The following is a 71,195-nucleotide window of genomic DNA, read 5'->3' on the forward strand; positions in this document are numbered from 1 at the left end:
CACAAACCAGTTTTGGCTAACTTCAGCCAAAAAAAAAAAAAAAAGAATTTATTGGGAGGCTATAGAGGGGTTTTATTTATAAACTTTCTTATTCCACAAATTATTTTGCATCCATTTATAAACATGGGACAATGCAGAAGAAAAAGCAGTCGAGGGAGGCAGAATGAATGGAAAATAGAGGATGGAGTTCGGGCTACTGAAGCCAGGAAAGGGTCCACATCTGTCCCCTTGATGGGAGAGTCCGAGGCAGCAGCCCTCGGCGGGCATGGACAACGGGAGGGTGGCATTGTGTTCTGGGCTCTGCTGGCGAGGCTCTTGTCCAGCTCTCTGTAGTTTTTTCAGAAAAGAGAAATACCCCCGGCTCTATGCTTATTGCCTCGAGCCACCTCCTTTTCTTTGTCTACTCCCCCGACCTGGCTGAGAGCAGCCTCGCCGTGGCTTCAGCACCTTTCCTGAGCTCCGGCCTCCAGTTTCAGACTCCTCGCTGGATGCTCCCACCTCCAGGCCCTGCACACGCTCATCCTTATTACGTCTACAACAGAAAGGATCGTGTTTCTCCATCTGTATTTTTCTAGCTGGCACATGAGCACATGACATTTCCCATCTGGAACGCCTCAGGCCCTTTCTCTTCTGTTTGGGGAATGACTATTGACCTTTTAAGTCCTGTTCAAAGGTCACCATCTCTGAGGCTCCTGCCAAGTCCTCAGGATAGAGTGGTCGCCGCCTCCTCGGTGTCCTGGCATCTGGCCCCTGGTGGTCACTGAGCCCATGGGCTACTGCCACCCTCTGTATGTCTTGTTCTAGGGTTTGCTTTGACCAACATGTACACCGGGATCAGTGCAGCTTTGTCTGTGGGAATTCCTCCATAAATGCTCCCTGATGAAGAAGGCTGGGGTAGCCGAGGTAGACCCATTCCTGATTGCCAGGAAGACAGTCGGATCACTGCGTGCGAAGATGCAAGCGCTCGGCCCAGCGATGAAGAGAGACCCTGGAACTTCTTACCTGGTAGGTCAGGGCCTCTGCAGGAGAAAGACGCAAAGAACTTCTGCAGAGGTGACAGTAACAAAAGCATGGTACGGTTTTTGGTTTCTGATCTCTGGGAAGAGCTACAGAAAACAGAGATTATGCTATGAAACAGCAGTCAGAAACATCCGTCTGGCTGTGAAGTCAGAAGCTTTTGCCTGGCTGTGATAAAAAGTTTGCCTGCTGCTGATTTAATGCAAGACTGTCTTCACCTCTAAAACATCCCAGAAATACTTGAAAGTGGCTGTGTTCTGGGAGATTCCTCCAGGCAAGATCTCCTTGAGCTTGGGAGACACTAGGGCTTAGTTAAGTCTGGCATCGATAGATAAGTCTGTCAAGGAAAAACTGAGAACTTGATGTGAATGATTAGATGTTTCTTTGAAGCTTGCCCTTCTTATGATAATGAGCTATAGTTAGTTACATGCTTGCATCTCAAGAGGATGTGGCCAAAGATGAAAAAAGTCCCTGAAATAAAAGTATCTAAAGGCCGAGTCATCTTGAAAATATCAACTATGACTTAAAATATTTAAGATGTCTCACAGTGTTTATGATGTATTTTAGACTTTTGGATGGGCAAAGGGCCCAAGATGAGGAAATAAGGCCATTAAGACTTTTGCAGTGTGGAATGAAAAGATGGGAAAGGGTGATATTATACAGTTGATGCAATCATAAGATGCTTCAATCAGCCTAATGCTCAACCTAGAGACGAGAAGGGAAGTTCAGGCTGATCACATGTTTCAGTGTACTGAGTGAAGTAACCTTTTGTAGAATATGAATTCCTATAAATACACAGAAGACTAACTCAGCCGGGAACTGAAGTGTGGGACGCTGGGGTAGGCAGTCCCGTCCTTCTGCATCATTACTCCTCCTCTGCAGCCAGTGAGCCTTTCCAGTCACTCCTCTGTCGCAGAACCTCAGTGCAGAGAGGCAGATGGGTTTGCTGACTGGCTTGATTTCCTGTCTCAGATTGCCTGGAGAATCCCATGGACAGAGGAGCCTGGTGGGCTATAGTCCACGGAGTTGCAAAGAGTCGGACATAACTCAACAACATGTCTTAATGACTAAACGACAAACAACATATTGTGGTTAATTTTCTAAGTTGTCTCAAATGTTCATGGCTATGTGTGCATGTGTTCTTTTTCCTACTTACCTACCCACCTGCCTTCCTACTTAACTACCTGCCAACCTACTTACTTACCTACCTATCTTCTTATTCACCTACTCACTGTCTTCCTAACCATGTATATGGTACCCCAGAGGTGCTTAGTTGAATTAAAGGAAGAACATGATGAGATTGCTGTGCGGTGCTGTGCTCACTTGTTTCAGTCGTGTCTGACTCTTTGCGACCCTATAGACTGTAGCCCACCAGGCTCTGTCCATGGGATTCTCCAGGCAAGAATACTGGAGTGGGTTGCCATGCCCTCCTCCAGGGGATCTTCCCAACCCAGGGATCGAACCTACGTCTCTTACACCTCCTGCATTGGCAGCCAGCTTCTTTACCACCAGCACCACCTGGGAAGCCCTATCCATGCCGGCACCTCCAGGTAATTCCAACAGGTCTCCCTGGGGCATGGGGGCTGCTGCTCTGTTTGTCTTCCAGTGAAGAAAGATAACATGACGGGATGCATGGCAGAGGCCTTTGGAAACAAATGTGGGTGTTCTCGCTCTTATCTAGAGGGAAATGCCAGCTCCACAGTGTAATCAGCTTAGAATACAAATCAGATAGTCACAGGCATGCCTGAGCCCTTCTACGAGATTAAGACAAATCAAGGTCAAAGAGAATGAGTAACAGACATTCGGGAGATGCTGGGGCCTTAAAAGTGCTTTTCATCTCTGACTTTGAAAAAATTATCAGCTGGGATGAGAGGAGTGGCCACTCCCAAGGCAGCTAGTGCCCTTGTCCTAAGGTGCCCGCTTGAGCACAAGGAGCCCTGGGAGCGGCCACTTCCAGCCGGAGGTTCTGAACTCGCTTGGCTTCCCTTGTCAGGACAGGCCCGTCACGCGTCACTACATGATCGTGCTGCTGGGGGACAGACTCAGGGGCGGGCATTTCAGGGCGTGAGTCCTGTTAAGGTGGGGATGCTGGCGTGGGGAGAGGGCTACCAGATTTAGAAACAAAGAAACAAACTCCCCAAACCAATAAAGACAAAAAAACTCCCCCAGACCAAATGCCCAGATACATTGATTTCAGATGAATGATGAGAAGTTTTTAGGATAAGTATATCCCATGAAACATTTGAGATGTGCTTAAACCAAAGCATTGTTGGTTGTGAACCTGAGCTCCACTCCTGTGGGTGTCTGCATCCCATCTGGTGGCCCTGTTTGGTGGGGAGCAGGGCAGACTCGGTCTGTGAAAGAGCCCCACACTGCCAGGCACATCTCTCGCCACACCCTGGCAGGTAGGACCATGTGCATCTCTGTCTTCCTCATGAAGCTCAGTTCCCGGCAGGGCCTGCCCACCGTGGGAGGGCAGCACCAGTCCCGGCCTCCTGCTCTCCTTCACGGGGAGCTTCCTGGGGAGAAGCAATCAAAGGACCAAGCCTTGGCTGCATGGTGTGCAGTTGTGAGCTAGGCCTGTGGCCTATCCAGGCATGGCTGACCATCTAAAGGGATGTGGACAGCTCAGGGGCAGGTGGGGGCCTGCACTCCAGGGCTCTGCTGTCGGCCGCCTGGGGGCAGCAGAGAGCAACGGATGCCTGGCCTCTGAGTGAGAGGTGGGGTGCCCTCAGGCCTCTGAGTGAGGGGTGGGGTGTCCCCACCCTGACCCCATGGGTGCCTGGATGGTTCCAGGCAGCAGGGCAGGCCTGTGAGCCTCTGAAGGACTCAGAGAGCTGGGGGGTCTAGTGGACGAATGCAGAGCCCTGGGCCCACGATGGGGGCATCTCTGCTTTGACCTGACCCCCTTGGCGCAGAGGAGCCGGACAGTGCTACCCAGTGTCCAGTGGATGCTACGGGCCCAGGGGGGCCTCTGGGGAACCTGGATGGTATGTGTGAGGGGGGCAGGGGTGGCCCCATGCAGGGGAAGGAGAGGGGGGAGAGGGGAGAGGGCGGTCCTGGACTCGGCAGGTTTATAGGTTTAAATCCTGAACTTTGATAACTTTAGGAAATGATGCATTTTATGGACAAGTTAGGGGATACGCATAAGCAAAGGAAGACGGAAGGAAAGTCCATCCGGGCCCTTTTCTCGTCATGACCACAGCTGTGGCTGGAATCACTAGTCTCAGACTTCCTCTGTGGACTCAACTTGTTTTATTTTTACAAAACTTTAGTCACTCCACCCGTGCTGTTAAGCTCCCCGGCGTTTCCTCAGGACTACGGGATGAGCGTTTTCCACGGAAGTGACACCTAAGATGACTTTCATGGCTGCACCCAATTGCACTGTTTCCACGGCAGTGACACCTAAGGTGACTTTCACGGCTGCACCCAATTGCACTGTCACTGTGCTGGTTTGTGTCACCCTTGCTGCTATACCCTGCCTTCTCCGGTGTCTGGATGGAGCGGGTTTCCCGGGGACTGGGTTTCCTGGAGACCAGGTAGGGGCTTTTTCTCGGGGAGGGGCTGGCAGAGAAGGAGGTCTGGACGCCACGTGGCCACCGTAGGCAGAGAGGATCCTACAGCCAGACCTGGGGTCATGGTAAGCTTCCGCTCAGCATCCGTGCCTTTAGCTCTGTGGGGCTTGTTCACCTGACCGTGCCCTACAAGCTTAAAGTATGAATTCACGTCCCCACTCAGAGGAACATCTGATGGGGACTCAGGAGGGAAAAGCTGTGCGTCTGCTGGCCTGGCGGGAGGATGCAGACGTGGAGGAAGAGATAAGGTTACACGCCCCAGGCCCCACCGCCGGCGTGTGGAGCCTTTGATAATCAGCTCCAGCATCTCTTTCATGTCACTGAGCACAGAATGAGGCTCCATCAAAGAGCCTCCTTCAGAGAAGAAACTGAAACAGGCTGGACGGCGGAGCAGCGCTGGGAGGGGCAGGGCTGGGCGGTCAGCACTGGGTCCCAGGCCTCCATGTGGCTTTGGCGGCTGTGCTGGCTGTCCTGGGGTCTCCTTGGGTCCCCCTCCACTCCCTCCAGAGCCTGGCAACCTTGGCCTTGGAGTCCTGGGTTCCCGGGAGCTTGTCAGGCTGAGCCCTGGAGCGGCCGCAGTGCATCAGCTACACAGCCTCTCTGTTTTTTCTCCCCAATCCCGACTTTTTCTTCGCGTTAATCTGCTCTGAGATACATGTTCGTTTTCGGAGACACTTGAGTGTCCAACAAAAACAGGCGGAAGAATAGCCCTCTATTTGCCCGCCTTTAGGAATCCCGAGGGCCTGCGGTGACTCACGGGGCTCTTAGCTGGAGCCTCCCAGCGCCCGGGGACCCTGGGGTCCACTCAGTGCCCAGGGCATGTGATTTGACTCTCAGGTCACCCACGGGAACTTTGATCCTCTCCCTGCCAGTCGCCTCCTGACCTGCAGTGTCACCAGCATTTGTCGGTCTTCAGTGAGTTTTCCTTTCCCTATAAATGTTTACATTTTGACATGATGTAAAGTGAAGAAAGTCCTGCTGAGAATTCCCGCCTGAGATGAACATACGTGATGAATGAGCACATGTAATGTATGAACACACGTGACGTGCTTTAAACACATGATGTGCTTTAAACATGTGAAACCCAGGAGTGAGCCACCAGGAAGCCTCCAGCCGCTTCCCTGGAAGGCAGTTAAACAGGGTGGACAGTCCTTGTTAAAATTCCTGCCCATGGTTTAGAAATGAGCAAAAACGCTTGGCATGAAGGCTCATGATCACTGGGAGGGAGGTTCATGGCCATTTGGCGATGTTTCAGGACGGTAGGTTCTGACTTCTCTCCTGACGATGCCACCGCAGTTCCAGCCTCTGTCATCACATCTCGCTGGTCTCATTCACTCTTTCACTTCTCACTGAATGGCGACACCTGGGCAGGAAGTCATCCTACAAAGGGTGGGAGTGGCTGTGGGCTGGGCCAGGCCATGGACAAGCCGCACCTCCTGCGCCATCTGCCCTTCGTGCTCGATCAGTCTAGACCCATGCTTGTCATTGGGAAGGAGGGGCTGACCTTTCTCTCCACTGAAGCTTGAGAGTCAGAAGAAGCTGCTTGGAAAGCACATTCGGGGCTGCTGAGGATTTTGTCAGCTATGATCCACACCTTAGAGTCCAGGGTTACAAATTGGACACATATTGAACATGGCCTGGCTTTCAGCTATCATAGGGTCAACCGCTTGACCGAGTGGCTAACCTGGACTGCCGTTTCCAAGCCAGCCGGCTCCAGCCACCTGACACCAGGCAGGTTTCTGACCTCGGTTTGTCCCCTCGGGGCCAGTCCTGGGCAGCGGCTTCCCTGTTGACCTGGCTCCTCTTTCCCACACTGACTGTTGGGTGCCAAGCTGGGCACTGGCCCTTGCCCCGGCCCTGCTTCATCTGTGGGTGTTCCCGAGCCTTGAATGAGAGGCCCGTACTATGTGGGTAGGAAGAAGTCTGCACCCGGGGGTGGAGAGCGGTCTCCCCATTACCTCTTCCTCTTCTTCCTCCTCCTCCCTCCACACACAGGTCTTTCTCAAGGTTCTGTCTTCATACTTGTTAATATTAAAAATATATATATACTTCCCATGTCAATCCTGTGACTGTAACAGTTCCCTTTTATGCATAGTTGTCCTGCAGGAGCTTTAGGACGACCCACGTTTTATTTCACCTTCGTACCCCGATGGTGCTTAGCATAGTGCCTAGTACATGGTTGGTGCTCAATGAACATCCATTAAATATGCTAATACATGATGGGAAAAGATGACATAGAAATGAAGTTTGCCAGGAGTATGAGCTCCATCTTGGCTGGTGGTTTTCCCTAAAAGAGCTGTGACGCTCCAAGGTATCCAGTTCCTGGCCTGGGAATCACGATTTTTCTCAGGATCCAGGCATGTAAAGGGTTGGGCAGTGAGAATGGGAGTGGGCTGTGCTCATTTATTGAACATTTTATTGAAATTAAATATTCACTGTTTCCCCAACCATGAATGGAACCAATGTCATTAAAAAAAAAAAAAAATCCTACCAAGGAGGAGAACAAAATCTCTAATTCTAAACCCCAGTGTATCAGTTTGAAACCAAACCTGTGTGTTTTAATTAATTGAACTAGGAAAAAAAAAAAAGCATTAAAACATTTTAAATTCAAAATATTTTAATTTCGAATGGTTTAGTTGTTAGGGTCCCTGCAAAAGCACATTCTCTGTGCTGGGTGTAGTCCTCCTTGGTCGAATTCAAGTGTTTATTAAGAGCAGGACATTTATATGTAGGTAGCATGTAAACATGGTTCACGAACCCAGGATGCTCAAGGCACTGAAGACGTTTTGTTTGGTTTCCTGGAAGCCCAGAGGGTAAGAGATGTTATAAGTGGGAAAGAGATAAAAGAGAACATCCCTACGAGTGCTAGCAATGATACCGGGCCTGACTTCCCCTGCTCAGTCTGCTGGGGACTCTGAAAGTCTGCTGGGGACTCTGAGAGGTCGGGCGTCCGCTCTGGCTGTGGACCTGACGAGTCGAGTGGCCGGGGGACAGGCTGGGGGCAGCCTTCGCCGTGCGCCTCTCTGACCCTGCCGGGGGTGTTGTCCTGTTTGACTGGACCAGGGACCGGTGTCTCTGGCTCCCACGGGAAGACGTCCAGGCCGAGCCCTCCTGGAAACAGACTGGGAGAATTTGCCAGATTCCTCCAGGAAAGCCAAGAAGTCCTAGTTGATTTCATGGTCATTTCCACACCGTTTATCAAAGATTCTCTGCTTCAGTGTAAAGCTCCCAAATATGGTATTTTCACGAGCCAGGATGGAATGTGGCCAAGTGGCTGAGCATGTAAATGTTTACCAAATAAGCAAATACATTTGGGGACGTGTTTCTGAAGTAGCACCAGCGCAGCAGCTGTGGGCGTTAACTCTCAGAGGAAGGCCATTTTCTGGATTCTTCCCAGCAGGGCCTGAGGAAGTTTATCAACCTACAGATTTTTTAAGGTCCACAGAGCCTGTGGAGGACAGTCTGCGTTTCCCGAGAAAGGTGACGTTTTGTGTGCCAAGAGGCTGTGGTGACCGCTTTCTGAGCTGAGAGTTGTGGCAGAGAGAGACATGGTGAAGGAGAATCCAGAGGCATCAGTCAGACTGGGGCTCATCTGAGTCTGAGCTTGGGTGCACTCTGTGACTTCCTGCAAGTAACTCGCCCTCTCTGAGCGCCATTGCCTTCTCTATAAACAGGGCAAGCAGTCCGTGTTCTGTGGGGGTGTTGAGGGTCGGGGGTGATGAGTATAGATGTCTAGTCAGACCGTGCACTCATTAATACTAGTTTTCCTTTCTTCTGAATTATTGTAGGGTTCTCCCCAGCATCACATTCTGCCCCACCAGGACATTTTTTGCAGCCCTAGAGGCAATGACGTTGAATCCACTTGTTCCTCATCTGTGGATACTAAAAACATCAAAATGTTATTCCAGGAGATGGTTTGATGTTCAGAAATCCTAAAGTGGCAGGACTCGGAGAGCGTCTGACAGCTGGAGTTCAAGGCCATGTGGGTCACTGCTGTCCAGGCCCTGTCCATTTAGACAGACCCCGAAGACAACCTGTCTGTATAATAGTAAAGAATGACATGTGATTGCATTTTTTTTGCTCTCCGGTATGATCACAAATATCTTCTCATTTAATCATCAAAGCAACCCTGTGTGAGCATGTGTATGTGTGTGTGTGTGTGTGTCTGTTTGGTGATGACATCGTTATCTGACTTCACAGATAGGTAAACTGAGTCTCAGAGGGATCAAGCAATTTATCCAAAGGCAAAACCCCCCACTTTTGACCAAAGTGAGTTTCAGACTGTATTTTCTGTCTCCACACCTGGAGCGTGCCAGTCTCATGGGATCTGGACACCAGAAGTTGTTAAGCGTGATCCATTTCTCCCTTTGGCTTAATTTTGCTTGGTTTTCTCTGGAGACCCCCACAGAGGTCTCAGGACTGAGGCAGATTTTGTGGACTCACTGAGCACTGAACAAAGTTACTGAGGGTCATGCTCAGAGCAAATTTTTCACGCTGAGTGATTTGAAAGAAAAGCCACCTGGCAAGAATCAGAGTTCAGGACACGGGGGACTTTTAGAGGTTGTTTTGTTTGGGCAGGCATTCCTTAGTTCATTCAGCAATTTTTATAGGTCCTGCCACGCAGCAGGCACCATGTGAGGTGCTGGAGGGCCATTGTCAGCTGTGATGGGCGGTGGCCTTTTTAAGGGGTGCAATGACAGCCCTTCATCCATTGCTCTAAGCTCACAGGTGGAAAATGGGCTCAGCGATGGGAAATCGAGGGCTAGGTGGCTGGTCACTGATGGCCCATCCTTGGCCCTACAACTCTCGACTTCAATCCATTGCCCATGCGGTCACCAACTCCGAGGAGAACAGGCAACCAACACCCCTCTTCTCTCTACATCAGCAGGAAGAACACACACCCTCTTCGTGGAGAGTGGTTCCAAAGCTCTGCTTTATGTCCTATCCTTCTGGCCTGGGTGATGGTGTCCATTCAATGGATCCCTTGGGAGAAAAACCAGAACAGCATCCCTGGAGGGGGATCAGTAGGGGGCTGTTGCTGATGCCACGGCCCCCAGACCTGGGCACCAGGAGAGCAATTCAGGGCTCATGTCCCTGCCTCCCTGTGCTCTGGACCACCAGCCCTGGTCCTGCCTCTGAGAGGGGCACTGCGTCCCACAGGAGGAGGACCAGCCCCAGCAGAGCCCGAATTCTTTTCAGTGGTGCCTCATAAGCCCAGGCAAACAACCCCAAATACATGGGGGTCTAGTCCTGATGCGTCAGGCCTTGTTCCCCTAAATCAAGACATCCAGTCACTTCATTTCAGTGGGACAAACAGTCTTTTATTCTTAAGCCAGGATTTCATGTCTTTAATCTTTTCCAGAAGAAAAGAGTTCTCATTACGTCTGCGTCTTATCACATCGCTGTGTATCGTAAAGATGCTGTTATCGCCTCTGCCTTCTGATTAACTGTCCCTGAGTGATTCTGGCCAACGTTGTGAGCCACGCTCAGAAAACAATGGCTCCAGTATCCTCAGCTGTCAGCAGAGGCCGAGCCATGGGCACAGTTGAGGAACACACCAGAATTTCACAGGGCCTTCATCACGAACACTGACAGCAACAGTTATTCGTCCAAACCACAGTGAAGAGAGGCTTCCTGGGCAGATACACTGTGGCACCTGTAGCCAGAGCCCGAGCTGTTGCTGTTGTTCAGTCACCAAGTTGTGGCTGACTCTCTGCAACCTCATGAACTGCAGCACACCACGCTTCTCTGTCCTTCATTATCTCCTGGAGTTTGAGCAAGCTCATGTCCATTGAATTGGTGATGCCATCCAACCATCTCATCCTCTGTCCCCCACTTCTCCTCCTGCCCTCAATCTTTCCCAGCATCAGGGTCTTTTCCAATGAGTTAGCTTTTTGCATCAAGTGATCAAAGTATTGGAGCTTCAGCTTCAGCACAGAGCAAGACTGGAGCCCCACAGACCTGGGAGCCCATGGCTTTGACCCCGTGACAGTAACTAGGCCTGAGAAGAGGGGACAGTGGTGGATCCTAATTCTGGAGCTGGCAGAGGTGGTGACTGAGTGGAAGAGAAGGGATGAGGAGGGTCGAGGGTTCCCTGCTCCTCCCAGCTGACCTGGTCGCACCCCCTCCTCCCAAGCCCAGCAGCTCCAGGCCCCAAACAGTCCTTTCCTGGCCAGCTGCAAAACCACCAGGCCTGGCTGCTCCTGCTCAGCAGCTCCCCCAAGAAGGGATCCATTCCAAACCAGCATGGCCAAGAGCCTGTGTGGTCCTTCTCCAGGAATCAAAGAGCTGCACTCTCTTCCCATTCATTCTGGGGGACCCAGCACATGGAGGGCTGGTCTGGAGCTCTCCCCTTTCACCCGTGGGTATGACTCTACCTCTTCCCAAGCTTCAAGGTGCCCTCCCCCCCATCACTGGCCCAACCATCCCTGCCCTCCGCTCTTCCTGACAGCAGCTGTGTGGGGATTTGGGAAGCAGCCTCCCTTGTGAAAGCACGCTTGTAAGTAGGCAGTGCATAACTCACAGGCCATGCAAAAAGCCTGGCTGAATTCGATTGCTTTTGAGACAGCTGGTTCTGTGGCATCGCTGGGCTGACTCTGTTTCTCCATTGGAGGTCCAGTCATCTTGGTGGCAGGTGGTTTTCTGAGATCCACCTGCTGGGCCATTTCAGGCCACTGAAACTCCCTTGCTGGGATTAACTCCGCTTAAAGCTTACACTATGTTGTTTTCGCAAAATCCTCTTGGTTTAGGAGAGACTGAGAAGACTCTTGGTGAAAGTTGGACAAACAGCTGAGTTATTTGTGTCCAAAGGTAAATCGTGCCCGGGGGCAGGCAGCCAGGGGAGAGGAGCAGATGGCACACTGATGACGCAGCCGCCACCAGGAGCTGGTCCATGGAGGGGATACAGCAACACCCGACGCTTTCACCCGGTTGATCTGATGAACGCAGCCGAAGACTTCCGGCAGCACAGGCCTGGGTTCTGTGAGTGAAGGCAGGGACACTGGTGGCATGGTGGGGTGGGGTGGGAGAGCTGCCTGTCCGCATCCTGGGACCGCCCAGGTGTTTCTGCCTCTTGGAGACAGGCTAACAGAACCAGGGCCAAACTGAACCTGCTTCCATTGCCATTGGCCATGGGCATGGCAGAAAGCAGAGATGCTGGTTTGGCATTGCAAAATGTGTTAATTTACCCATAAGCAAAGGAGATTTCAGTTGATCTCTGCTTTGTTTTCCCTTCCTTTCTGTCTTGTTTGAATGCAAGTATTATCTCTAGAACTGGATGAAAACAAAGCTGCACTTTGGAGGGGACTGTGGATGGTATGACCCTGAGAGCCATGTGAGCCTGGGTCACAATGAAGGCACGTTTAGAAACAGGGGTCTTGGGGAAGTTGGGCATGAGGCGGCCAGGGGTGCAGGACCCCGGAGAACAAGGACTAGTCAAGTTTGGTTGGGAGTGGAAGTAAAGTGCAAAATAGAGAAAGTAGGTATTTCTTGTGGAATATGTTCCAAAGGGCGGCAAAAGTGCTGGCTTGAGTGAACGGGGAGACACTGAGCCCCGAGGCCACGGTGGGGCAGATGGCCGCTGGAGATCTGTGTCTGGTGTATTCCAACTCACCTCCCTGGGTGCTGGAGAGCATAGGGAAGCGTTCAGAAAGCATCCGTGCTACTGCCATGGACAGCCACCTCCTCTGGCCCGAGAGTCCCCTTCAGTTTTATGTGGAGAGCTTCCCGGGCTGGCGCCACGTCTGGGTGCACGTCCGTGTCTCATGGTGATGATGCTAAGGGCCTTGGATGTGCTGCTGGGTCCTCATGGCCAATCAGGTGTGGGCCACCCCCTTGTGAGGCCCTCAGGACACTCCTGCTCCTGACTTTGTGGCCCAGGATGTCTTAGAAGAGAACTCCAGTCCCCGGTGTATGTCCTGGGCTCAAGCTGGGGACAGCTTGTGTGGTGGGCACCTGGCAGGACAGTCCACCTCCTTTTTGTGGAGTCTGCCCTGTTCCTTGTGAACCTCCATGGTCACCAAGTACCTTCTTTCCTTGGAAGGAGTTTTCACTGCTCCTTAGGCCCAGAAGCACCCTGTCCATTAGCTTGTCCTCACTAGGGACCAGAGGAACATGGATCCCAGGAGCAACATAACTCAGGCATCCGGGGGGAGGGTGGGGATGCCTGCCACCCAGAGTGTCATAAACAGCCTCTTGTTAACAGGGTTCAGAGGTCATATGAAAACAGAAGGGTCTCTATCATGGAATCATTGTGAAGGTGCAATGAGCTCTTGTCACAGGCCTAACACAGCACAGGTGCCAGCTTGATACATGGCAGGTAGATGCTCACATGGCCCTCACCTCAGATACGGCAGGGCATGTCCTCTGCTGGCACCACCGCCACCCTCCAGGCCACCCCAGCATCGCTGCAGCCTGAAGGAGGGGTGCAGAGCTCGTGGTTCACAGCAGTGGGACCAGCCGCCGCTTCTACTCGGCCTGGAAGACCTTGAGCCGGTGCTTGGCATTTGTCAGTGATGCAGCACATGTGTGACATGTGAAAATGCACACTTGAACTTGAGCTTTGGTGTCTGCTTCATCACGTTTGCTGTGACAAATGGCATGGAACCACTTCACAGGGAAAATGCATCTTTTCAGAACAAACATCCAAAGACAGAGAAATCAAACTGATAACTTGGGGTTGTCTCTTGGCCATCAGCCAATTCTACTCATTTCCTCCTTTATCAGATGTGGCTGCTCCCCTGTAGTGGGCAGTAGACGCCCAGAGTGAGAGCGGGCAAGTCTGGCCCTGGGGCCGCCTGCCAGAGACGCTCACAGCTCAGGGACCACTGCCCACACTGGGGTCTGTCGGGCTTCAGCGGGGAAAGGGGGCATCTCCATCTCCTCAGCTCTGCCTCCAGGGCTCAGTTAACTGGTCCCTAAGATGAAAGTGGGAGGAGGGCGTTTGGAGCGGTGTTTACCCTCCTTCTGGAAAATGGCCTCGAGCTGCGGTTTGAAATAAGAGATGCTCTTTAAGGATTAGTTGTATTTTCAAAAACCACATCAAATGGAAAACCCAGAACCACAGAAACTCTGGGCTTGGCCTTGAGTCGGAAGATGTCGCAATGGTGTGAACCAGCAGTGACCTGCCGGGAGGTGCCTGGGGGTCTGGTCTCACCTGAGTCAGCCAGAGAGATGATACCCTGATAGAAAAGAATCAGCCCAGCTCCTGAGTCTAGGAGTGCCCCAGACTCAGACGGCTCTCACAAGTACCCTTCTGGGAGGTGGGCCTGTCCCGGAGTGGGCTGGCGTGAGTCTCGGCACCTGGGCTTGGAGTCCTTCCCTGGTGCTGATGGGGTTTAGGGGAGCTGTGTGAGATGTGATTGTGTTTCTCCTTTATCAGGAGGTTCTGTAGGGACAGGCCATCTTACAGTCTGATGGTGAAGTCCAGTTGGCCGAGCACTTGCCCCACCAAAAGGAGTTCTTTCTGGGGAGGTGGGGGGCAGCCTCAGAGATCAAGATGGGGGCCTGGAGGCAGCTGAAGTCGAGGGCTCTGTCCAGTGCCATGATCAGGAAGAGGTCTGGGGGGTGACTTTGTAGGTTGACACTGTCCTCACTTAAAGGACGTGGTCCCAGGGCTGTTTCTTATCTTCCCCATCCCCCTTCCCAGGGAGGCCACCAGTCACCTTGCTCGTCTCTCAGCCTTTGGGGTCTCAGAGAATTTTGCTTGGAGCTCCACCTTCACACTCTGATCACTTGGAGGAAAATCAAATGAGCCCCCCAAAGTGCTCTGCATGGGGAGGATATGAGCATTCATAGCCCCTGGATCCAGCATGGGCAGGAGGTCTTTTTCTGCTGGTTCTGGCCCACCGTGTCTGGTTGAAGCAGGTTGAGACATCCAGGTGGGTGGGGCTCTGCCTGCATGGAATCCAGATGGCGGGTGCTGGCAGGGAAGAGGGGACACGGAGGCGGGGAACGCTGAGAAGGAGGTGGGCCAGGATCATAAAACGCTTTGCTGTGAGTCATGAATGAGACCGCCCTTTGCCATTTCCCTAGAAATGGCCGTAAGGGTTTCGGTTGCTGTTCAAATATCTCTGCTTGTCAGCCTGCCTCGTCCCTGAAGGTCAGGGCCAGCAGGTGTGCTGTGTGCTGTGCGGGGGGCCTCATGAGGTGGCCCTCATTCCCCATCTGCAGGGCCACCTGCCTGCTGTGCCCTGTGGACGCTTGGGCAGTAACACCTGACTGTTAGCGGAGGGCCCTCAGGTCATGTGATGTGTACAACGAGATTTTAATAAAAACTGTTTAACCCAGGCTGCCTTCTTCTTCTCCTGCCCCTCCACACCATCCCTACCTCTTCTTCTTCCTTGTCCTCTTTTTTTCCTTCCTCCTCTCTCTCTCTCAATTGTGGTAAAATATACAGAACATAAATGGTCTATTTCTAACCATTTTTCAGTGCACGGTTGGGTGGTATTAATTACACTCACACTGTTGTGCAGTTAGCACCACCATCCTCCTTCAGACTCTTGTCATCTTACAAAACTGAACTCTGAGGTTGCACAACCTCTCCCAGCCCTCCCCCAGCCATTGGTAAATAACCCCAACCTGACCTTCCATCTCTGTGGACTTGACCACTCTAGGTCCCTCATGTGAGTAGAGACATAAAGTCTTTTTCTTTTGGGACTGGCTTACCTCATTTATCATAATGTCCTTGAGGTTCATCCCTGCTGTAGCAGGTGTCAGAACGTCCTTCTTATTTGGGCTGGATAATTTTACACGTATGCACAGACCACATTCTATTTATCCGTTCACTTGTTGGTGGACACCTAGGTTGTTCCTACTCTGTGGCTACTGTGGATAGAGCTGCTGTGAACATGGGTGAGCAAATATCTGGTTGAGTCCGTTTCCCTCAGTGGTTTTGAGGATAAATACCCAGAAGTGAAATAGTTGGATTATATAGTAATTCTGTTTTTCGTATTTTGAGAAGCTGTCATACTATACTCCATAGTGGTGACCACTTTACACTCCTACCAACAGTAAACAAGCATTCTAATTCCTCCTTATCGTGGCTAAAACCTGTTCTTGTCTGTTCTTGTTTATCTCTAGGACAGTAGCCATCCTCATGGGTGTGAGATGGTATTTTGGCATGTCCTACTCTCTTTTGACAGAAAGTGAGATCACACTGCTTCTCTGCTCACAGCCCTCTAAATAGCACCAGCTGCAGTCTTCCTCACAGGCCCCTGGGCTCTGAGGGGGTCCTCTGGCCTCGTTTCCTGGTGGCCCCACACTTTCTCAGACCCACCCTGGGACCCGATGTCCTCCCTGTGAGACTCCCTTCTTCTCCAGCCTCCCCTGGACCCAACTATTCTGCTCTGCAGGGTTGAGGGAAGTCAAAGGAGCCTCGATGTCAGTTTCAGTTGCTGAGACCTCTTCCTCTCCAAGTCAGCTGTGCAGAGACAACTTGTTTATTTTTCCTGCTAACACAGCAGCCTCTCACCCGGACACTTAATGCCTCACCCAGTCACTAGATCCCTCACCCTGTCACTGGATCCACTCACCTGGTCAGTGGATCCCTCACCCAGTCAGTGGATCCCTCACCCAGTCACTGGATCCCTCATCTTGTCACTGGCTGCCTCCTTCACCCTATTTTTCACCACTGGAGTATCACTCCCTGGACTTGGTGCACCTGCTGACAGCCTTGTTTGCCGTCCAGCCTCAGGAGGTATCTGCACAGGGGGGGCGAGGGTCTGCGCTGCTCTGTAAATTGCCAGCATCCAGACCACCACGGGCAACCAGCAGGTGCACAGTAGTTGCCAAATGAGTGAAAGAAAGCAGCTTTGCTGAACCAGAAACCCATTTCATAGACTTATGAGTTTCTAGGTACTGACTTGTGAGGAGGTTTTTCTAAATTAAATTTTTAATGAATTTTCCTGGATTTTCTGGTATATAATCATATCATCTACAAGCAGGGACCATTCTGCTGTATCCCGCTCTTCTTCATCTGTTTACATCTCCGGTGTAATTCTGGACACCAGGGTGGCAGGGACCCGCTTGCCTGGCTCCTTCCTCCAGGTATACATTCCATCGTATCAAGGACGTGCCATCTGTTCTGATTCTACTTAGCAGTTTTGGTTACATCAAAAAGGAGGGATAACACCCTGAAACACCTCTTTGGCTTCTCATGGGCTGACGGTTTCTCTGGGCTTCCTGATGTAGGGATTATGTTAATGGGTTTCCTAGAACTGGTCCATCTTTGCACCTTCACCTTTCAGCCCCCAAATCACTCTGTGGTGGATGCTGGAGGCAGGACCCCTCCTCTCCAGGAGCTGAGAAACCCCCACCCCCTGCAGCCTCGCAGGCTTCCCAGGGAGGACTCAGGATGGCTTCTTGCTTCTGAATCAAACAAATGAAGAATGTGATTCAATTAGAGGCCGCATAGTATAAAGCCAGATGGATTTATATTCAGCCAGGCAGACATGTGGGGCGAGGGGAACTTCCCTCACTGCAGGGTGGGAAGCTGGCTTTGAAGTCTGGGGCTGGGCCTCCCGCACTGTCGTCACCTCCCCAAGATGCCCCCCAGATGGTTCCCACCAGATATTTCAGGCTTCAGTGGAGAACAAAGCTCCCAAATGTTCATCTGGAAGCCCCTGGCTCTTTGCTATGCTGCCCTCAAGGACAGAAGATGTTGTCCCCGTTTCCTCACTTCTGAGTGGGTTGACGGCACCTCCAAGCCCACAAAGTGACTCTGAAGAATAGATAAAATTGGTGAGGAGGTGAATGTACTCAATCTGTGTCTCCAAACCAGTCTGTCTCTAGAGAGCATTAAACAGGGAAACAAGATCCCCTTTGTTGTAATTCTCTATGGCTTCCCTTGGGCAGGAAGATAAGCCTGGAGGAGGACACTGTATGCTTTTCTTGGTTGAGAAGGATGGATGTGTGTGGGACCAAGCTCATTGGGAGGGAGCACCTGCCACCCTGAAGCCTACCCAGCACTGAGCTGTCCTGTCTGCACTCTGGTCCCTGCATCCGCTCTGCTCCTGGGTGGCTACTAAACGCTGGTCTCCGCGTCTACTCCACTCCTGGTGGGTGCTGGCTGTCTGATAAGGCTGCTGTGCTCAGAGCCGGGAGCCGGGGACAGGGCAGACTGGGTCTTTCTCTCCCAGACCTGCATCTTTGGGACATTCATCATGTCCTCTCTTTTGCTCGGGTCTGATCTTTTTCTTTTCTTCTTCTTTAACTATTGAACCTACTTTGTATTTATTCTAGGATTGAACAAAAGAGCAAATATGTTGTAGGTAACGAGAACCATGTTTCTCACAGTTGGAAAAGATGTGAATAAGCTGAGGGGTTGGCTGGAGCAGGCCCTGCAGTGCTGGGTTGGCTTCTGAGATCTGAGAACAAAATCACATCTTTGGTATACAGGCACAAAGTTAGATACTCGCAGGTAGAGACTTGGTGGGTGACATAGAATTCATTGCACATAAGGACGGACTATTTAACAAAAGCAGCTGGGACAGATGGCTATTCATATGAAAACAAATAAAAATCATGGCCTGTCTCATACTGTAACAAAAACGAATTTCAGTTGTGTTAACACTTAAATGTGAAGTAAAAAAAAAAAACAAAACATTGGAAAAGATTATAACAGCACATCATTATGTCCTTTGGAGAGAAATTTTTTTTTTTTAAATCAAGACTCAGAAAAACACAAACAATATATTAAAAAGTGGCTCAGCTGGTAAACAATCTGCCTGCAAAGCGGGAGACCTGGGTTTGAGCCCTGTGTTGGGAAGATCTCCTGGAGAAGGGAAAGGCTCCCCACTCTAGTATTCTGGCCTGGAGAATTCCATGGACTGTATAGACCATGGAGTTGCAAAGAGTTGGACACAACTGAGCGACTTTCAGGGCTTCCCTGATAGATCAGTTGGTAAAGAATCCGCCTGCAATACAGGAGACCCCAGTTCAATTCCTGGGTTGGGAAGATCACCTGGAGAAGCCAAAGGCTACCTGCTCCAGTATTCTTGGGCTTTCCTTGTGGCTCAGCTGGTAAAGAATCCACCTGCAATACGGGAGACCTGGGTTTGATCCCTAGGTTGGGAAGATCCCTTGGAGAAGGGAAAGACTACCCACTCCAATATTCTGGCCTGGGGAATTCCACGGACTGCATAGTCCATGGGATTGCAAAGAGTCAGACACGACTAAGCGACTTTCACAATACATTTTATCCCAATAAAATGAGAAATTTGAATCATCAAAAGACACCAAAAAAATGAAAATCAAGTTACAGTCTGGAAGAAAATGACGTGACACACTGAAGTAGTTAAGTACGAGCATCCAGTATGTGTAGAAACCACTGGGTCTGACCTTCCTAGGACAGTGTGTTCCACGGGACAGCCTGTGTCGGGTGAGAGCTGCTCTGGGAGGGGAGGGGGGAGGTCAGGTGTCGGGGGATTGATGACTGGTTGTGGCAGAGCTTACAGTAGTAAGAAAGCCAGGGGAAGTCCAGGGCCTGCAGAGTGCTTGGATGATGAGGCTTCTGAACAGCAGCCTGGCCGGCCTGGGAGGAGAGAGGGAGCGGGGTGCAGGGGGGTGGGGGGTGGTGGTGGTGCGGGGTGGGGGAATGGGGGAGGGAGCCAGGCCCTGAGGGGGTCCTGAAACAGTCTTTAAGAGACAACGAGTCAGGAGACTGCCCTCCAGGGAAAGGAACCGTCCTAGATGAGCAGAAACGGAAAGTCTTCCTGAAACATCATTTGGACTCGGGTCATTGTATTCCTTTGCTCCCTTTGCCTGAAAGAGTATTAGGTTGCTTCTGAAAAGGAAGAAGAAATTCGCTCAAATGTGTATTATTTTCTTCCTATTAATTACGCTTTTCTAAAAGTTAAAGCATCCTGACCTGGCCTCAGATTCCCCTCCTCTTGCCCACTTCCTCCCCATCCCCCCAAGAAGGCCCAGCTGCTGCAACCAGGGGTCTGCTTGGTGGGGGGCAGAGCAGGGGGAGGGTAGAGCCTGTGGATACCAGTTTTCTCATTGGGTCTTTTGGCATCACCTTGGTTTTTTTTTTTTTTTTTTTTTGGTGGCTTCGATGGTAAAGAATCTGCCTGCAATGCAGGAGACACAGGTTCAGTCCCTGGGTCGGGAAGGTCTCCTGGAGAAGGGAATGGCTACCTACTCCAGTATTTTCCCCTGGAGAATTCCATGGATAGAGGATCCTGCTGGACTATACTCCATGGGTTTGCAAAGAGTTGGACACAACAGAGTGACTAACACTGCTTTACAAAGATTAGGAGACACAAATAATTTCCTTTAAAAAATTGGTTCTATGGCTTGTTTTCTTCTCTAGACCTTTGGGAAAAAATTCAGTGGTACTGTGTGAAGGGGAAAAAAAAGTTAATAAAACTCTTCCCAGCTTTCGTTATTTTTATATCCGGGAGGGAGTGGAAAAATCAGCTTTTCAGGATCACTGACCCTGTGGCAGTTTGGGCGTGCTCCTGTCTGTGTTTAGAAAGCCTGTCAAGACTGATTGGATTATCTAATTAAAATAATGGCCACAAAGGGCCTGTTTACTTTGGCCCAGGCAAGGTCAGCCCAGCCAGCCCCTCCCTGGTCCTGCCTGTCCTCCCCGTCCTGCGTCCTACAAGGGTCGCTTCCCCTTAGGCCCCCCAAAGGACTCAGCTCTGAATAAACATGTGAGGGTGGGACCCAGATCCACCGATGGGTTAGGACTCACTCCAGCGGGGTGGAGGCAGTGCTTTAGGTCACTGGGACCTTGTACTTGTCAGGATCTATTCACTGCAGAGAGGCACCCTGTGAAAAACGGAGACAATCGTGACATTTATTATTTATTTATTTACTTATTTTTAAATTTTTAACTGAAGTATCATTGATTTATAATATGTTAATTACTGATACACAGCAAAGTGACTCAGTTATACAGACATATACATACACCTTTTTTTTTTAAAATTAAGGTATTGTTACTTTATAATATCGTGTTAAGTGAAAAACCTGGCTTAAACTCAACATTCAAAAAACTAAGATCATGGCATCTGACTCCATCACTTCATGGCAAATAGATGGGGAAAAGTGGAAATAGTGACAGATTTTTATTTTCTTGGGCTCCAAAATCACTGCGGATGGTGACTGCAGCCACAAAATTAAAAGATGCTTGCTCCTTGGAAGAAAAGCTAGGACAAACCCAGACAGCATATTAAAAAGCAGAGACATCCCTTTGCTGAAAAGGTCCCTATTGTCAAAGCTATGGTTTTTCCAGTAGTCATGAATGGATGTGAGAGTTGGACCATAAAGAAGGCTGAGAGCCTAAGAATTGATGCTTTGAATTATGATGCTGGAGAAGATTCTTGAGAGTCCCTCGGACAGCAAGGAGATAAAACCAGTCAGTCCTAAAGGAAATCAACCCTATATATTCATTGGAAGGACTGATACTGAAGCTGAAGCTCCAGTATATTGGTCATCTGATATGAAGAGCTGATTCATTGGAAAAGACCTTGGTGCTAGGAAAGATTGAAGGCAAAAGGAGAGGGGGGACCAGAGAATGAGATGGTTGGATGGCATCACTGACTCAATAGACATGAGTTTAAGCAAACTCTGGGAGATAGCAAAGGACAGGGAAGCCTGGTATGCTGCAGAGTATGGGGTTGCAGAGTCAGACATGACTTAGCTATTGGACAACAATAATGGAACCCGGTCTCCAAAGCCAGGCTGCTAAGAAAAGACTCCTATTGTCCCCAGTACTTTGCAGATGAAAACCTTTGGAAAACCGGGTCTTACACGCAGATGCTTGAAAAACCTCCCTCCGTGTGGCAATGGCTTATTCTTACCTCGGGCAGTCCATAGTTCATAAATAAAAGGCATGATCACTGATTCAATCAAGTAGCCTCAAAGATGAGCACATGCAGTTAGACATGAAAATACATATTATATCGCAATGTTTGATTTTTACTCATTGCTACTAATATAAAAGTTCTGTCATTGATGGTTACTCTCAAAATCACACTGAAAGTTAATTTCATTTTGAAATAATTAAGGGTGGTTTTATATAACATCTCTTAAAGTGTTGGAGGGCAAGGAGAATGAATTAAAACAAACAACACCTGGAAATACTCAGGTTGGTCTAAATGATCAGAAAGATGGAGCAGCATTGGTTCCTTTGGTCTAAAGCCACACAGACACGTGCAGTTTCTGAGGATTAAGAAATACAAATCCGTACACTCCACAAACTCCACTGAGGTTGAACCTCACCTCATAAATAGATGTAAGGCTTTTAAAACTGATGCTCGGACATTCCAGCTACATGTGATAAACCCTCACTGCCCACGGCTCTCCAAGTCTAATGGGCATTAAGGGAAAAGCCCTGCCTGCCCGGGCTGCCCCGTCAGAAAATCCATCTTCCCCGTAATGAGGGGAAGGCAGCCCCGCCGCTCCCCTCCGGCCAGATCTTCCCTCCTTCTAGTGAGGCCTTGAAACAACTGCCCCCTGGAGAGCACAGTAAGGCCCTGATGGCCTGGGAGGACTCAGACCTTTCTGGTCTGAGGGGAGAGTTTAAGAGGATAAGACCCTAAACTCCTGACCCCCATTATCACTCACTGTCCTTCTGTGAGTTCACATACAGCCAGCCTGGAGTGTTCCCAGGCGGGACTCTGCCTCCCTAACCCCACCCCTGCAACACCTCCTCCTGCCACCCTCCAGCTCCCCTCCCCCTCCCATCCTGCCATCCCCCTCCTCCTGCCCCCCACTCCCCATCCCCCTCCCATCCCTCCTCCTGCCACCCCCTTCCTCCTGCCCCCCACTCACTTCCCTCCTCCCATCCCCCCTCCTGCCATGCCCCTCCTTTTGCCCTCCCCATCCCTCCCCTCCCATCCCCTGACTCTCTCAGGCCTTTCCCGTGGGATGAAGCTCTGCTTAGGACATGCAGGGGCCATGTAGTGACCAAGGCAGACATCCCAGGCCACTTGCATGAGGTTGGAGGGTGGAGATGGGAGGAGAGTGTGGGCCAGGGCACCACAGGGGACATGACTGGGATGAGGAGCAAAGTCTGCAGAGACTGGAGCAGGACTGGGCAGAATGCCTGCCCCTCTGGGCTTCTCAGTTGTGGCATGAGGTGCCCGGCCTCCGTGGTCCTGGAGAGCAGAGACCTCAGCTCCATCAGCAAGTACCCTGGGGATCTCAGGGAATCGTTTTCCCTCCACAGGACTCAGGCTCCTTCACTGTCAACAGATGGAACAGAACCTATAACCTTCGAGGTTTCTGCCGGTTCTGCCCCTCTGTGTACCCCATCCTGACCCGGGCCAACCTGAAGAGCCTCCTTCCTTGGTTTCCTCCTCAAGGAGGGAGGGAGGGTGGTCCCGGACTTAAACGTACAGCTGCACAGGCTAACTGCACACGGAAGCCTGGATCCTGGATGCAGTTAGTGTGCAACCATGGCATGAGGGGCCAGGTGGTCCCGGGACCCCATGGAGCTGTAATCTTCATACCTCTTGGGAGCAGCTTCATTCATCAACGCTCAGTCTGCAGTCCCTGTTAATCCTTAAATTCTGACTCACCTGGGCTGAGACCTTTCTTCTTTGGGTGGGGAATTTCCATTTGTTTAAGCGGTTGCCTCTCTCAATATTTTGGTGCTTAAATTAGAGGATTTTTCTGCTTTTAGGAAAAGCAGAAAAATCCTCTTTATGAGCTTAACTCTTCTGGGAAAGATCAGAGTTACCACCTGATCAGAATTCCCACCACATTCCTGGGGGAATGTCAAGTCCACCTCTGATCACAAAAAGCCACCACCATTGCTGGGGAAAATTAGTAAAATGTCCCGCCTCCCCAGTTCCCTGCCCTGACTCTGGGCACGGAGGGCAAAATTACAGCGGAAACCACAATATTGCCCCTAGTGATAAAACATCTGGACTTTGTCTTCCAACAGCATTTATTACTGTCTTGGGACTTGGTGTGCTGATTTTTGCCCAGCAAACGGTGTCATGGTTGTGAGTGAGGTGACAGGTAAGGCTGTGGGGTCATCGCTCGCCTCCCCACCACCCTGCACCTGGACCTCCTGGAGCCTCAGTCAGTGCAGCCAGGGCAGGTAGGACATGGTTACCCTCCTCTGCTAGTTTCGAGCATCTTGGATGAGCTTTGAGCTTTCCTCGCTGGATTGTCAGCTCCTTTGGATTTTCGGCCTCTCCTATCATGCACGGTATATAAACTCTGATCCTGCCCCCCAGGGCGGGGTGGGGGGCTGTGGATCACGAGCAGGACTGCCAGGTCACTTTGTAGAGCCCTCGTTGTCTCATTTATAAAATAAGGGTAACATCAGTCTCCTGGGGTTAGTGTGAGGGTCCAGTGGAGGCCGTCCTGCACATCAGACGCACGTCCTCTCTATCAGAGAGGGTGGTTTGCCAGGAAGCAGAGCTGGGCCCCCAGGGCTCAGGGGTCCCTCTGCACACCTTGCCTGGTGTCTCAGAAGGAAGGCTCAGGTAAAAAGTTCAGGGACCAGGACTGGCTGCCATTCCCCCCAACCTTGACTAGGATGGGGTTGCTGACAGCCAGTCATGACGCAGTGGCCAGAGGGGCGTGGACTCCGTGGTGGGTGGCCCTGTGAACCATCTATTCCTTCGTCCCTCACCACAGTGGCTCTTCACCCTGCACATTGCACCTCGGTGGACGTGGGGATCTCCTGGTGGACCATGTGTTCCCTTACTCAAGCTATTAACACAGAGCAAATTAAGTCAGCAAGTTTCGGCCCAAACCCTCCCCTAGTTCTCTTTTGCTCATGACCTGTGTCTAACCATGCAAGGCTTTTTGCATTCAGCCATGGATAGTGGAGATGGGAAAGACTTTCAACTTTGGTCAGTTTACACACAAAGGAAATGAAGTCCAGAGAGGTTGGACCACTTGCCTGCGGTCACACAGTGTGTTACCTATAGAACTGAGACTGGACCCCAGCTCTTTTGGCTTTCAGCCAGTCTCTCCCACTTCTCTGTGCTTCTGGATCAAGTGATGTGCACAGTGAGGATAATTCAGAATTGAATATATCCTGTGCACAGTTTGTAAGCACTGCTGTAGGCAATAAGGTATGCGATGCCGAGTGGGTACAGAGGCTCAGGGATTCTGAGTCCCACCCCTGCCTGCCCACCAGCTGGGCTCCCGGGCCAGTCACTCTGCCTTTTTGGCCCCATTTTTCTTGTTTTTTTAAAATAAAAAATTTGGATTCTAAGGCCTCTTCCAGCTTCAGAAATTGGAATCCGTTCCTAAATTGAGCCACACTTAAAGAAAGCTTGTGGTTTAAAGGTGTTACCTGATGAACACTGGGTCTTTCTGGAGAAGGGTTGTTACACACAGAAGAGGTTGCTCTGATAATTTCAGATTTCCCGTGTCAGTCTGTTTGGAGGTGAGGTGGTTCTCTGAGGCTGTACAGCCTTGGACCACAGAAGCAGAGGGCGCTGGCAGCATCTACACGGAGGCCCATGACGTGTGTCCCAAACAGAATGGCCTGTGGCCTTGCCCAGAAGCCCAGCGCACCCTCATCCATGCTGGGCCCCCGGGGCAGAAGGATGAGATGCTGGGGCCTGAAAGGACAGTGACCATAAACACAGGCCCTCGCCCTGCAGGCAGGGTCCCCCACCTTCAGCTCCTACCTCCATACACCTACCCCACAGACCGGCCAGCGCCTTGGGGCTTCTCACTGTCCACAGGCTGAGAGAAGGCTCATGAGCACGGACAGGCAAAAATGAGGCCCACGCGGTCATCCATGTTCAGCAAGGGAGCGGTCTTATGAATAATTCAGAGCTGCTACAGATCCACACAGCTTTCCCACATCGCCTGCTTACAGGGAGTGCTCCATAGATGTTTAGTGAATGACTGAATAAATTAACATACAAATGAGTATTCTGCAACAGGTTTTGGTATTTCCATTTGCACATCTGTTTGTTAAATGGTCTGAGGATCCACAGCCGCCCTCATAAAACAGTGAAGGCACGCACGGCCTGGAGACCACACACACCAGAGCTTACATGGCTCCCTGCTGTTCACCTGGCAGTGGAGACTGGGGGCCCGAGCCCTTCACCTGAAGCCCAGCAGCTTAGAGCCCCCAGGCTCCTGACACACATATTCTGTGCTGAATCTGGGTGGTTCCACCCTCATCCTGGGTTGTGACTGTCTCCCCTGGCCTTGGTCAGAACTGCAGATTGCATGGCCCCCGTGATGCTCACACCCTCCTTCCTGGGACCTGTGACCACACCATGTGTCACGTTTGCAGATGGTTACTCACCAGGATTCTTGGCCTCCTTCATCAATGGGATTCCATCAGAGACCAGACAAGAAATTTAGGCCAGTCTTTACCTGGGCCCTGGCCATGGGGCTTCCCTGGTGGCTCAGATGGTAAAGAATCCGCCTGCAATGCAGGAGACCTGGGTTCAATCCCTGAGTCAGGAAGATCCCCTGGAGGAGGGCATGGCAACCACTCCGGTATTCTTGCCTGGAGAATCCCATGAACAGAGGAGCCTGGTGGCTACAATCCATGGGGTCACAAACAGTCAGACCTGACTGAACACATGCACACAAGATATAGAGCTACCAGCCCACATTCAGTAAAGTCTTGGGAGATGCAGCTGGAAAAATACTTTTGGAAATATACAGTCAAGATATCTCATGGCATGTTAAAAGAAAAATCTTAATATCAAAGCAAAGCAAAAAAAAAAAAAAAAAAAAAGCCCTTAAAGTGGCATCTGTATATCCATCAGCTACACAGATGAGGAAGTTGGAATTAGCTGGAGTCTGGAGGGAGGGTATTTCCTTCAATGTCAGTTTCTTCTCCCCAGGATTTAAATGTAGAAACTGTTCAGAGAACAGCTGAGTTGGGGTGAGACAGGAATAGTGCATCTCCAGCAGGCTCAGAGCCCACGTTGCCATCCAGTTCTGGCTCTGCCCTGCTCAGCTCTGTGGCTTTGAGCAAGTGACTTAACTTCTCTGTGCTTTGGTGTCCTTGTTCTCAAGTGTTGTTATGAAGATGGAAGGGATTAAAATATATCCATATGTATTGTTGGAGAAGGAAATGGCAACCCACTCCAGTATTCTTGGCTGGAGAATCCCATGGACAGAGGAGCCTGGCAGGCTATAGCCCATGGAGTGGCAGACAGAGGAGCCTGGTGGGCTACAGCTCATGGGTGGCAAAGAATCAGACACAGCTGAGCATGCATGCACACATATGTAACATGTTCAGAGTTTTGCCTGGAACAAGGCAAGTGTGTTGTGTACATGTGGGCTGTTCCTATAGGGTTGTACGTAACAGGGCCTTCACACTGACTGGGTGATGCTGACTTCCCAACAGTCCTCCCCATCAAATGAGCCGGCAGGACCGGGTGAGGGGTGAACCCTGGGACTCGCTTTCTCACCTGAGGTTTTCTGTCTGGTACCTTCCGCCTGACTCAGCCCTTCTTGGGTCTCTCAGGAGCCGGTGGCCAGTGGGATTCTGTGAGCAGGTGAGGTCACTGCCTTCTTTCTCATGAACCAGGATTGCTGTTACAGATGGATAAACTTAAAAAAAAAAAACACATCTTATTTAGTGCTCAGTATTTAAAAATTATGCCAATTGCTTTAGTGGCTCAAGATCAGCCAAAGAAAAAAGGGGGAAAAATTTGCCTTTCAACAGAGTGATCCAAAAAGCTGAAATTCCCCCTTGCTCCACCCTGCACCCATAGGCTTATTTATGGCTTTCTTTTCGGAATTCCTTCCTTTGGTGGTGAAGACAGGCACGGCGCCTTTGAAGTGGGCCAGACATGTTTTCTGCACGTGTGAGCGGCTGTGGTCTCTGCAGGCCTGGTGCAGATAAACCGGTTTCCCTACGATTTCCAGCCATTGGTGAAGGATCCATGTCCTGCAGGACTGTGCAAACGATTTGATCATGGCGGACAAATAAGGGGGCTTCACACACAGCCTCTCAGCCCCTGGGAGTGCTGGCCTTCAGGCCGCTGCAGGCTCTGTGGCCCAGGACCCGCTGCGCTGGCCCGCAGGCTCAGCATTGCTCTCTGTCCTGTCTGCATCAGAGTGGCCGCCGTGTCGGAAGCTGCTCTGCATCAGTTCCGTGTCGAGGAAGCAAGTCCCACAGCTCAGAGGAACGAGCACAGGGGCCGGGTCTCCACGTGTCAGCCTAGGTCCCAGACAGAGCGTCCACCTCGGGATTCCGTTCCCATTGCGGTGACGGGTTGGTCCTACTGAACTTTTGGCCTCGCCTTTCCTGCTTAGAGCAGAACCTATGATTCTGTAATTACATATCAATTAATGTGACAACTCACGGACCAAGTACAACCAACATGCAGGAGGCCCTTGGTAAACTTTACTGCCGTGACTCTCATGATCACATGTGGCTTTAAACAGGGATTTCAAAGGAGTTCCCTGGTGGCCTGTTGGTTAGGATCCAGACTCTCACTGCTTCAGCCTGTGGTCAGGAAACTGAGATCCTGCAAGCCACAGCCAAAAAGACTCAGAAAACCATGATTTCAGAGAAAAGCAGCTCTGAGATGGCATCAGCGATTCTCCTCTATGCAGTCTTGTCCAGGACTTCCCTTTCTCTGAGTTAATATTCCTAACACTCTCTGGTCTGCACCCACTGAGGTCCCCATATCATGTCTCTCCTTCCCTACAAAGTCAATACCCAAGAAGTTGGCTTGGCTGACTTTTCCTAACTTTCCTTTAACCACCGACCCTCCACTGCAGTCTCTGCCACTAACAGCCACTGGAACCGTGGCTTCTTCCCACAGCCATGCCCTTGGGAAGCACCTTGGCCCTTTACTGCTCCGGGTCATGTGGCCCCTTGGCTCTGTCTGCCCTGACCACTGTGATGTCCAGAAGGGTGGCTCCTGGACAGATAGTTATTGAACCAGGCAAATACATTGTTCATTTAATTATGTAGCACTTAAATTTAAAGCAGCTATCAAAAAACTGTTCAGTATGACTGCACCACTTGGGTGTGTGTATCTAGTGTTTTCAATTGCAAAGGCTATGAAATCTAAACACAGAGCAAGAATTTCTGATGAAAATTCAGCATCTGAAGGGAGATGTGCTGAAGGGTAAAACACACACCAAGTTTCTGCGATCTGTTTCGAAAAGAAGATCGTAAAATCTCCCAGTACAGTTTATATAGATTACATTTTGAGATCATAATATTTTGGCTGTGTGGGATTAAACGCAATTTATTATTAACATTTATTTCACCTGTTTGATTTTCCTTTTAATGTGGCTACTAAGTAGAACCTTTGTGGTTGGCATTTTATTTTGAGAACTTTTAAGATCTAGTCTCTTATTGTTTAGTTGTGAAGTTGTGTCCGACTCTTTGCGACTCCAGGGATAGCCCGCTAATCTCCTCTGTCCATGGAATTCTCCAGGCAGGAATACTGGAGTGGGTTGCCATGCCCTTCTCCAGGGGATCTTCCCCACCACCAGGGATTGAACCTGAAACTCTTATGTCTCCTGCATTGGCAGGTGGGTTCTTTACCACTAGGAATCCCCTTGTATTAATTATATACATACAATTAATATATTCTATTGAAATTTAAAACCATGACAGTAAAATTGTTCTGGTGAATGTCGAACTTGTACGAAAGTCCTGTCAACCAGATGTGGAATTTTGCTGGCATTTCCTGGGATAACAAGACTTCTGGATTCTCCTCCCCTCACAATGGAGCTTCTGCTCCATCCATCAGGATGGCCTGGACACTCCAATCAACTAAGGAAATAATCAGCACCATGCTCTCAGGGGATCTGTTGATTTCTGGTCCATTTGTTATTCATAACAGATCAGACGGTTTCCACCCATCTGGACAGGTTTTATTCATCAGTGTGTGTGTCACACGTGTGCACAGAAAAAAGACTTGCCAGGTTTCATTAAGCAGAGCCTTCAAGGAGCACATGAGATGCTTTGTTTCTTTTAGGAGAATACCTGGTGCGCACCGCCTTTGATCTGGGCACGAGATTAGTGGTGAGTCAGATGGACCCTTGTTAGTGCGGAGTCAGATGGAGCAACGTGCCGATGTCACAGGTGAAATCGCTGAGGCCGAGCTGCCCAGGAGTGACGTTAGTTCAATAACTTAAAGCCACATGTAGGAAGAGAGAAAGGCCTTCGCATTGAAAGCCTGTCCACGGTTTGCTGGACCAACGACAGGAGGTGAATTTCAGTTTGTCAATATTGTAAGTGTGCTTTGGGGCAAGACTCGTTGACTGGGCAAGAAAAAAGCATTATTTTACTCATGTACACGTCTCTGAAAAATTTCCTGAAGTTGGAATGAAAGAGGACAAGGTAGAGAGTGTTAAAGAAGTCGTTCAAAACAGGCCATGGTGCCCAGACCTGGACCTTAACCCAGGGAGGCATCAACTCTCCTTCAACCAGGGAATTCTTTCAGGCTGTGTCTGAGGGTATAACTGTGGACACACAGGTCCCAGGGGTGATGGGTGACCCACTGTAGGTGTGTTTCACTGAAGGAGCGACCCCTGTGCGACTGGGAAGGGGGCACGAGGTGGTGGCTGTTTCCTTGCTCATCAGATGGCCTAGGTCAAGCCAGAAGCCATGGGGCAGCTTACAGACCAGGGCAGCTCTGGGTCCCAGGCATCTCCTCGTCATCAGTGTCTCCTGCGGGTCACCCACGTGATCCCAGCTGGAGAGACGGTGCTGCTGTCCCTGTCTGTCTCCCCAGCAGGGCCCTCTTCTCTCCCTGGGGCCCAGCCCTGCTGACCTCTGGCTGAGCACCAGCCCCAGAGGTGGCTCACTGGGCTCTGGGGCCCGTCTTGCAATTAACCCCAATTTCCAAAACAGCTCAAGTGGTCTGTGGCAGGAACACACCTTTGACGTTTCTGAGAAGAGTACTCTGGGGAGAAAGGCGGTGGGCTCTTCTCTGCCCCAGAGATAATGACAGGAGGCGAGAGTGTGCACTGGAGGCTGGTCCAGGGACATGCTGCTGGGGTGGGTGCCCGACCTTGGTCGCTGTAACTGAAGACCAGGGGGAGTCTGGCTCAGAGAATCTTGGAATCAGGTAGGCTGTCTCTTTACCACATGTATGGTGTTGCCGCTCGGCAGCTCCTGACAGGAGACCAGATCTCAGAACAGTGATGGCCCTGGTTCAAGCCCCAACCCACCTGCTGCTGACAACTCTTGACCTCTGACAACCTACTTACTCACCTCAATCGAAATATGAGGGAAAGAGCAATTCCGGTGTTACTGGTTATTTGGATATTTAAGCCACATGATTTTTGTTTCAATGCCATGTAGTCCACAAAGTGTTACACAAATGTTCTCTTTGTTGATGTTCTTTAAAAGGGCTTTCCTGGTGGCTCAGATGGTAAAGAATCTGCCTGCAATGCAGGAGACCTGGGTCCAGTCCTTGGGTGGGGAAGATCCCCATGGAGAAGGGAATGGTAATCCATTCCAGTATTCTTAAAATAGTAGAACAATGGGTTTCCACTTATCTGTCTCTAACAATGTTGTGGAAGGAAAGACATGGATGCATTGAAAGTCAAACCGCACTCAAAACAGCAGGTGAAAATCATCACCATTCCCTGGTGACCAGCCATCGAAGACACTGGGATGGATGTCACAGGCTTGTCTCTGCCTCATCTGAGGCAGACCCAGTCTGGACCAGTGGGAACCTTCAGAGAGAAACAGGCAGGGACCAACACACACTGATCCTCATGTAAAAGGGAGAGAAACTCCCCAGCTCAAAGCCAGGGAAGCCAGGTCCTCAAGGCCTACCCTACTCCCAAAAAGAAAGGATGGGATTTGTTATTTTAAAAGATTTAAAGACCAAACTCAAGCAGGATCCTGCATGGAAGTTTCTACCAGGCTATGTTTCTCAAAGACTCCTTCTCACGATCATTTCAAATCGGCTGAATTCATAAAACTTTACTGTGCGGTGCTGACCTCCTCTCATTCAAAGGTGTTCTGAGCAGTCTGACACTTATCAGAGCGCTGTGATCTGAGAACACAGGGCAGCGCTGTGGACTTTGTTTGGTGACTGCATTTGCAGACGAGGTCCAGTGAAAATCTGTCCTGTTCTTGAAGGCCCACCTGCGTGGGGTGGGAGCACTTTTACCTCTGAAGGCAGGCCCAGTGGTGTCCCAGCTGGTGTGGTGATCGCAGGACAGCCTGGTCTGCACCAGGAGGGTGGGGAGAGGGTGCGAGGACAGGTGGCAGGGGGTGGAAGCAATGACTCCAGAGGTTTGGGGGACAGCAGGGCCCCATGAGAGGCTCCCTGGAGCAGGCGGTCATGAGACAAGGAGGCTGCTGTTTCAGACATGTGACCCCCTGCAATCTGGCACCCACCCCTCATAACCACAGTTTGTGGGGCCACCTGGGGGCAGAGGCTGCTGTGGCCCCTCCCCCCCGGGAGGGGTTCTGACCCGTGTGGCCTGCGGCGGGCTGGGACGTCAGACAGGTGCTGGGGGTCAGGAAAGGGGTAGAGGTGATGCAGGGGGTGGGGGGTCATTCAGGAAGGTGCTAGGGGGTCAGACGGGTGGGGGGTGAGGCAGGGAGCAGGGGGGTCAGGCAGGGGGTGAGGAGTGAGGCAGGTGCTGGGGGGTCAGGCAAGGGGACTGATGCCCTGGGGAGTCGTGGGTCCTGAGGAGGCACCAGTCTCCCTTTCTGTCTCCAGTTATCCTGCTGAGGAGCTCTGCAGGGACATCAATGCCAGGCCAGCCCGAGGAGACACTCCAGAGACCCCCACACTTTGCGCACAGTAGGGTCTTCGTGGGCATTTATCCATCTGAGCTGTTTATTCCTACGTGGTGGATCCTATCTCACCCCGGCCATCCCAGTGGATAGGAATTGACTCCTTGTACCAGAAACGCTCATGGTTACCAGATCCCCTGATCTTTTCAGTCACTTGAGACACTTTTCGCTTTGTAATTTAAAAAGCCCACAAGTTCAGTTTAAAGAGCCTCTCAGCTGTGCAGGCGGGAGGAGCCCGGGGACCCCACCTGCTCACAGGCTCCTCAGGAGAGTTCGGACAAGAGGTGAGAACCCACGTTCAGGGAGGCTGAGAAAGCATCTTCCTTCTCCCCGGGGCTGGTGGAGGGGAGTAGAGCGGGGACCCTCTTTTCCTGGACCCCTGGTCTCCACTGCAGGTCAACATCAGCTCCTGGAGGTGACCTTGTTTCTAGTCAGGTGATTGCTGCCAGGAGCCCAGGAGCTGGCTCCCAGGTGGATGAAAGCTGGGCGGAGGGGGTGGAGGCTCCTCCGAGGTGCTGGGGGAGGGCAGGGTGGAGGAGGGCTAGGGTGGGAGGGCTGTGAGCCCAGGCTCCCTATGTGAGCAAATGTTACAGATTTGTGTGCAAATCACTGAGACCTTTTTATTTTTTGGATTCTGATAATTATTTTTTTCTTAATCTATTTATTTTTAATTGAAGGATAATTACAATATCGTGTTGGTTTCTGCCATACAACATCACTGAGATTTTAACTATATGTATTTCTGCTGCTGCTGCTAAGTTGCTTCAGTCGTGTCCGACTCTGTGCAACCCCATAGACGGCAGCCCACCAGGCTCCCCTGTCCCTGGGATTCTCCAGGCAAGAACACTGGAGTGGGTTGCCATTTCCTTCTTCAATGCATGAAAGTGAAAAGTGAAAGTGAAGTCACTCAGTCGTGTCCGACTCTCAGCGACCCCATGGACTGCTGCCTACAAGGCTCCTCTGTCCATGGGATTGTCCAGGCAAGAGTACTGGAGTGGGTTGCCATTGCCTTCTCCGATGTATTTCAGCAGTTTGAGTTAAAAGATCAGACCAGAGGCTGGGCCTGCTAGTGTGAGTCAGCAGCTGGTGTTGCCCCAGCGGGTCAGATCGTTGGATTTGGAAGTGCATATATGGAGATCGCTAGACCTAACCCTTCACTGTTAGATGTGGGATGACCCAGGCGCAGGGAGGGGAACACGTCCTCAGATACAGCCTCCCCTGACTCCCTGCTCCCACGCCTGGCTTCCTCCTGCCAGGTCCTGCCCAGGCAGGCGGCCTCCTGCCAGAGTGATCAGCGATGCCTGGCATCGGGGTGGGGGTGGGGAGCCTTTGCTGGAAGCTGAGCTGGAAGAAGCGAGGGCAGGTCGTGCCCTGCTTCCAGGGAGGAGGTAGGGAGGCAAGAGCCTCTGCTTGTCCCCTTCTCTGTGGCCCCCGCCGGAAGCAGCAGGAGAGCTTTCAGCAGCCGTGGGGAAGTGCACATGGGCTGGCGCTTTGTGTCCTTTCCAGGACATTTGATTAGCTTCCTCGACTTTATATATAGTTTTCCAGGAACAGGCTGATGAGCTTCTCAACACAGGGATATTAATACCCCAAGCAAAGCACATGAAGGAAAACAGCCACCAGGGTGGGACCGTCGGGAGATGGGGAGGGGGAGGAAGAGAGGGACTCATGGCCATGGAGAGAAGGGACACAGGCACGCCAGGGCACCTGCTGTGGATTGCGAATGATCTGTTTTATAAGCTGCTTAGAATCCCAGGATTCTCTATAGCCCACAAGGTGACAGGAAAAGTTGCTTCTGATGATTGAATTTCATATAATGTCATAACTTTATATATTATTGTCTGATACTCAGTGGACAGGAATTTGAGCAAACATCAGGAGATGGTGAAGGACAGGGAATCCTGGCGTGCTGCGGGTCATGGGGTCACAAAGAGTCGGATGTGATTTAGTGACTGAACAGCAACATCTGATACTCAGCATATTGGGGTCAGCATGTGGGGACTACTTAGCAGTAGTTTCCACTCCCAGGTGGAGCAAGTGGTAAGGCACCCGCCTGCCAACGCAGGAGACATAAGAGCCTCAGGTTTGATCCCTGGGTTGGGAAGATCCCCCAGAGGAGTGCATGGCAACCCACTCCAGTGTTCTTGCCTGGAGAATCCCATGGATAGAGGAACCTGGTGGGCTACAGTCCATGGGGGTTGCAAAGACTTGGACATGACTGAAATGACTTAGCACAGCACAGTACCACTCACAGACAAGCTCCCCCCTCCCACCCCACCCCTGCAGGTTGCTAACCCTCCATCATGGCGTTGAGAGGACCCGAGACGGAGCCTCAGCTCAGCCCGTGCAGAGGCCGAGCCATCCCTGGAGGGTAGGGCACTGTTTTAGGAAGACAATCTGGGGGCAGCTCCACAGTGGAAAATCCCTGGTTCTGTGAGCATCCAGGGTTAAAAAAAAATGTGGACTTATTTCCTCTAGGAGGCATGAATGAAAAACACGGCTTTTATTGCACAACTGGAAAACTAACCAACATGGAGCTAAGGAAGACTGTCTTTGCTTAACTGAGCTTGACAAGAAAACTATCAAGCCTCAGCTTTGGGTAAGCAGCTTCACTTTTATCCTGGGTGAAAACTTGAAAGTAGCAAGTGAGTTTGTTCTCAGGGACACCTGTCACACACACAGAGTGGACACCTCGTGTATTTGTGTGTGTGTTTGAGTTTGAGCCCCTACAAATGGGATGGTGGGTGTGGAAGCTGGATGAGGCAGGAAGGTGGGGCCCTGGCTGTGTAGGGGACATGCAGGTTTGTGGGACCAGCTGGAGAGAGGAGGAAGGTCTGGGGCTGCGGGCTGGGAAGGTTTGGGTCCCACCCCCAGGGGTCACCCTACCCTGAGAAATACTCCATCGAGGGAGCAGGAGAAGTAAGGGGGCTGTGTCTTCTGGGGTTGCTGTAACTTGGGAGGCTGGGAGCCCAGGTGACAAAGGCTGGGCCATGTGACGTGTGGTCCCTCCCCAGAAGTGCACTGCCTGGAGCGCTGTGGGGATGATCCAGAAGAGATGCCCTATGTAAGCCCAGGGCCAGGATGAGGGAAGCCGGGCCCAGCAGTGCTTATGTGTGTAGGGCCAGACTCCACACATGTGGACACAGTGCCCCATATTCTGTAGGGGAAAAAGTAGGGTCCTGACTGGAGATCTTATAGAATCCTTGTGGACCAGACCAAAGACTATTGCAACGACTAGGGGTTTGAGGAGGGTCAGAGACCAGGGTCCTCTCAGGATCGAGGTGGGTGAAGGTGCCCACACCACGGGAACCACAGGGCTACAGCCAGGAAATTGGCCCACTCAGTTGCCCTCCCAGCAGGACTGAAATGCCACGGAATCTCAGGAGGGGAGGGGGCCCAGATGGCAGGGGTCTCGAGGGAGCCGCTGGGTGAGTCAGGGGCCGAGACACACTGCGGGAGGCCGTGTTCCCCACCCTCCTGCCCCCATTCACCTGCTCGAAGGCTGGCAGGTGTGACCTTTTTTGTAATCAGGGTCAGTGCAGACGTTGTGAGTTGAGCTCACATGGGAGCAGGGTGAGCCTGGAGTCCAGACGCCGTGTCCTTGTCAGAGCAGGAGAGGACGTAGAGATGCGTGTGGAGGAGGCCGCCTGGCCGACGGAGGCGCAGATGGATGCCACACGCGCCGAGGACCACCTGGAAGGGGCAGGAAGGGTCCTCCCTGGAGCCTTCAGAGTGGGCACCGCCCTGGCCACACTCTGATTTCTAACTTGAGGCCTCCAAGGCTGGGAGAGAGTATATTTCAGTTGTTTTAAGCCCCTGGTTTGTGGTCGTTTATTCCAGCGGCCCCAGGAAATGAGACCGAGAGGTTTATAACACCCGACTCCTGCGGCCTCTAAGGTGTCAACAGATTTATATCCAGACACTCACACAAGGGGAGAGGAGTCCGGGCAGCCTGTTCCTCTCTGGAGGCTAAGGACCAAAATTCACCAAATAGCGGCACGTTGAGGATTGCAGGGCTACGTGAGGCCCGGTGTGAGGGGGTGCTCGCTGACAGTGGGGGTTCTGGAGAGGAGCCAGGGTGTGGGGGCATGACCACCACTCGGTTGCTGAGAGCGGGTCTGCAGTGAGGCGACTGTGAAGCAAGGCCGTGACTGCGCCCCACCCCCCCAGTCTCCCTCTTGGCTGTTTCCCAGGGAGACCGTGCCCTGGGGGAGGGGAAGATGAGACTTCGGCGGGGTCGGGGAGGGTATGCGAGCCTGGCTGGGACTCACGTGCCACCACAATCCATCAGCCAGGGGAGGGGGTGTTGGGGTCAGGTCCGCCGACAGCCGGCCAGGTGTGTCTCTGAGTCTGTCCCACGTGTATGTCTAGTTCTCGACTCCATTGTCTGGACGGACACACTTGGCAGAATTCCCACGTTGCTCCTCTGACACATGGAGCGACCCACAGGCTTTTGGGTGGGAAAGGCCGAGTGGAAGACTCCAGAACAGCCTCTGGGCGTCCCTGGAACTGCAGAGCTTGGGGCCACTACCAGGGATGTGAAGGTCAGAGTGGTGCAGCCTGCCGTATTTCCGCTTACCTTGCCTGTTCTGCCCGTGCAGAAGATGAGTGGGTTTGAGGGACCAACTGTGAATCACTGTGGACCCAGTCAGATGGTGGCTCAGTGCAGGGGCTACTCCAGGTGCGTGTTCTCCGTGTCCTCCAGTGTCTGGTGGTATGCAGTCATTAGTTGGAGGGCGCTTTTCCCACTGTACCTGTTGGAAAGGACCACGAGAAGCAGTTTGCCTCCCAGCAGGGCTGGTGACACACCTTCGGTGAACTGACCATCTGTCCCTCCGCCACTGTATGATCCATGGGGCCTGTGATCCACGGGGCTCATGCTGGTCTCTGCACCAAGCAGGGTAGTGCACTGGCCTAGGACATCATGGTAACTGATGACCTCACGCTGACCGGACTCCAGGGACTGAGCTGGAGAGAAACAACCCAGACTCCGATAAGACCTGTGTGTGGCAGAGAGTGGACGTTGATCTCACAGAAACTCTGTGGACATCTTAAGGGGCCCAGTGCTCCAAAACTTGTCAGAAGGTAAGTTTTGTATCTCACACTGCCTCTGCTAAGAAGAAAACACAAAGTCCAGTGGGCTTTCTTGGAGCTTGAAGGGCAGCAAATAATTCCTTTGGCCACATCACTCTGACCTATTTGCTGAGTGACCCTCGAGGCAGCTGGTTTTGGTGGGTCTCTAGGCAAAAGAAGGTTCTGCAGCTGATGGCCATTTAACTGGAAATTTAGCAACAAGCGAGGGAGGTGGGAGCCTCGGGGAAACTGATAAGATGTGTCTGCCGTTTCCAAAGGCCACGAGGCAACCCTTTTCATGTTTTACCCCCTAAGCACATGTTCATGGAACTGGGATTGAGTAAACAGGCTTCTAAGATGAATTTGGAGATATTTCTTATCTGGATCCCTAAACAAACAAACTGACCAGCCAGCCAACCCCAGAACACTATAAGGGTTACAGGAGTCTTAGTTCCAGAGATCCTTAAGGCTAGAGCTTACAGAAAATTCACTGAGCACCATTAAGTGTGTCTATCTTTGTAGGGTAGGGGACTTGTTAGTGTTTATATCATGGAGGGAGCACAGTCATGAGACCAGACGCTTGGTGCTTTCATAAGAGCTCTGATCAAACTAGGAAATCTAAGTTCTCATCTGGGTGTTCCCAGAAGAGTCGCTTACTCACTCTCTCTAGTTCAAAACTTCCTCATCTGCAAAACAAATAGGCGGGTTCAGATCAGAGGAGAGATTAATCTCCCGATTCAGTCCCAATCAACTGGAGACCAGGGGGGCGTGGGGACAGATGTCTGCCTGGAGCTCGTAGTTTAATGAGAACCAGCTCTTCAGACCATGATCTCTGAGGCTCAACTTTGCCACTTGTCAGTTTTGTGTTTGAGTTCCCATTCCCTCAGTTTTAAAGTGGAAATGCTATAGTGTAATACCTCCGTGATGTGGAGCTCATACCAGTTAAACGGGTGTCTATCAGGTTCTGAGAACTGTGCCTGGCACCTGGCCAGAGTTCAGGAAACGTTAACCGTTGGTGTTAGAGTCAGCGACAGTGTTGCCATCATTTAGTCCCTGCTTCCTGTTCCCAGGCGCCATTCTGTGCTCTGATGGCAGAACCCGCTGCCTGCATTTTAGAAATACTGACTCCTGGTTCCAGAACTGGAGATTTTGGTTCCATGGATCCAGTTTGGGAATAGGGATCTGTATTTCTGCAAAGTTTTTCAGATTCATGATGACTGGGAGCCTTGTTTTGAAATCTAGGCTCTTGCCAACACATACATGTACACACACACACACATGCAAACACACACACCTCAGGTAAACACTCCCACATTCACATCTGTGTAATAAAGTCTATTTAAAAACAGAGTTATAATTAGAAAATTCCTGAGTCTCACAATAAAACACTTCCTTATTTGTACCCGGCCTCTTCTAAATGGTTGTGGTGGCCGAAAGTGCCCGGGTGAGGAAGCCCTGATTAGACTTCTTCATCTGACTTGCAAGAAGGCTTTGGGGAAAGACTCGCTTGGAGGAACGTAGGGGATCGTCGGCGTCTGGACACTACTGCTGGGTGATGGCACGTATCTGGCGCTTGGGACCAGTGGAACATACTCCCTCCGCCTTTCCCTCCAGATGTCAGAGGATATGAGAGACAGCCCAACAGTGAGCCCTTGATCAGACTCTGGCCGATTAGAACCTGCAGCCCAGCAGGGCTCTCCGGTGTTTAGCGCAGATGTCCAGGTGTTTTACACTGCCCAACGGGCCTTCGGTCAAACAGGCTGTGGACCTTCTCGTCCTCTGCCCCTTACACACACATGCCTTGGAGGCCCAGAATCAAGTGTGACAGCTGCACATGTGCGAGTGGGCATCCCAGAGTGGATGTGGTGGACACTGTCTGGCTTCTATGGAACCTGAATTAAGCAAACACCCTTCACATTCCTGCTGGGCTCTGCTGAGCCTTCTCAAGGTTGCTGAAATTGAATTCAAAAGCCAAACACGTGCTCTGGCCGGGCTCATAGAGCAGCTGCCGATTGCAAACACATGGTTCAGCAATGCATGAGGTGCTCGGGGGTTTGGGGTTGCTGATTAAGTGGGATAATCACCAGAAACATCATTCAAATCCCTTGCCCTGTACACAAGCACATTTAAAATTTTTTCTTTCTTAAAAGCACCAAGTTAAAAAAAAAAAAAAAACTCAGATGAAAATGCTTAATGATCCTAAAGATGGAAGCTAAATTTTGGATTTGAATTTTACAGACATCAGTGGAAAATGCCACATAAAGCAGGATGCTGTGCACTTAGCTTGCTCTTGCAGCCTTGGGTGCAATTTCTGACACAAGGGAGATTAAGATCCATGACCATAAAGAGTCTGATGAAGGTATCTTCGGGTCACAGGCAAGAAAGAAATCCAGCAGGAGACAATTCTGTTCCATCAGTCAGGGTTGCCTGTGGGTACCAGGTGCCGTCAAGCCACATGCTTGACTCAGAGAACAGTCTTGGGCATAGAGGGGGCCAGAGGAGGGGGTCACAACTTTGCATCCCCTCCAGAATCCTGGGTGGAAACACTTCATTACTGGCAAGTGTCCAAGTCCTTATCTTTGCCAAGTGACTCTCTGAGCAGGTCTGGTCTTAGCAGCACGGGGGAGTTTGAACAAGGATGGTAGTCCCGCCACATGGAGGAAATGGAAATCTGCTGCACAGAGACCCTTGCTGATGACCAAGCCATTTCACCGTTGGGAGTATTTTCTTTTGCTGTGTGCCACTAAGCTAACACCCAGCTGTGGGAAGTTGTACGGGTCAGATGGGCAGAGTGTGCCCAGCGCAGTTTGGAGGGCAAACAGTTTGCGTTACCTGTGCCCACACCTTTTTTGAAATGACAGGGGTGTTGAACCCCACAGTGGGTCTGTCTGCCCAAGTTTCAGGGTTCCCAGTGAGGCCCTGGTTATCAGCGAGGGCCACTCTGAATTAAACCAGGGCACCACACGTGAGGATTTGTGTCCTGTTATGACCAACCTAGATAGCATATTCAAAAGCAGAGACATTACTTTGCCAACAAAGGTCCATCTAGTCAAGGCTATGGTTTTTCCAGTGGTCATGTATGGATGTGAAGAAAGCTGAGCGCCAAAGAATTGATGCTTTTGAACTGTGGTGTTGGAGAAGACTCTTGAGAGTCCCTTGGACTGCAAGGAGATCCAACAAGTCCATTCTGAAGGAGATCAGTCCTGGGTGTTCTTTGGAAGGACTGATGCTAAAGCTGAAACTCCAATACTTTGGCCACCTCATGCGAAGAGTTGACTCATTGGAAAAGACCCTGATGCTGGGAGGGATTGGGGGCAGGAGGAGAAGGGGATGACAGGGGATGAGATGTCTGGATGGCATCACTGACTCGATGGACATGAGTCTGAGTGAACTCCAGGAGTTGGTGATGGACAGGGAGGCCTGGTGTGCTGCGATTCATGGGGTCGCAAAGAGTTGGACACAACTGAGCGACTGAACTGATGCGGACGATTTTTTTTCACTTTGTTTCATTTCTCCCCGCCTCCAGTGCGAGAGTAGGGTCCATGGTAGCTCCTGGTTGTCCACAACAACGGGTTGTGGGTGGGCTCTGGGTTTACTGGCCTGTGGTGAACTGGCCCCTGGCTTGTGTGGTTCTCCCAGAGCCCTCTGCATCGCCATCATCTTTTGTGTTTGCTAACATAAGATTACCCCACTGGAAAAGACCCTGATGCTGGGAAGGATGGAGGGCAAAAGGAGAAGCAGGAGGCAGAGGATGAGACGGTTGGATAGCATCCACCAACTCAATGGACGTGAATTTGAGCAAACTCTGGGAGATAGAGAAGGACCGGGAAGCCAAGTGTGCTGCAGTCTATGGGTTTGCAAAAAGTCAGACACGACTGTTGAACAACAACAACAAAAGTGTTCAGACTCTTGGTATTGCCTTTAGCTTTAGGTGAGAAAGATTAATCTCTGCTTGAGTGAGAGCAAGTTCTAGTGTTTCAGATCATCAGATTTTCAATGTCTGGTATCTTCTAATCACCTTGTAGTAGTGCATTTAATGATGGATTTATTGCATTTATTACAATCACGGACTGCTTCACAGTTACATCAGTAAACAGTGTTTCTACTCAAAGCTGTCCTGTAACTGCTGAGCAGTTGTGAACTTGCTCATCTTCCAGTCTCAGCACAGCGGGTCATGTACTCAGCAGTGATAGATGGTTCTAACTGCTTTTCTCCAAGTGTTTATTTCTGCATTTACTTACGCAGTAGGCATCTGTCTCCTGTGTATATGGCCTCTGTTCCAAATGTGCCAAACATGCCCCATCCAGTTCACATATGATCACTGCTCCCTGAGATGTATGAGACCTCATGGTCCCAGGAGCTGTCAGATCCAGGGGGGACCCTTCATGTGCCCAGGACTTGGGGGGACTGGGTGCTGGTTATCAGCAACTTGGACTGCTTCCCTTGACCTCTGTGATATTTTGCTGTCCTTCTAACTCTGCTAACTCATCTCTTAAATGTCAGAATTTCTCAGAATTCAGCTCTTGGTCTTTTCCTCTCAAGCTGTTGCCCAGGCTGGGCCACCTCATCCTGTATGCCAATGACTCCTGCATCTTTCTCTCAAGGCTGACATTGCCCTGGAGACCTGCCCCCTGTCTCCACCCCCACCCCAAGGGGGTCTATCAGTCTCTGTCTGAGATTGATGTCAGCCCCCTGTGTTCTCAGGTTCTCTGAAAATTCCTCCTCCAGGAACTGTGTCCGTGTTGATCATGAGGGGGTCAGAGGTGTTCAAGATCAAACACTGAAGGTTAGTCTAATGTATTAGAGTGGATTTTCCCTGAAAAGCACAAATCTCTTACCTTGAAATCTTTCTGGAGTGACTGAGAAAGGGTGGCGTTAGGGCCACTTTCTTGGCAGGCCGTGGAGGGTGTTTGCCTCTCTGGGTGAACCATCCTGGGTGTCAGGGACCAGGAGAGTTTGGGAACCAGTCATATCTTATCCTGTTCCTGGTAGCTTGTCAAGCTGGGAGTGAGTGCATTGAGAAGATGGAGACGATGGGGTTCGAGGAGGGTCCCCACCCCTCAGCCCTAGGGCAACCGTTGCACATGGCGTTGGCTACACAGAGTTCCCCGGCTGTGCTACATCCTGGGGTCTGTGCCCAAATCCACGAGGCTGCTGGAAACCCTCACTCATTCATTCATCAAATATAAGTGAAGGGGTGACCTGGCAACACCCCACCCCCTAGGCTTTTACCCGAAGGAACTGACACAGGGGCTCCAACAGGCATGTTCACAGCAGCCAGGAGACGCAAGCAGCCCAGATGCCCATTGATGGATGGATGGATAAATAAAATACGGTATACATATGCAATAGAGGGGTTTCCCAGGTAGCTCAGTGGTAAAGAACCCACCTGCAGTTCAGGAGATGAGGGTTCGATCCCTGGGTTGGGAAGACCCCCTGGAGAAGGAAGTGGCAACCCACTCCAGTATTCTTTCCTGGAGAATCTCATGGTCAGAGGAGCCTGACGGGCTACAGTCCATGGGGTCATAAAGAGTCGGACATGACTGAGCATGCACACATATACGATGGAACATAATTCCACAGTACATAGAATGAAAACACAGATAAACCTTAACAACGTTATGCTCAGTGAAATAAACCAGAGTCAAAACCACAAATAGGAGTCCACTTACATGAAATATTCAGAAGAGGCAAATTCATAGAGACAGAAAGTAGAGGTTTCCAGGGGCTGGGGGGAGAGAAGAGAGGGGAGTTATCGCTGAAGGGGGACAGAGTTTCTGTCTGGGATGATGGGAATTTTGGAAACACATTGTGCTGATGGTTGCACAGTACTGTGAATGTAATTAATGGTTGAAACAGCTAATTATATATATATTTCACCAGAATAAAAAAATATGTAAATGGAGGGGTGACAGTTACCATTATGGTTCCTAGTGTGCTTCTGCACACCTGTGAGGGGGCGGTTCCAGGGCAGGAGTCAGGCCTGGTGGCACTGCAGCCTCCAAGTCCAGCCCCAAGGAGGATCTGGAGGTGGGTCTCAATGCTGAGCCATGAGAGGCATCTTATTAATAATACGTGGAGAGAACTTTTTATTTCCCTGGGACTCAGGTGCCAAATTGGTAAGCCCCTTTTCACTCTACAAATGTGGGAGTTTACCCCTTCTTTTTGGAGAAGCCAATGGCACCCCACTCCAGTACCCTTGCCTGGACAATCCCATGGACGGAGGAGCCTGGTAGGCTGCAGTCCATGGGATCGCTAAGAGTCAAACACGACTGAGTGTCTTCACTTTCACTTTTCACTTCTATGCATTGGAGAAGGAAATGGCAACCCACTCCAGTGTTCTTGCCTGGAGAATCCCAGGGATGGGGAGCCTGGTGAGCTGCTGTCTATGGGGTCGCACAGAGTTGGACACGACTGAAGCGACTTAGCAGCAGCAGCAGCATCCCTTCTTTGTGGAGGGGGCAGAGAGGCTGGCTGTGGGCTGTGTGAGTGTTCCCTGGTGACACGCTTTAGAGGGCCTGGCTGTGGAACGTGGTGTGGAGGACCCAGGACACGTGTGGAAGCTGCACGTGGAAAATGGGGTGGAGGCGGCGGGGAGGCCTTGACTCTTGGTTCAGAGTGTGTGCTGGAGCCCAACAGGCTGAGGGTTCCTGAGCAGTGTGGATGGGAAAAGCTGACCTCCCGGGGGCAGGTGGATGCTTCCTGGGTAGGCTAGACTGTCCGGCAGCTCCCCGGAGGCCCACGTGACCCACTTGACTTCAGTGCGGGGCAGGCACTGGCATCCGCAGGTTGTAATTATGTTGATCATGATTCTTTTCCACCCCAGGCTCTCGTTTTTCTTCTTCATTTTTCTCCCCTTAAAAAAAAAAAAAAACACACACACACACAGAAAAGCACTCCTCCCCGTTTCCTTCAAAGCTCTGTGGCATCTTCAGATCTGGGTACTTGAAAGCTAAGGCTGATCTTAATTTCCGATGGACGTAACGTGCGTTGGAAATTCTTTTCCACATCAAATTAAGTCTGTCTTGGACTGATTTCCTGGAAGTGTTTTTCATTAGAATAATAGTCCTCAGCTGAGAGATCAGAAGACCTGCTACCACAGAAGGGGAAACAGAAAAAGAGACAGGGTATCGTCAAGTGCGCCCCCCAGGAGGCACCCAGGGGACGTGGCCAGGGAGAAATGCTCCCATCTCCAGGCTGGTCCCCGGAAAGCGGCTCTGGGTCTGATGGGCTACCAGTAACTTCAGTAACAAAGCCTTTTTTTTTTTTTTTTCACTGAAAGCATAAAGAAGAGAGAAACTGAATTCAACCAGCCAACCCGCCAATCGAGTAGCCAAGTTCACTGTGCACCTACTGACTGCCCCCCCATCTGAGGTGCCAGGCATCTAACCATTAACAAGACAAAGTCTTGAACGAGAGTAAAACTCTCATGGGACTTGACTCGGGGACGAAGACAGAGCTCCTCCGTCTGTGGTGATTTCTTTCCTTGGTGGAAACATGCCCCTCTGTGCAATGCACACGCGCACACACTTGGCCTTGCCTACAAGGGTTCCAGGAGGGCGGAGGAAATCCTTGAGAAATTCTTTCTTCCTCCTCCTGTCTGAAACTTGACTTGTTTACTGCAGCCTGTTAACGGCCTTGAGAGTGTCTTTAATCCCTAGCCAGGGTCTTTAAATGTAATACATCAATAACAGGTAATTACTCACTTTGACCTCCTTGCTCTTTCCCTGTGCCCTGCAGGGTGAGCCTTGGAACTTCCAAGTCCTGTAGCAGATTCTTCCCATCAAAGTGTCAGAGCTCGGAAGGCGCACATCGGGGTACTGGTGCGCTGGCTTTAATCCATCCCCCACCCCCTCCTCTTGTCCCAGCCTCGTGGTCACTGTCGGGGGCTGGCTTTCTACCTGCAGGTTTAAAGTCGGCACCACTGCAGGCCCAGACGAACTGGCCCCGTGCACCCACCTTGCTGCCCCGAAGGGTTGTATGCGGCTGGTTAGTTGCTCCCAGCCTGTCAGGTTGTTCCAGTTTTGTATGTTCAGGAAAATCCTGTTAAGTTCAAAACTTCCTTTTGCCCCAAACCGATCTTTGCTCTGAGAGGCCTGAACACAATGGTCGGAGGAGCTCGCTCCTTGGTTTGGTGCCTGGAGCTCCTGTAGCAAGATTCCCAAGGCGGCAGGGTTTGTTTGTTCTGTTGCCAGCTCAGGGCTGGACGGCCTGGTCCCTGGCTCTGGTGAACTGCTGGATCAGCCCTGTCCTGAGGACAGCGTTGTGCGCCGTCTATGGGCGAGGATGTGTCTCCCCCACAGAAGCCACGTGCATAGCCTGCCTTCCCTTCCTGACACGTGGGAAAGTGAAAGTGTTGGTTGTTCAGTTGTGTCTGACTCTTTGTGACCCCATGGACTGTAGCCCACCAGGGGCCTTCATCCGTGAAATTCTTCAGGTAAGAATACTAGGGTGGATTGTCATTCCCTTCTCCAGGGAATCTTCCCGACCCAGCAATCGAACCCAGGTCTCCTACATTGCAGGCTGATTCTTTATGATCCGGGAAGCCCATACATGTGGGAATAGCCACACAAATGTTCTAACTTCATTGCTAAAGCATTGCATTAAATGCTGCAGGCTTGGTTCTCTGTTCAAATGATATCCTTACCGCCCACCCCAGGCTCCCTTGTGTGGATGAAGAGATGTCCCAGACATCAGCTGAGGCAGGGACACTAATGACCATAAATGCTGATCACTCAGAGGAAGTGAAGTCATAGTGTGCAGAGTCTTGTCAATACATCCTACCTGGGGCTCCCACAGAAGTGACATAAGCAGTGAATGAGGAACCCACTGGAGGCTTAAGGGTTGGCCCCACCAGGGCTTCCCTGGTGGCTCAGAAGGTAAAGAATCCTACTGCAATGCAGGAGACCTGGGTTCGATCCCTGGGTTGGGAAGATCCCCTGGAGGAAGGCATGGCAACCTACTCCAGTATTCTTGCCTGGAGAATCCCGTTGGACAGAGGAGCCTGGCAGGCTACAGTCCGTGGGGTGGCAAAGAGTCAGACATGATTGAGCACAGCACAGCACAGAGTTAACTTGAGGGGAACACTGAACATATTTCCTGACACTGGAAGCAATACCTACGTTTCTAGACCCAAACAATCAAAACTGCACAATTGAATCCTGTGATGTTACTCAGACGGTTTCCGCACTTGCTAATGATAGAAACTCACTTTGAAGGTAGACACAACAAGGTCTTACAGGATGTTCTGGAGTTTCAGGGGGAGCTGTGACTAACAGAGTGGAAACTTTCACTTTTAAACCTGATTTCATCCTTAACCTTGCTGGTGACCTCTGGCCTCTCACCTACTCTTTTGGTGCCTGTTTCCCAGTGATTGTGATGGCTACGCCATATCAAAGGGGCCTCTACATGTCATGGAGACCTCACATGATAAGAAATATGTTTATACTGAAGAGTGCTGAGGACGTCAAACTCCGTCTCTACAGCATGTCCTGTATTTCAGTGGTCCCCAGCCTTTTTGGCACCAGAGACCAGTTTCATGGAAGACAATTTTTCCATGGACTGGGAGTTGAGGGGGGATGATTCAAGTGCATTACATTTATTGTGTACTTTATTTCTATTATTATTACGTCAGCTCCATGTCACATCATCAGGCATTAGATCCGAGAGGTTGGGACCCCTGCTTTATTGTAATCAATGTGGTAAAAAGAAAAGTCATTTTTTGGATGTTATGGAGCTCCACATGCTTCTGGGCTGAAGCCCACTTTCCACAAGCTGACCATCAGCTCCCTAGCGTGCCCTGTCCAGTCAAAGACAAGCATCCTGAGAGGCATTGGGGGCATTCCATGGGAACGATGACCAGTAGTCTCTTCTGCCCATCACAGAATCTTCTGTAATTTTTTCCAGCAGAAATTAAAATAAAAGAGGATCTCCCTGGAGTGCCTGGCAGATGGTAAGTGCTCAGTAAACACTATTTATCACCATATCATTGTTGGTTTTTTTTTGCCCAAGTCCCGGGCAGAGGAACAGCTGGTGGTTGATGTGAGGAACTCCTGGACCAAAGACGCGACCACCATTTTTTCCTTTCCTTTGGAAATAGACAGATCAAGCCACCAACATTCATTTCTCACAGATCAGTGCTTTTTATGTTAGGAAATCTTTTCTCTGATGTGCACACAAAAATCCTCCTTTTCCTTGATCCCTTCCAATTCTCAGTTCCTCATGGAAGGAAAATTTCTATCTGACTCAAACTTGTAGTTAAGTGCAAGAAAAAACTAATGATGTTCCTCTGTTAAGGAAAGAACAATCTGTAAGTTTTAACTAAAATTCAAATGATAAAGTTTAGATTAATCATCTCAGCAAATAGAAGCCAAATATCCATTGCTCTGAGTAGTTGACTACTCAAACATTGAGACAAGAATAATGTAAATTAGATGATTTAAATATATTAATATATTTAACTTGCCTTTATATATTTATCTGTTGTTGTTCAGTTGCTAAGTCATGTCCAGCTCTTTGTGACCCCCATGGACTGCAGCAAGCCAGGCTTCTCTGTCCTTCACCATCTCTCAGAGTTTGCTCAAACTCATGTCCATTGAGTCAGTGATGCAATCCAACCATCTCATCCTCTGTCGTCCCCTCCTCCTCCTGCCCTCAATCTTTCCCAGCATCAGGGTCTTTTCCAATAAGTCGGCTATTCACATCAAGTGGCCAAAGTATTGGAGCTTCAGCTTCAACATGGGTCCTTCCAATGAATATTCAGGGTTGATTTCCTTTGGGATAGACTGGGTTGATCTCCTTGCAGTTCAAGGGATTCTCGAGAGTCTTTTCCAGCACCACAGTTTGAAAGCGTCTATTCTTTGGCCTTCAGCCTTCTTTATGGTCCTATTCTCAGATATATTTACTTATTGTTAAAGGTTTGTTTTTTTTTTGGACCATTTTTAAAGTCTTTACTGACTGTGTTACAATATTGCTTCTGTTTTCAGTTTTGGTTTTTGGCCGAGGCATGTGGGATCTAGTTCCCTGGCCAGGGTTAGAACCTGCACTGCCCGCACTGGGAGGTGGAGTCTTAGCCGCTGGACCAGCAGGAACATTCCGACTTACTTTTCTCTCTCTCTATTCTGTACAGGCAAGCCAAGCACTCAGGCAGGTGAGACTTGCCATGCCTGCCTGAGTCCTGTGTCCAGGGTTCTGAGCTATTTCTGTGTTTTGAAGCACTGTTGTTCCTGACAACTACGGTTCACAAATGACTTGTGTCCAGCCTTTCTCAGAAATCTAGCCCTGGTCACGGGGAGGCCGATCCGGAGGAGAGACGGAGCTTGAGAAAGTGTGGGCTCTGTGCAGAAACCACCGCAACCAAGAAACTCAGCCTGTGCTTCCCTCATCATCAGTTTATTCTGAAATAGACTACTGTTGACCATGATGGAAACTTCCTGCTACTAAAAGAAGTGACGTGAAGTGACGTGTTTGTCCGAGGAGCGAAACAAAGCTGACCCAGCTGGGTGGCCTGGGGCAGTATTGACCATGACTGATTGAGCCTTACCTGTAAGGTTTTTGCAACCACCTGAGAGGGTGGAGGAAAGGACTGCCCTGTCCCACTCCGGCCTAGCTGTTGGAGACCCATGGCCTGCCTCACTGTTCACACAGGCAAAGCCAAGGTCCCTCCCCGGTGACCTTAGGGGACGCTCTGAAACTGGGGAGATCCTAGAACAAACTGTAGGAACCTGTAGGAATGACGCATAATCATACCTTATAACATTTAAAACGTGAGATAATTAAACTCTTCATAATCCACTTGTGGTTTAGGATGTATGTCTCCTATAAGAATATTCTAATAATGCTTTATACATGGAAAATGTTCACTAAACATCTTCCATCAAAATCTCGCACAGAAGATTCTCTGGGTCCATGTCTGAACTACAGCCCATCGCTACGCGTGTCAAGTGTGGATTTGTTTATGGGAGAGTCTGGGCTGCTGTGCGTACAGGAAGCAGGTGTGTGACTTGGTTTGGGGTGACTTAATGTCACCTCCTCACTGTACTCCACTGCGTATGAAGAATCACAGGATTAATTTCTGGGTGTGGACGAGGGCCGATGGGGGGTTGCTTTATTATGTTCACCCTAGCCTCTCCCCAAGGGACAGTGTGAGCACGTGCTGCAGCAGACGCCGGATGCCAAAAATGCATCCAGAAGTGCCCTGGGACTCTGCCGTCCCCCCCACAAAATTTGAGACAGCTCTGTATTCTTGGTGAATGGTGTTTATTTGCTGTTCCAGCTCCTCTTCTGGCCTCAGCTCCCTCTGCCTTTAGGGCTGTCTGTGTCACCCCTGTCTTGGTCTGCGGTGCTGAGCACAGAGCATCTGGTCACACAACTGCTTCTGGTGCCAACACACGTTTTGTCTCCCATTGCTGTTAACTCTGCAGTGAAGAGGGGAGGTTGGTGGGGAATGTCCTGGGTCTTTCAGGTCCTACTTTGGTTTCATAGTCCCTGTAATCCGAGCTCCCCAAACTGAGTGCTTGGGTGATGACTGTCGGATGATGGCTTTATCCTAACCGGTTACTGGACAGTCACGTTTGGAGGTGTGTTTATGCTGTGATTGAAACAGGGGTGCTTAGAAGACCCTGGGGGAGTCTTGCGTGGACAGGCGGTGCTCCTGCTGCTATGAGGTCAGCTCCATGTGATGCCTGCCCCCTGCCCAGAGACCCCTGGTGCAGCTGACCTGTGGTGGGAAACCCACAGCTCTGTGTGCATGAGCCACTGCTGCTGCCCGTCTGAAATAGCCACGGCTGTCATGGGGGCGGTGGGAGAGGGTGGTCATGACAGAAGAAGGGCGGGGGCTCCCCTAGTGAGGCCTCGAGGCTACGGAAGAGGCAGACTGTCCGGAGGTTCATGGTGGCAGCTCTGACTCCATCCACCGTGGGCTGGGGGATCCGAGAGGTGCTTGGAAGGCCTCACGTTCCTCTTATTTAAGAGGTGTGTGCGCACATTTCTGGTGCAGCTATTTATAAGCACACTCATGTCTCAGTCACCATGCTTATTAAAGGCACAAATACTTTACCTCTTAGCAAAGATGAAAATAGTTTTCACAGATTTCCTGGCAGGCAGCATCACAGCCTCGCCAACTCCTTTCATCTGCAGATTTCAGCCTCATAAAGTATTGATCTGGGGAACAGAGCTCGTTTCAGGGCCACATTCCCGAGAAACATAAAACCAGCTCCCCCAGGAATGGAGTGCCTGCCTCCACCCGAGGAGATCATGAATGTAAGCTAAGTTGTTCAGTCGTGTCCAACTCTTTGCGACCCCATGGACTGCAGCATGTCAGGCTTCCCTGTCTGTCAGCAACTCCCAGAGCTTGCTTAAACTCATGTCCATTGAGTCAGTGATGCCATCCAACCATCTCATCCTCTGTCTCCCCCTTCTCCTCCTGCCTTCAATCTTTCCCAGAATCAGGCTCTTTTCCAATGAGTTGGCTCTTCCCACCAGGTGGCCAGAGTACTGGCACTTCAGCTTCAGCATCAGTCCTTCCAATGAATATTAAGGGTTGATTTCCTTTAGGATTGACTGGTTTGATCTCCTTGCAGTCCAAGGGACTCTCAGGAGTCTTTTTGAGCACCACAGTTGGAAGCATCAGTTCTTCAGCTCTTAGTCTTCTTTATGGTCCAACTCACGTTCGTACGTGACCTGTCATAGCTTTGACTTACATGGACTTTTGTCGGCAAAATGCTGTCTCTGCTTTTTAATACTGCTGTCTAGGTTTGTATTAGCGTATCTTCCAAGGAGCAAGCTAAAAGAAAAAGTAAAAGTGTTAGCTACTCAGCTGTATCTGACTCTTTGAGACTCCATGGATTGTAACCCACCAGGCTCCTCTGTTTCTGGGATTCTCCAGGCAAGAATACAGAAGAGGGTAGCCATTCCCTTCTCCAGGGGATCTTTCCGACCCAGGGGTCAAACCTGGGTCTCTTGCATTGCAGGCAGATTCTTTACTCTCTGAGCCACGAGGGAAGGCCTGTGATAAAAGAGATCTGGAGTCAACTCCTGGTCTGTTCATTATTGTTTCTTGGGGGGTTGGGGGGGGTGATGGTTTCTACTTCTCAGAGGTGCTCTGAGGATGCAACAGGACTTCAGCACAGTGCTGGCCACAGAGTAGGTGCCCCCAAAACAGTAACTACAGTTAATAAGTATTGATTGGTTCATTAATCACATGAACAAATTAGCAGGGACCCATGAGATTTTGGCTATCTCCCTTCAGGGTGTGTAGCCTAAATACCAGCTTCTTTCTTCCTAGATCATATTCGTCAAATTCTCACCAAAGTGAGTACATGCTTAGTGGAGAGCAGCTCAAGAAGAAGCCTACAGACCTGGCCCCGCGCTGCTCCCCTCACAGGTGGTTCCTAAGCAAGTGTCCAGCGAGGCAGGCTCATGAAAAACAGGCTGGCCAGGAGAAGCCTCTCATGTTTAATACATGTTTAACACACTGTAGACCCAGGGAATTGTAAAAATAAATTAAAGGCTGTGATGTCACCACTTTTTGAAGCCCTTAAAAATTCTTTCTCTTTCAACCATGGGATGAGCAAGCACGATTGAAAACTCTGTGATGCTTTAAAGCGGATGACATCTTCTTACGGTTTTTCTGATGACACCTTTAGAAACATGGCATCTTCTTGTGGTTTTTCTGATGACTTGCACCCATTTTTCAGAGTATTGCAGGCATTTTCATTTGTTTTTCTAACACGATGATTGCCTAGAAGAGAAACTTTGACAATAATACACAGCTTTAATTGTCAAATGCATCTTTGATGATATTTATGGGCAGAAATGGAACATTCTGGTGAGTGAAACAGAAACCTTCTTGGGGGATGGATGGTGGAGGAGTGGGATGGAGTTTCAGCATGGAGGCTGGAGGGGACCCCACTGGGCAGCAGCCTCCGACTTTTCCAGGAGAGGCTCCCCTGGTGGCTTCAGACAGTGGGCTCAGAGCAGTCGGGCCCTTGACTTCAAGGACATGCTGTCCAGGACAGCAGCTTGGCTGAATCGTCCCCAGACCTGGAGAGGCATCTACTGCCACACGGTAATAAAGGTCCTCGAGCCGTGCTGCTTCCTGACGGGCCATTTTAACTTCCTCGGTTCCCACCCCTCCTCCACAGCCTGCCCATGTCTCCTGTCTCCCATCCAACCTGATCCAAGCTGTGGCTCAACTAGACGCAGCCTGTGAGTTGCGCTCGTTATGGAAGCTACTGGATAAATGAACACTGCTGACACTGCTCCAGATCCCAGGCCCCCTCTCTTCTCCTCAGCTTCCTTCCCATTCCCTCCTCTCCAAACACAGGGCTGGCGTGAGCGATGGGATAGCTGACGGAACAGAGGACAAGAGCCAGGACTCTCTAGGTCGTGCTCCTCCCCTGGACACCGGAAAAGGGAGTGAGAGCAGGGGGAAATGCCTAAGTGTCCTCTGCTCAGCCTTTGCGTGTCTTTACAGGTAGTCCTAGAGAGGACTCCCTGCTTCCCCTTTTAGACCCTCCTCATAGCCTCTGTGTGCAGTCCTGGACGAGCCTATCCTTCCTTCACTCCATCTGGTTCAACCCCATCCAGTTCAATCACCTGGAAACCAAGGCTGGTCTGTGCTGGGCACCAGCCACCGGGGCCCTCTCTCTGCCTTCGGGAGCTCAATTAACTGCTGTAATAATTTGTTATTATAAATGTACATGTTTATTTTAGAAAACCTGAAAGCTAGAGCAAAACACAAAAACTGGAGGGAGGGGGAAAAACACCCTTGATCACACTGGAGAGAGTCCACTTAGATAATTTTACTATGTGGATGTAGGTACATATATAGTATATACTCCCACACAGTTGACTTCTGTGTTTTAATTTCACGTTGCCTTGAATCTTGGTTTATTTACAGGAGCTCTGTCTGGGTACTCTCTGCCTACCCGGGGTCTCAGTGTCTCCATCTGTACCCTCGGTGGACAGCAGCGTTGGTTGTTTCCCTCATGAACATGTTGAAAGGCTGACGCAGAAGTAGACCATTACCTGTGGTCCATCCAGCTTACTTAATCTGTGCCTTATCTCTGCGGCTCCTGAGGCTGAGTCCACAGCACAAAGAATGGCTCCATCTTCAGTCCAGGGCGTCTTGTCCATGGGAGACCAGCCATCCCCAGCCTGGCTTGTTGGGAGGACACCCTCAGCTCTGAGCAGGCAGTTAGTCAGAGCCAGGAGTCAGAGGGCAAGCAGAAAGGCAGCCCCTCTGCAGAGGGGCCTCAGGACCTCTTCCCAAGGGCAGGCAGTTGAGAGGAGCCTTATCTGCGAGGGTAATCTTCAGGAGAAGCTGGACGTTTTCTGTACTACAAAGGCGCTGCTTTCTTCCCAGCCCTGACAGGCGCTCTGGAGATCAAGAAAACTGTTGGCCACAGTTCTGAAAACTCCAGATAAAGGCTTTGATTTGTTAATTAAATTTTTGCTATCTACATTTGATATCTCAGCCAAATTGTATCCGCTGCAGAAACATCAAGAAAGTCCCCCACTTCAAAGGGGCGCCCACTCGGTGACCTGTAATTATGGAATTTACTGCTGGGGAAGCGATGTCTGGGGCTCTCCTGCCGCCCTAGCGCCCCGCACACCACCCCCACGGTCCTTGCTGGTTGGCTGATGCCAAGGGGCTGGGCTCAGGGCAGGGGCAGAGAGGCAGGGAGCCCACCTGCCTGCCGGCCCCGCCCACCCTGGAGAACAGGTCTGTTTATTGAAATTAGAGAGGGGCACCTACTGGCTGGGCTTCCCAGGTGGCACTAGTGATAAAGAACCCACCTGCCAATGCAGGAGACTTCAAGAGATGAGGGTTCAGTCCCTGGGTGGGGAAGATTCCCTGGTGAAGGGAATGGCAACCCACTCTAGTATTCCTGTCTGGAAAATCCCATGGACCGAGGAGCTTGGTGGGCTACAGTTCATGGGTCGCAGAGAGTTGGACATGACTGAAGTGACTTAGCAGCTGCAGCAGCAGTAGCTCCTGCTGGCTTCTGGCTCCAGGCAGGTCTCTGTCATTCCTTCCCTGTGGGTGTGGGTTTTATTAAAGGATATGTAGGGGCCCTTATGCTTCCCTGGTGGCTCAGGCAGTAAAGAATCTGCCTGAGAACCCAGGAGACCTGGGTTTCATCCCCGGGTTGGGAAGATCCCCTGGAGAAGGGAATGGCAGCCCACTCCAGTATTCTTGTCTGGAGAATCCCATGGATGGAGGAATCTGGTGGGCTACAGTCTATGGGGTCCCAAAGAGTCCTTATATAGGGCTGCTTCCCCGGGGGAAGTGACTTACACATGCGCATGCACATTCAGAGTCTGCGGGCAGAAGGCACCCCAATCCAGCCAGGGTGGAGCCTGCCTCCTGCCCTTTATCCTCACCTGTTCTCAACATGCTCAGTGCCACTCCCACCTGCTGCTCTAGTGTCTCCTGCTCAGATCAGGGGTGGACATCTTGCAGCTGGTGGGTGTGGGGTTGGACGGCACCCGGGAAAAGGCAGAGCTCGTGCCATCAGGAACCATAACAGTAATTAATCGCCAGGGTAATAATCATCTTGCTGTAGTGGCAGTGCACTTGAAAGAATGTTCGTTGGATGTATTTTTTTTAATGTTCTGGATGAGCAGGAAGATTGGGCTTTTGAAGACATAAAAGAAACCCGAGGAGGACCAGTCTGGGATCCATGTCAAGGGCACCCATCGTTGTTATTCAGCTGCCAAGTCGTGTCCAGCTCTTTGTGACCACATGGACTGCAGCAGGCCAGGCTTCTCTGTCCATCACGTCTCCTGGAGTTTGCTCAAACTCATGTCCATGGAGTCGATGATGCCATCCAAACATCTCATCCTCTGTCGTCCCCATATCCTCTTGCCTGCAGTCTTCCCCAGCATCAGAGTCTTTTCCAGAGTCAGCTCCTCACATCAGGTGGCCAAAGTATTGGAGCTTTAACTTCAGCATCAGTCCTGAGGGCATTGGTAGTCACTAACTTGGCACCATTGACCTTTCTGGGCATTTTTTCTTCGAAAGTGTTTGAAAAGTGTAAATCCAGGAGACAGAACAATGAGGGCGAACCCCAGGGCCCTGCTTCATGTGTGGACTCCGCCCTTGCCTGCTCCTGAGATGGGGGCCAACTGACCTCTGCTAACCCCCGCCTTCCCGGTTTTAAGGGTCCACACAGACCCTGGGACAATTTTGAGAACCTTCGCCGTGGACTCTGAGTTCTCAGGTCTGGCTCCTCAGGCTACCAGTGATTCCATGCTGCTGGCCTGGCTCCGACTTCTGGGCACTGACGGATGGAATGGTACTCTCCCATCTTTCCCTCTGCTTCCTAGCTGCTCTTGGAAGCTAACACTTACTCTAGTCTCTCCAGCTCCTAGGCCCTGTCCTTGACCTTGCAGGGTCCTTGCAGGAGTGAGCTCACCCTGAAGTTTGCTTGTTTGCAGGCTGAGAGCTGGTGCCAGGCCCGTGTGTGCCCTGCTCACTGCCCCTTAGCCCCTGCAGCCAGGCCGCATGCAGGCCGAGGGTGAGTACCAGCTGGGGTCAGGGCCAGCCCCTGGGAGCCCTGAAGCTGCTCCTGAGCCGGACACCGGGCAGCCTCGGGTCTCAGCCAAGCACGGGCCTCGGAAGCCCAACTCTCGGGTTGTTTCTTCTTCTGGGATGTTGTCTGCTTGAACACAGCACAGGGAGCCAGAAGCGTGGGAGGCAGGCAAGTGTGCCCCACTTTCACCAGTGAGCCCAGAGACCAGAGAGGGCCATGACGGCCTGCCCCCTGGGTCTGGGCACTTGTTCCTGAGCCGGCCCTGCTCTCAGGCCCTGGTCTGGCCTTTGGGCTCAGCCTTCTGCCCACTCTGCCTCCACGCCCCTCCCACGCCCCCACCCCCGGGATTGGCAGGTGCAGTTTCTGTTGCTTCCTGCCCCTGAGTCCTGTCCTGGGAACGTGCCTAAGGGCAGGGCCCCTGGATGGTCAACACCCGCTGAGAAGCGCCTCCTCCTAGTCATAGGAGGTACTTCAGAGCAGAGTAATCCCAGGCATAAGATTCTGCTCTTCTGTGGCTCAGAAATCTTCAGTGTCTTCCCCGAATCAACCAAGTAAAGCCAAAGCCCTAGGAATCAAATGGCTGAACCACTTGCTTTGTGTCACTATGTTCTTTGTCTCGCCCGGCACCAGCTATAGCCACATGAGTGCCCTTCACATGGGTCTAGGCTCCCTGATGACAGCCCCGGGGCCAGGTGCGTCTCAGAATTCGGAACTCCTCATATTTCAGAAAGGACATAAGGTGCACGTGGCATGTACCATACTAAGTATGAGACACAGAGACTGTAAATAGCTTCATGGCCATTCAGGGCAGGTTTTGCTGCCAAATGAGGTTTGAAACCTTTGTGTTTCTGTGCTTTGTGAATTTCAGGCTGGAGGCAGAAGCACCGAGGGCATGTCTGTCGTCATCACCCTGAGCTGGGTGGCCTCAGAGGGATTGAGGGATCTTGACTGGGGCTGGAGGGACAGCAGGCCCCAGGTGATGGGTGGGGTCAGAGGACATCCTGAGGAGCAGGGGCCGGGCACCACCCATCAGGCAGGGACCAGGAAGGCGCCCCAGAAGGCGCATTGTGCTGGTAACCAAGGTTACCCTGGGAAGGACAAACACTGGCACAGCTGGGCCCTGTGGGAGATGCCTGCAGTGAGAGACAGAGCCAGCATCTCCAAGTGTTCCTTGGCTACTTGATGTCTGACTAATTCCCATGGTGGTTGGGAGCTTCTCTGGTGGCTCAGATGGTAAAGAGTCCGCCTGCAATGCAGGAGACTTGAGTTCGATCCCTGGCTCAGGAAGAGCCCCTGGAGAAGGGAATGGCAACCCACTCTAGTATTCTTGCCTGGAGAATCCCATGGACGGAGGAAAACCTGGTAGGCTACCATCCATGGGGTTGCAAAGAGTCGGACACAACTGAGCGACTAACACTTAACACGCACATAGTGGTTGGAATGTTCCTGTGGACCCTGGGAGGACTGGGTGGACGGGGAAGCCGTCTCTGGCAAGACTCGGAGAGGCCACATGCGGTGGTGCTGGCACCGTGCTCATCTTCCAGAGAGGATGCTGCCGTTCAGTGACTCCCCCAAGACGGACAGACAGGAGATACCCAAGGCCGGCTCCCTTGATTGATTCTGAATTTTCCTTCTTTACTAAACCATGGCCCCCCATGTGCTCTGAGACTCCATGCCAGAGGGGGAGCAGGAGGGAGGGGGAGTACGTGTGAGGGTCGCACGCACCCAGGAACTCAGCTTCAGTGCTGTAGCTGATGGCCAGTCAGCAAGCCCCTCATATCATAAGCAAGGTATTTCTTCTCAGAGCCATCTGTCCCCAGAATCTGAATAACCAGCTGCATGGGACTGGGAAGCCGCAGAGAAATAGTATTTCTGAAATAATGGAGCTTTGGCTTCTGCAGCTTTATCTGGATGCCTTGAGTTCTATTCCAACCACATTATTTTCGAAATTGGCATAGAGCATTTGCTTTTTCTCCCCCCACCCCAGTTTGCTGTGTACCATTAAGGATATTTTCATGAGATTGTTTTCACACATGCTTTGGGTTATTAAAAAATTGCTTCTTCCTGTCTTGCCAGAAAATGGAAAGACTTCAGGATAATTCAGTCCAACAAGTGTTTGGATTTTCTAGGCTGTCACAGTGCTCCAGCCTCATACTTTGTATGAACCCAAAAGGGAGGAAAGGATGATAAACTGGCTGAGGAGTTCTGTGTGGAAAAATGAGGAGACTCCTCACAATGGGAGGCGAAGGGACAGGTCATTTTGTCCAGAGTGAGAGAGATGGCGCCCAGTGCTTATGGACTTTTGTCTGGTTCCATGCTACGTGACCCAGCTAACGAGCTTTCCATAACCTGCCTTTGGAAAAGTATCCATAAACATACAGGGTTTCCTAGATTAGGAAAAACTCCTATTCTCATGAATTTTCTTGCGGTGCTGTGTCCTTCACTGACGATTCTGTTCATTCTGCCTTGGTGGTTACACCCTCCCAGTAGGACAGTTGACAACATTTTTTTCCCCGCCCAGCCGCATCTTTCAGCCTGCAGGACCTTAGTTCCCTGACCAGGGATAGAACCCGGGCCCTTGGCAGTGAAAGTACAAAGTCCCAACCACCAGACTCCCAGGCTGTTCCCAACATTGTACAGCTCCTGGTTTGTGTCTGTCTGGTGTAGCCCCATCGTGTAGCCTCAAAACACCTTGAACTTGCTGTGTGCTTCTCCACTTCCTGAAGGCTCAGAGCCAGGTTCAGAATGTGAGGTGATCTGAGCTGAAGTTCAGAACTGGCATTACATCTGAATCTGAGAATCAGGGAACTATTGGTATTTTCCAGTGAGGAAGGACGTAGGACCAGCAGCTCCCCTACTGGACCTGTGGTCCGTCTCTCAGAGCCTCATGACCTTGAGCAAGTTACACGACTTTCCCAGGCTCCATTTCCTCATCTGTGAAGTAAAGAGCCTGTAGGGCAGGGCTACACAAGTGAAGCGCTTGGCACGTGCCTGACTGTTGGCCACCGCTTGTGCTGGGAAACAGAGCTCAGGCTCCCGACAAGTCGCGGGAGATTTAAAGTAGATTTTCTCAGAGTTTGGATCCTTGGCCCCCTCTCCATGGGGCGTGGCCTGCTTCTCCTGCAGTGGCTGTCATCCTGGGCTGGCCTCAGATCCCTGGGATTGGCACCTCTCACCCCTGGTCCTTCACAGCTACTAGGAGCATCCTTTGCTCTCCCTGCATCACCTCACCAGGCCCGCTTCTCTGCGGTTCCCAGGTGAGCAGCCGCAGGGTCCCTGCAGGGCCACCCTGGAGGGTGCGTCTGCAGGGTCATCAAGGTAACCCCGAGGTGAGTGAGCACAAGAACGCTCCTCCCTCCCACTTCAGCGGTCTTGGTCCCCCTTCTCTCCCCTTCACTGTCACCTTCTGCTCTTAGGCCACCAAGCTGGCAGCACCTCCCTCCACAACCCGCTCAGCGCTGTCCCAGTGTTGAAGCTTCGTGCTTTCGGACGTCAGCACTACTCTGCAGGGGCCGGCTGTGTGGGTCTGGGACACTGAGTAAGCCCTCACCGCAGACCCAAGCACTGATCTTATATCAGGAGAGGCCTTCCCCTGCATGAGGCTGTCAGGGACAAGGACTCCTCGGGCCCAGCAGCTCCAGGCACTTAGATACAGAATGGAAGCAACTGGTCTCCACTGGGGGTCTGGGGTCCTCCCAGGGCCCCAACCACCCTCCACACATCCATGTTTGCAGAATGGTCGCTCCACCTACGCCCCCAGTTCCACCGGGTCACCTTACACAGGAAAGCCTGTTCTTGTCCTGAGTCGACAGGGGGCATCTACAGGAGAGTTTCCCTCTGTCTGTGGCAACAGATTTTCAGATTTTCCTGGTTGTGATGCAAATCAGCCATGCAAGATCCCTCTAGATCTGGGCATGGGTGGCCATGGCTGCAGGGTCTCCCTGGACCTGGCCCCTGGCCGCGATCACTGATCACTTTACCGAGCAGTTCCTGGCTCAGTCATCACTGAGTAAGCCAGCCGGACACCATTAGTGGTGTTTGGCTGTTTGGCTAAATCTGCCACCATTTCCTGTGTGACATGCCAGGTCTGTTCTGGTCCCATTATGGCCTGTGCTTGTCCTCACTTATGAATGTTCATTCTTATGGGAGGGGTCATGGTAACACCTCGGTCATCTCACCTGGCTGGTGTCCAGTTCTTAATGGAAACACATTAGGAGTATCTTTTGTATTTGAAAAAGCAAACAAATGTGCACTTTCTCATATTAATCTAGGGCAGGACAAAAATTCATGTCAGGAAGAACAAAGTGCTCAGAATAGCGTCTGAAATGTAACTCACGTCTAAGGTGTTTCTGTCTCAGAGGGTCGCAATCCGGCTGTCTCATGGAGGCAGTTCTCTGATGCTAACACCCCGGTTGTGATGGACGTGAACAGTGAGAGCAGGTCGTCCCTTGAATGCTGGAACGTGGCTCTTAAATCCATTTCTTCCACTTGGAGACGGGACAAATGGTATCTCTCAGACTTTATCTCAAATGTGTGTCAATACTGTTGTGATTGATACATACAAACCCAGCTGAACATTACTGAGTTCATGGCAGCTTTCTGTCCCGACAATCAGCACATATCTTTCTAATCAGTGTATCCCAGGCATAGCCGCCACTACACAGAACGGGCAGACTCATCATTCAAGTGGGACCTTTGGGCTTGGAAAGTTCTGGAACCCATGAGGACCTTCCGGGGAGCAGAGCCTTTGTAGCTGTCTTGTCCAGGCTGCCCCTCCACAGGGCAGGCCTCTACTGGGGCATTTGAGTCACTGAATCCTTGCATCAAAATGATACATAAGGGACTTCCCTGGTGGTCCAAGTGGTTAAGACTCTGTACTTTCACTGTCAAGGGCCCGGGTTTGATCCCTGGCTGGGGAACAAGGATCTTGAAAGCTTCCCCCCTGCCAAAAGATTCATAGAACAGCCCTCAGCCATAACTTATATCTTGATGCACATATAACAAGTAGGTTCCCAGCACCAGGATTTGAGCCTTGGGTGCCCAGGATGGGGTGCTTGTGGAGGACAAAAGGTTCTCGGCTGGCCTGGGCAGGTTTCGGGAGGGTCCAGCCCTGGGTGTCCCCCATGGGTCCTGGCCTGACTCAGAGCCCCAAGAAACCCTGCAGAGGGTGTCAGACCCCAGGGTGGTTGAAGCAGGAGGAGGCCTTTCTGACCTAGTTCCTCCTCCGGGTCCCCACCCTGTGCTCCGCCGGCCCTTCCAGGAGACCCGGCAGGCTCCCAGAGCTGCTGCTGCTCACTTCAAAAGAAAACGTTCCTTTTATCTCTGCAGTGAGATTAGGAGTCCAGGCACACGGACTTGTGTCTGAGCGCTTTAAACACACTCCTGGGAAAACATAAACAGGATTTATACGAAATGCTTTAATCCCCCCAGAGAGCAATGAACTCTCATGAAAGGACACCAGCCGGCCAAGAGTTGGGCCAGTGGATGTTTGCTTGTGTCTGTTCCTCACCTGGGCCTTGGGGGCGGCCCCTCACCAACCATAAATGCCGCCCCATATGCCTCTCGAGGCAGGTGCTGAGCGGAGGAGACAGGCCAGCAGGAATGGTCTGGGGCTCAGGGACTCCTGTTTATAAACAAGCCTCCAGGTTCAGTTTCAATGGCTCTTTCTTCTGCTGGGGAGTCTAGATAGTCCTCAGGAAGTTCTGCCGTCCACATGTTCCTAAAAACGTGAAGTGTCAGTGGGGTTTTGGGGAGACTGAATCATCAGTCCACACGTGTGTTGAGATATGGCCATGACCGTGAATTCTTCTGAAAAGAAGTAGCTGATTGGTGAATCAGGACTTTGACGGCCTCACAGAATGCAATAAGCGAGTGGATTTCACCACCATCTCCTGCAGTGGTCTTGTTTTGTGTATAAGGGCCCAGAGAGGCCACAGTCTTTCTCAGTGTCCCACAGCCGCTGTGGGACGTGAAACGTCCAGATGTGTTAAAAGCAGGACACGTCTGTGTGTACATCCTTCACTGTATGTTGTGATGACACATCAGAGTTTCCGCTTCAGTTCAAGAGACCGAGCAACTTATAGACTCCGTGGTAGGAGAAAAGATACACAACTGCTCACATACACACCCACACACACACACCCACACACAAGACACACATGCACACACCTATACAGATACACATGCACAGACACACACACATATACACACACACAGGGACACACACACGTGTGTGAGCACATTTTATTTTTGCAAGGGAAATTGGGAAAAGAAGTGTTGATGCCAACTCCCACACCCTTAGAAGAGAAGGCAAGCCCTCTGTTCACTCAAAGTGTCTGAAATATTAATTATATTTTCTTAAAACTACTTGAGTTCTTAAAGTGGAGAGGGATTTTAAAGTCAGGTGGGACCAAGAGGAAATGACTTAAATATCTATTTCTCTTCCCTGTGAGTTAATGTCTCCGTTGTCCGTGTTCTATTATGTCTTTGGAAATAATGACTCTGCAGGTTTATTTTCCTTTTATTTATTTATCAATCCATTTTTTTGGCAGCCCTGTCTGGCTGCAGGGGGACCGGCTCTGGGCCTGTCCGGAAGGGCTGTGTGCAGGGTATTGTTTGCCTTCTGTGTCTGAATGAACATCTGGCCGAAACTCTCAGCCCAGGGCCATCGGTTTGTTTTTAGTGGGTGGGAGTCGGGGGGAGCTTATGAGTTTTCTGCCCTTTCACCCTCATTGGCCTGAGAGACTCTTGGCTGCCCTCATTGGTGGAAAAGGACCAGAGGCCCCAATAGAATCAATACTTTCTTCTGTTGCAGGGCCTCTGAGCTGTTTGTGATGGAGCCACAGTGGTCAGCAGAGCCTGTTCCGCTGCTGGAGGGAAAGCGGGAGGACCCCAACTCTCAGGATCACAGCTCCCCCGTTGTGTCCCCAAGGATAGAGCACACATCCCAGCAGGACAAGCAGTGCCACAGACCTGCCTGGAGGGGTCGGTCCTGGACAGTGTGGCCGAGCCCCTCAAGGGTGGGGCGTATCTGCCTCGGTCCTGGCCTCTGTGTTGCTGTAAATGGAACTTGAAAGCCAGGCTCTCAGTGGATCAGGCCTGAAGATTAGCAAGAGTGTCCTGTGCTGAGAGGCCTGCGTTCTTCTCCCTCTCCTGAGACCCCGAGGGTTAGCGAAGGACCAGTGTGTCCAGTACTCTGGCGGCAGCTGTCAGACAGGCAACCCGGGTGCGAGAGGTGGGGGTGCAGGAGGGGGCTGTGTCCGCTCACTCTGCTCTCCCCCGCCCCCCGACCCGAGCATCCCTGTGCCCACCACCCCCACCTGGTGTGTCTCCTAGACAACCACCAGGGAGTCAAAACCTGGAAAAGAAGGGCAACAAGGTTCTCTTCCAGAAACAGCTGGGCTCCTGAAGCCACTTAGTGCAAAGGCTGGAGGGACCGTTTGATGTTAGGGGTCATGGGTGAGAGTCCTGCTGTTGGTCTGGACAGACGAGCAGGGTGGGGGGCAGCAGCCAAGCTCCCTGAGGGCCCACACCCCAGGCCTCTTCAGGGCCTTGCCACCCTCAGCGGCCTCTCCATCCTTGGGGCCTCTCCATCCTCAGGCGCTGGGCTCTCAGATGCCGAGGGGACAGATGTCATTCACTGAGCAGGAAGCAGCTTGCAGGTGCCCTGACGTGGACGAGGCCCTTGTGAGTGAATAGCGTGCTGTTTTCTGCATTCCCGTGGGTAGAGCTGGGAGCCAGCGGGCTGCTAGCCTTGTGGGTGCTGTGGGATCTTCTTGCGAGGATTCTTTGTGTGGTTCAGTCCTCTGTCCTCACAGCAGCCCTCGAGCCCCAGGGACTGACTTGGTGGTGCAGCTCCCCTGGGAGCAGGGGGAACTCGCTCAGGGTCACGGCTGCTAATGTGTGGCTGATGGAGGATTCAAATCCAGAATTTCCGGTTTACTGGGGGTGGCGGGGTGGGGGTGGGGGATGCCAGGGCCACCTCCCCTCCCCCCGTTAGTCAAGGAGGTGGATTTTCCACTCCGTGGTGGGATCTACACTTGGATCAGGGGAGGCGCCCCCTCAACCCCACGCTGCCCGCTGCACGTGGTGACCAGCTGCGCTCCCGCCAGCCTGGGTGGGGATGGAGCAGAGCCAAGACTGCACATCAAAGACAGGCAGGGGTGTGTGCAAGCCTCCTTCCTGGCTCCCTCCTCCCTCGTGCTTTTCCGAGTGCTGGTGTGGACAACCGTGGCTGAGCACTGGGGATCCCGTGGTGCGGACAGAGTCTGTTCTCCCAGCTTCATCCAGTCCAATGTCAACTGGTGACAGGTGGGCAGGCGACTGATGGTGGAAAGAGCGACAGAGGCTTCTTTTTAGGATGTTCTTATGACTTTCACTGGGAGGTAAAGACCTCCCAGTGAAAACTGCTTAAAGTAAAACAAAACAAAACAAAAAAAAAAACAAGCAGAGATCAAAGTGCGTTGATTCTTAGTCATTTAACAGCGCAGGGAAAGGAGTGATCTGACCAGTTGTTCAAAGGGTCAGAAAGTATAAAATTCCTTTAACAAAATTCTATGGAAGGTGATAATTTAGAAACAGAAACCTATGAGGCACCTGAGTTGTGAACAAGCTGCTCAAGACCCCCGGACAGGTTCTAGTCCAGCGGGGAGACTGACCTTCAACAGTCTCGGTCCCCAAACCATACAGGACACTCTGGACCAGAGAGTGGGGGTGGGGGGCTTTTGGGGGTGCAGACACTTCAGAGTCTTCCCCACGATGACAGTATTTTGGCTAAATGTTGAAGGGTGCCTGGGATGTCCGTAGGCAGAGCCGAGAGCAGGGCACAGGCTGAGAGCAGAGCACCCATGGGTGTGGAGGTAGCAGGGGCCTGATGAGTTTGGGGGCCGGCTCCAGGACCATCATTCTGGAAGTAAGCCATGCTCACTCTCCATGTAGGTGACAGAAAGGGACTCTGACTCATTAGAAGGTAAAATGCCTTTCACTGTGTGGTATGAGGATGCCCCAAGCTTTGGGGGTAACAGACTAGGTTGAGGTCTTGGCTCTGCCACACTGTTCCTTCGTTTGAACCAATGGTGTGATAAACAAAGAACAAGCTGGAAACACTCGCCCACCCTGGAGATGGTGAGGCCTGAGCTGGGGCAGCAGCTGTAGGGGGAAGACAGCAGAGAGGAGATGTTTTTGAGAAGCAGGAGGTGATGGATGCCGCAGATGTGAGGTTGAGGGGATTTGAGGCTGGCCTTTTGGTGGGACCGTTGGTCAGACAGACAGACACCCAGTGACACCTGCATTTCAGGTAAATAAGGAATGGATGCTTTTAGTATCAGGATGTCCCATGCAATATTTGACACAAACTTATAAAGGTATGGGCTTCCCAGGTGGTGTAGTGGTAAAGAACCCACCTGCCAATGCAGGAGACATGAATGAGACGTGGGTTTGATCCCTGGGACGGGAAGATCCCCTGGAGAAGGGCATGGCACCCCACTCCAGTATTCTTGCCTGGAGAGTCCCGTGGACAGAGGAAACTGGCAGGCTATAGTCATGTGTACATTTTTTAAATCTGACAATCTTTCTCTCTGGGCTTAAGGTGGAGAAGTCAGCTACACAGAGAACACAGAAGAACAAGTAGTACTGGTGATGAACCCAAACCTTTGCAGTGAGCAGGAGGAGACGTCCAGTCGGCCGCTGTTGGATATGTGCGTCTGAAGTTTGCAGAGCTGTCCGGGCCGAAGTCACCAGCATATTTCTATAGAGGCTGAAACCACGGAATGTGGATGAATTTTCTTAGGCACTAGAGGAAGTGAGGGAAATCGTAGCTCCAGGATGGAACTCTGCTCTTTAGGTGACTTCGAGAAAGTCATTAATCTTCTCAGAAATGTGGTTCCCCGCCTGTAAAAGGAGAAAAATAAAACCCACGTGAGACACGGTATCTTCAGGTGTGACACCACGTGAAAGGCCCTCGGTACTTTGCCTGGCTCTTACATTTATCAACATCATCCTTGTCATCATAAGTGTTACTTAAATGGATCGAACAAACCAGTGGGCAAAGACGAACCAGTGTCTGCAGAAACAAGTATGTCAAAACATTAGCAAAATAATACCCTTATTAAGAAACAAAAGCAACAAGAGTAACCACAAAGCCCTGAACTATGGATTATTTTATGTAGTTCAAATAGTAAGAGAAATCAGAGGGATACATTCTTTACTGCAATAATCTCAATTTTATTAATTATATTCTCCAAAGGATGAAGTGAAGAAAGATAATTTGCACACCATACCAATTGTCTTTAACAAAGTGTTTATTTTCTTTTTCTTTGGCTTTTCTGGGAATAAAATATTTCAAGATGTAAGTAATATTCATTCTCGATCAAATTGCCAACATCCGCTGGATCATCGACAAAGCAAGAGAGTTCCAGAAAAACATCTATTTCTGCTTTATTGACTATGCCAAAGCCTTTGACTGTGTGGATCACAATAAACTGTGGAAAATTCTGAAAGAGATGGAAATACCAGACCACTTGACCTGCCTCTTGAGAAATCTGTATGCATGTCAGGAAGCAACAGTTAGAACTGGACATGGAACAACAGACTGGTTCCAAATACGAAAAGGAGTTTGTCAAGGCTGTAAATTGTCACCCTGCTTATTTAACTTCTATGCAGAGTACATCATGAGAGACGCTGGGCTGGAAGAAACACAAGCTGGAATCAAGATTGCCAGGAGAAATATCAATAACCTCAGATATGCAGATGACACCACCCTTATGGCAGAAAGTGAAGAGGAACTCAAAAGCCTCTTGATGAAAGTGAAAGTGGAGAGTGAAAAAGTTGGCTTAAAGCTCAACATTCAGAAAACGAAGATCATGGCATCCGGTCCCACCACTTCATGGGAAATAGATGGGGAAACAGTGGACACAGTGTCAGACTTTATTTTTCTGGGCTCCAAAATCACTGCAGATGGTGACTGCAGCCATGAAATTAAAAGACGCTTACTCCTTGGGGGGAAAGTTATGACCAACCTAGATAGCATATTCAAAAGCAGAGAGATTACTTTGCCAACAAAGGTCCATCTAGTCAAGGCTATGGTTTTTCCTGTGGTCATGTATGGATGTGAGAGTTGGACTGTGAAGAAGGCTGAGCACTGAAGAACTGATGCTTTTGAACTGTGGTGTTGGAGAAGATTCTTGAGAGTCCCTTGAACTGCAAGGAGATCCAACCAGTCCATTCTGAAGGAGATCAGCCCTGGGATTTCTTTGGAAGGAATGATGCTAAAGCTGAAACTCCAGTACTTTGGCTACCTCATGCGAAGAGTTGACTCATTGGAAAAGACTCTGATGCTGGGAGGGATTGTGGGCAGGAGGAGAAGGGGATGACAGAGGATGAGATGGGTGGATGGCATCACTGACTCGATGGATGTGAGTCTGAGTGAACTCTGGGAGCTGGTGATGGACAGGGAGGCCTGGTGTGCTGTGATTCATGGGGTCGCAAAGAGTCGGACACTACTGAGCGACTGAACTGAACTGAACTGAACTGATAGCAGGAGAAAGAATGTTAATTGTCTGAATTGGCCCACAAATACACACAGACAGACAGACAGACAGACAGACACACACACTCAAACCCCTACCTGATCTGTCTTCAGATTTTGCCTGGACACGCCAGCCCCACAATGACTCACTGTTTGTTCTGTACACACGGAATGAAGCAGGACCACCAGGGCTTTTTAATCTTATACCAGAGGTGGGAAACTAATGCCTCAAGGAAAGGAAAAGGGAACATCGAAATGTTTGGAAAAAACTCAAAAAGCTAATTCCTCAAAGGATTCCTTGGACCTCATCTTGGGTACCGTAAACAGTTTTAGAGCAGTCTATGTTCATAATCTATTCAAACATTTATTTCAAGCTTCTGTTTGATGCACATATTCTGTTTGTTTCCCATTGGGTATCGAAGTAGCATCCTGACATGTTCCACCTGTCAGTTAAGCCGCCGGAATTTATAAAAGAGCTCCCAGGGCCTTCCTCTAGTGCAGCAAATTATCACTAGGAAACCAAGAGGTATAAGGATCAGATGAGTCTCTGAGTTTCTAGGTGGGGAGTTGGGGTAGGGATGGAGGGGAAGGCTCCGGTTTAAAGACACTTCTTCCACACTTGCGGCTCCAAGAGAAACACTGAGGAAACAGGAAGCCCCTTGTTCATTGCCTTGTTCATTTCACACCCAGAGGCTTTGCAGCCCATGCAGGAGTTCGGTTCTGTGAGATGGGAATGGGACAGACAAGCCCACAGCGCACTTCCTGTTACACGATGCTGTAGGGCTTTGCTTAACGAAAAGAACAAAGTTCCAGGAAGGGAGAGCCTGAGATTAACTCTGCCTGGGTGGGACCAGAAGGCTTACCCTGAGTTTTCCAGCTGGTTGCTCAACCAGTCTTAAATGCAGAGGCTTAAGAACAGAAACCTATTGCCTGGTTTGTCATGGTCCAAGAGTCTCCTACAGAACTAGCTCAGCCTCCCCTGGACAAGGCCTACACTTACTCCAGCCTCCGTGTGGCTGGGTCCCCTCATGTCTGTCTGCATGACTACAGCCTAAGGCACGGGCTGGCCTCCCAGCGCTGGGGCCCACCGTACACAGTGGTGTTTCCTACAGGTTTGCTATTGACGTGACCAGATGCAGGGGCTCTGGAAAGCACGGGTGCCCTGGAGGAATTCCTGTTACCTTCTGTCCTCACCCACATAGTCTCTTCTAAATGAAGGGCTCCAAGTGTTTGGTGCCGGTCGTTCTGCGTCTTTGTCGGGGAGATGTCACCCACGGGGGAGGAGGGGAAGGCAGATTCAAATAGTGACAACAAAGTGTAGAGATTGATACCTCAACCAGCGGATTAGAATTGCAAGGGCGTTATTATTGTTATTCCTGTTATTTCAAACTGTCACAAACCACTGATGGGCCTGTTAAGAAGACTTTGACCCAACTGACCGATTCTCGGGACTATGAACTGGCTTCTCTGAGAAGCGATGGGCCTGTTGTGAGCCCAGGAGGCTGTACAATCACTTTTCTGATCTTACTCTGCTGTCTCTTCTCATCTAGGGCCCTACACTTTCTTTGGAAACAAAAATCGTAATAAGCAGCATTCAGTGAGGGCATACACACATTTTAAAAACCAACCGACCAGATTTCCTTTCATGTATATTGGTATGGAAAGGTCTGCTATGAGAAACCTTTTGGGAACTATAATCATGTCAGCAATCATTTCACTTAGTTCAGCAGAGAAACAAAACTCATACTTTTTTTTTTTTTAACTTTAAACTTTTCATTTTGTATTGGGGTATAGCTAATAGTTTCAGGTGAACAGTGAAGGGACTCAGTCATACGTATACACGGATCCGTTCTCCCCCAAACTCCCCTCCCATCCAGGCTGCCACATAACATTGACCAGACTTCCTGGTGCTATACAGTAGGTCCCTGTTGGTCATCCATTTTAAACATAGCAGTGTGTACATGCCTTTCCCAACCGCCCTAACCATCCCTTCCCCTAGGCAACTATAAGTTCATTTTCTAAGTTTGTGAGTCTCTTTCTGCAAAACACAGGCTCTTTTAATTTGATTAACTAAGGCCTACGGAAGAGAATACCAGTGTGGGGGCAAGGTGGTGGGAGATCCTTGGACCACTTTGTGCATCAGATCTCTCTGGGTGACGTGTCTGTCTTCTTTCATTACTCACCTGATGGAGCCCTGACAATGCTGGGTATGGAACCAATAAAAAGTTTCCACATATCGTCAGATCCGCGGTTTATTCTCAGGTCCATCATCTTTGATGCTCTGTGCTTCTTTTTCAGCAGATTTGCCCTGGATTCCAGTTCTTTGCAGACCTTCAGACACAATTGAACGCCTCTGTGAGGGAGGAGGGAGCTGGACTTGTCACTGCGTGTCCGATCTTCCCAGACTCAGATGAAGGAAGGCGGGACTAGTCCTGGGCCAGACCTCAGCCTCCCCATCTCTTTCGCATCTCACCACCTTAGAAAAGAGAGAAGGACTTTCCTGGTGGTCCAGTGGTTAGGGCTCCAAGCTTCCACTGCAGGGGTCATGGCTGTGACCCCTGGTCAGGGAATTAACTAACTTAATAAATAAAAGAAAATACAAAGAGAAAACCTAAAATACTGAAAACCACTTTGCATCCGGGGAGGAGGCCTCATCAAGGGGCCCCACCCACCACCTTTGTATTCACCATCAGGCCTGTGAATCTCTGGATGTCAGTTTGCAGGGTCACAGAAGGTCTTCCTTACCCAATGTCTATATTGAAACCACCTGGATGGGCTTTCATAAATGAAGACTTAATTAAGAAAGCCAAGACATTTGTTGTTCATCAATAGTTGAATGAGCAAACTCAGGAACTAAAAGCCAACCAGGAACAAATGAATCACCAGCAATAGACTCATGTCAGAGCCTCTGAGAGTTTTCTAGGAAATAAGCACGTTTAATTCAGAATTGAAAATGCCTTTTGCCATCACTAATAAAACATTTTCTAGTGAACAGAGGAAACGATGATTTGATTCTCCACATGTATGTATACACGTTATATATATGTATGATATAAATATGGATGTATATGTACACCAGCAGGTATGGCCATGTGTTATAAGCTTTCTTTATGACCCACTGGAGACCCCATCCCATGGGAGATGGAACCTGAGGTGCCTAGGGGTGCACGCTGGGCACATACACCCTCTTTCTGGTCCAGATCAGCCTTTCCACTCCTGAGTCAAGTGACTCAAGAGAAACGTGTGTCCAGGACGTGGCTGTTTTCTGCAGCTTTGTTTGAAGTAGCCACAACAGGAAATGACCCAAATTTTATTGTAAGGATAAAGGAGAATCATCTTCTCCATTTATGCAGGCCCCCAAGACCATTTTTCCTCTCTTAAGAGTATTTTCTGGGAGAAATAATGAATCTGCATCCTTGCCCTGTTGGGATACATGTGTGTCTCTCCAGGACTGAGCCTGGTTTCCAACCTGAGTGTAGACAGACTCAGGAATTAGTGCCAGGCTCCCTCCCAGGAAACGTGGCACGCAGCAGGAAGATGAGAGAAACCATTGTCCTTTTCGCACCTTTGCTGCATAAACGTGTCGTGTATTCCCCTCACTTTGTAGTTGTTTCTGCACCTCCTTCCCTGCAGGTAAATCTGTTGTTTCCTCCAGAGTGAGGCATGATCCCTGTGCTTTTATGGGTCCAGAGGGTCTTTCTCTTGGCCTGATCACTCTGTGCCCCCACCTACCCCGCTGCCTCCCAAGGTGGATGGATAAGCACTCAAGCTGATACGTG

The 71,195-nt window shown here is 50.7% G+C and overlaps 2 long non-coding RNA genes across 4 annotated transcripts; one reads left to right on the forward strand and one right to left on the reverse strand.

Moving 5' to 3' along the window:
• Window positions 1-4,105: 4,105 nt before the first annotated feature.
• Window positions 4,106-48,879, forward strand: LOC133237651 (uncharacterized). Of its 3 annotated transcripts, none has more exons than XR_009733286.1 (5): window positions 4,106-4,556; window positions 34,759-34,879; window positions 36,652-37,365; window positions 46,988-47,305; window positions 48,482-48,879. It is a non-coding gene; the product is annotated as an uncharacterized LOC133237651 (long non-coding RNA). The 3 variants fall into 3 exon arrangements; XR_009733287.1 differs by having other exon boundaries at window positions 37,181-37,365; XR_009733285.1 differs by having other exon boundaries at window positions 34,759-37,365.
• On the reverse strand, window positions 25,594-31,011 carry LOC133237650 (uncharacterized). Its single transcript, XR_009733284.1, has 3 exons — window positions 30,736-31,011; window positions 26,960-27,101; window positions 25,594-25,959 (listed from the first exon to the last, which is right to left on the reverse strand). It is a non-coding gene; the product is annotated as an uncharacterized LOC133237650 (long non-coding RNA).
• Window positions 48,880-71,195: the final 22,316 nt, after the last annotated feature.

Source organism: Bos javanicus, chromosome 24, assembly GCF_032452875.1.
Source record: "Bos javanicus breed banteng chromosome 24, ARS-OSU_banteng_1.0, whole genome shotgun sequence".
Classification (NCBI taxonomy): Eukaryota; Metazoa; Chordata; class Mammalia; order Artiodactyla; family Bovidae; genus Bos; species Bos javanicus.